The 72,089-nt window shown below is 43.7% G+C and overlaps 1 long non-coding RNA gene across 3 annotated transcripts; it reads right to left on the bottom strand.

Moving 5' to 3' along the window:
* Positions 1-15,110: 15,110 nt before the first annotated feature.
* Positions 15,111-66,627, bottom strand: LOC134340418 (uncharacterized). Of its 3 annotated transcripts, none has more exons than XR_010016549.1 (6): positions 66,526-66,627; positions 39,734-39,774; positions 38,971-39,081; positions 34,221-34,406; positions 32,894-33,132; positions 15,111-15,445 (listed from the first exon to the last, which is right to left on the bottom strand). It is a non-coding gene; the product is annotated as an uncharacterized LOC134340418 (long non-coding RNA). The 3 variants fall into 3 exon arrangements; XR_010016550.1 differs by having other exon boundaries at positions 34,221-34,402; XR_010016551.1 differs by lacking the exon at positions 32,894-33,132.
* Between the last annotated feature and the right edge of the window lie 5,462 nt (positions 66,628-72,089).

Below are 72,089 nucleotides of genomic sequence, written 5' to 3'. Positions count from 1 at the left end.
AGCCTTTATAAGGCATTTGTCAGACCATATTTAGAGTCAGTCAGTCAGTGGGTGCCGTCCCGAATCCAGGGTTGGCGGCTATGCACCTCCATCTTCTTCAATCTTGCGACAGCACCGAGTACAGCCTCTCCTCCAGTTTGTTCTCGCTGGCCGCCTTGGCACCACCCACCACCGCCCCCGCCGAACTCGAGCCCGAGGCCGTGTCGGCCTCCAGCCATGGCCGCTTCTTCGAGCTCGGCCCTTCCTTAGGCCTTGGGCAGGCCCAGGCACACGGTGCAGCGCCCAAGTTCATCATGTCTCTTCTAACTGGGGGCATGGTGTACGATTCGTAGATACATGGTGAGGCTTTAATCTCTTCCACGGAAGATGGCCGTTGGCTCACAAGGAGCTCATCCACCCTTTGTCAGGTCTAGTTGTTGTTTTTTTTTTAAATCCTGCTGGGTGTCCTCACACCCTCCTCACCAGACTAAGTCCAGTGGGGGAGCCGGCCCAAGTCGCCGACCACTCGACCACGGCCCCTGGCCGAGTGCCGGGTGCCCGCCCCCCACCGAATCTCTCCCAGCGTCCGGCACCCGACCGAAAACCATATTTAGAGTATTGTGAGCAATTTTGGGCCTTATATCTAAGAAAGTATGTGCTGGCATTGGAGAAGGTCCAGAAGTTTACAAGGATCTCATTGAAACCTATCGAATATTGAAAGGCTTAGATAGAGTGGATGTGGAGTAGATGTTTTCTATAGTGGGGGAGTCCAGGACTGGAGGGCACAGCCTTAGAATAGAAGGATTGTATCTGAGGAATTTATTGCCACAGAGGGTTTTGGGGGTCAAGTCATTGGGTATATTTAACGTGGAAAGTGATCAGTTCTTGATTAGTAAGGAAGTCAAAGGTTATTGGGAGAAGGCAGGAGAATGGGGGTTAGAGGAAAAATAAATCAGCCATGATCAAATAGCAGAGCAGACTCAATGGGCCAAATGGCCTAATTCTACTCCTATGTCTTATGGTCTAAGTTAGGATCAGAGTATGTTCTCAGTAAGCTTTAAACATTAACTCAGATTTGGTCTATGCTGTACCCAGGTAACTGATGTTGACAGTAAATATTTTAAGTACAAAATTGTTCCATTACACATCACTGACACTGCACTACAAAAATTGTGATACGATAAAACTTTCAAATTCTAATTGTTTTCCTAGACTACAAGGAATTTTTCTTATAAAATTAAAAACTTTAATTGTTTTAGAACTTCTTCCTACTTAAAAACTGATTTGAAGCCATGTGTAAGGTTAATCCTTTGATGCAACCTACTGTACAGTATGTTAAGCTATTAATGCAATAGAGCATAAGAAGGATTCACTGAAAAGGTATTTCTTCTGCAGATTGATACAGATTTACCATAGATGTAGCCAGCCTGCATGCACTAGATCTAGTGTGTCTGGAAATTCGGAATGGATGTGCTCATTGATGGTCCACACACAAGCATGTCTAGCAGCACACAATACTAATACTTCCAAGTTGTAATGTTGAAACTATGTTGTTTAGAATGTAATCACTAATCATCTCCCAACCTCTAATTAACTCTCCACAGTCTCTGCCAGCACTGTGTTGAAATGTTTTTGCAGATTTTCATTGCTTTGTTAACTGAGACATCGACCATCCCGTAGGCTGTGTTTGTTTACTTAAATCACATAACATCTTAGTCCAGTTTCTACCAACAAACTTGTCTTCATGGGATTGTATTTGGCCTCGTTCACCATCACCCTCTACCCTGATGATGCTACTCAGTCAAAAACATTGTGATCTGATTGATGCCTGAATAGAGCCATAGTCAGTAAGTAATACAGCACAGAAACATGTCCTTCAGCCAAATTGTCCGTGCTGACCAAAGTTGCCCACCTAAGCTAGTTCCATTTGTCTGGTTTGGCCCTTATATCTCCAAATATTTCCTATCCGTGTACTCATCTAAATGTTGTTATTGTACCTGCTCCATAACATCCTCTAGCACTTGTTCTATATACACCACCTTCTGCATGAAGAAGTTGCTCCTCGGGTCATTTTTAAATCCTTTTGCTCTCACCTTGAACCCATTGCCTGGGAGAAGGCCTGTTTATTCACCCTTTCTATGCCCCCTCGTGATTTTATGCACCTCTGTCAGGCCATATTTCAATCTCCTACATTCCAAGAAATGAAGTCCTAGTCTGCCTCTCCTTATAAATCAGGCCCTTGAGTCCTGGCAATATTCTCAAAAATATTTGTACTATTTCCAACTTAATGATGTCTTTCCTCTAAGAGGGTGGCCAAAACCATACACAGTACTTCATGTGGCACCTTACCTATAACTGGTACAAACGCAGCAAAAGATTCCAACTCCTACACTCACCCTGAAAGATGAAGATGAGTCTGCCAAACACCTTCTTCACCACCCTCTCTACCTGCGACGCAGTTTTCACCAAACCATCTACTTGTACTCTGAGGTTATTCTGAATGGAAGGACTCCTGCTTTTTGTTGTTTCCACTAAGGTTTTCAGAGTACTTGGTCTGGCTATTTTCTACTGGCTTCAGTGCTAACGTTTCTCACCTTGTCTTCTTATTGCAACAAATATTGCCAGTACTCTCTTGCCTTGAGCAGCATTTAATCTTGAGCTTCTCAGTTTCACCTAAAAGTCATATGGGACAGAAAGTTGCTTGATGCCCTCAATGACTTTGTCAGTTTCAGTCACTGTAACTCTTTACCATGTCATCTCTGCAACCAGTATAAAGCATGTGTGTTTAATTTAAAAGTCCAGCTGTCTTCAGGCTGAGGTGTAGGAGACAAAAGAAGGTCAGATAATAACGCTTCCACCTCGCTGTCAATCAGTACTGGTGCACCTCAGGAATGTGTGCTTAGCCCACTGCTCTACTTTCTCTATACCCATGACCATGTGGCTAGACATAGCTCAAGTACCATCTATAAACTTGCTGAAGATATTACTAATGTTGGCAGAATCTCAGATGGTGACGAGACGAGAGGGCGTACAGGAGCAAGATATACCAGCTAGTGGAGTGGTGTCGCAGTAACAACCTTGCACTCAACGTCAGTAAGACTAAAGCGTGGTGATCTTCAGGCTTTAGCTCTTGGAGGCTTCCGCAGAGAGAGACTTCAGTCAGAGAAAGAAAAGAAAAGCTCAAGGTTAAGTTTTTTATTCCTTCTGTTCTTTATATCTTCTCAGCTAGGACAATAGAGATGCCAGGCTGGATGTGCGAAGGCAGGGAGATCTCCAGTGTCCCTGACACTGCGCGTTGTTCTAACAATCTGCGTTAAGAAGTTGAAGCTGGAACTAGATAAACTCCAGATTATTTAGGAGGCTGAGGGAGTGATAGATAGGACATATAGAGAGGTAGTTACACCCAAGGTTCAGGACACAGGACACTGGGGTGACAAAGTCAGGAAGGGGAAAGGGGAAAGGGGTTAAACAGCCAGTGCAGAGTAACCCTGTGGCCATCCCCCTCAACAACAGGTATACCACTCTGGATACTGTTTGGGGGTAGGGGGGGGGGAATGATCTAACAGTGGATAGTCACAGTGGTCGGGGCTCTGGCACTGAGTCTAGCTCTGTGATTCAGAAGGGAAGGGAGGAAGAAGAGACACACTGTGGTGATAGGGGACTAGCAAGCTAGGGGAACGGACAGGAGGTCCTGTGGGTGAGAATGAGATTTGTGGATGGTACGTTGCCTTGTGGGTGCTAGGATCCTGGATATCTTGGATCGAGTCCTCAGCATTCTTAATTGGGAGGGTGAACAGCCAGAAGTCATGTAGGTACCAATGACATGGATTGGACGAGTGATGAGTTTCTGCAAAGGGATTTCAGGGAGTCAGCTGCTAAGTTAAAGGGTGGGACCTCCAGGGATGTGATCTCAGGATTGTTTTCCGTCTTACGTGCTAGTGAGGCCAGAACTAAGAGGATTATATAGTTTAATATGTGGCTAAGGAGTTGGTGTAGGAGGGGCGGCATAAGATTTTTGGATCAATGGGCTCTCTTTCAGGAAAGGTAGGACCTGTACAGAAGGGACAGTTTGCACCTGAACTGGAGGGGGACTAATATCCTAGTGGGAAGGTTGGTTAATGCTACACGGTGTGGTTTAAACTAGAGGGGCAGAGGGATGGGAAGCAGAATGCCAGAACAGATAGTGGAGAGGTTGTGGAGGCAGATGTTGGTCAGACCTCAGACAAAGTCAGGAATTAAAAGGTTGAGCATGGTGCAACTATTCCCTGAGCTGCATATGTTCCAATGGAAATAGTATCGTAGGAAAGACGGATAATAGAGCTGAAGATGAGGTAGCTGGTTTTCAGACAAAGGCAATGTGTAGTGAGGAGAGGCTGTTGATAGGGCAGAATTACAGTCAACAGAATGAGTTGCAATGTAAAAGGTGGACAAAATCGAAATGGGTGAATACAGGACAGAAAGTGTCGTATGTGAATGTGCGCAGAATAAGGTAGATGAACTTGCAGCACAGTTACAGTTTGACAGATATGATGTTGTGGGCATCACTGAATCATAGCTGAAAGATTACAATTGAGAGCTTAATGTCCAAGGATACACGAAAGGACAGGCAGGATGGCAAAGGGGGCGGCATTGCTCTGTTGGTAAAAAATGAAATCAAATCATTGGAAAGAGGTGACATAGAGCGGGGAGGTTTTGACTCATTGTGGATAGAGCTAAGGAACTACAAGGGTAAAAAGACCACGGTGGGAGTTGTATGCAGATCCTCAAACGGAAGTAAGGATGTGGCCTACAAATTACAATGGGAGATAGAAAATGCATGCCAAATGGGCAATGTTACAATAGTCATGGGGGACTTCAATATGCAGATAGATTGGGAAAATCATATTGGAGCTGGATTTCAGGAGGGGGAATTTTTAAAGTGCCTACAAGATGGCTTTTTAGAACAGCTCATGGTTGAGCCCATTAGGGGATCAGATATTCTGGATTGGGTGTTGTGCAATGAACCAGAGTTGATTAGAGAGCTTAAGATAAAAGAACCCTTTGAGGAGTGATCATAATATGATAGAATTTACCCTGAAATTTGAGAAGGAGAAGCTGAAGTCAGATGTATCAGTATTACAGTGGAGTAAAGGGGATTACAGAGGCATGAGAGAGGAGTTGGCCAGAGTTGATCGGAAAAGAACACTGGCAGGGATGCAGGAGAGCAGCAATGGCTGGAATTTCTGGAAGCAATTTAGAAGGCACAGGATATATACATACCAAAGATGAAGATGTATCTAAAGGAAAGATGATACAACCGTGGCTAACAAGAGAAGTTAAAGCCAACATAAAAGCCAAAGAGGGGGCATTTAATAGAGAAATGATTAGTGGCAAGTTAGAGGATTGAGAAGCTTTTAAAAACCAACAGAAAGCAACAAAAAAGGTCATTAAGAAGGTAAAGATGGAATACGAAAGTAATTTACCAAAAGTTTCTTCAGATACATAAAGAGTAAAAGAGAGGCGAGAGTGGATATTGGACCGATGGAAAATGATGCTGGAGAAGTAGTAATGGGGGACAATGAAATATTGGACAAACTAAATAAGAATTTTGCATCAGTCTTCACTATGGAAGATACTAACAGTGTGGTAGAAGTTCCAGGTATCAGGGGTCACACCCCAAGGTTCTGAAAGAGGTGACTGAAGAGAATGTGGAGGCGTTAATCATGATATTTCAAGAATCATCAGATTCTGGAATGGTCCTGGAAGACTGAAAAACTTCAAATGTCACTCCAGTTTTCAAGAAGAGGGAGGTAGAAGAAAGGAAACTATGGGCCAGTTAATCTGACCTTGATGGCTGGGAAGATGTTGGAATCGATTATTAATAATGAGGTCTCAGGGTACTTGGAGGCACATGATAGAATAGGCCGTAGTCAGCATGGTTTCCTCAAGGGAAAATCTTGCCTGACAAATCTGTTAGAATTCTTTGAAGAAGTAACAAGCAGGTTAGACAAAGGAGAATCTGTTAATGTTGTTTACTTGGATTCTCCGAAGGCCTTCAACAAGGTGCTACACATAAGGCTGCTTAACAAGCTAAGTTAAGCAACCTAAAAAACTACGAGCCAATGGAATTACAGGAAAAAATCTAGTAGAAAAAATCTAGTATGGATAAAGCGGTGGTTGATTAGCAGGAGGCAAAGAGTGGGGATAAAGGGAGGCTTTCCTGGTTGGCTGCCAGTGACAAGTGGTGTTCCATAAGGGTCTGTGCTGGGACCGATTCTTTTTACATTATATGTCAATGATTTTGATTATGGAACTGATGACTTTGTTGCAAAGTTTGCAGACAATATGAAGATAGGTGGAGGGGCAGGTAGTTTTGAAGAAGTAGAGAGGCTACAGAAGGACTGAAACAGATTAGAAGAATAGGCAAAGAAATGGCAGATGGAAGTTTCGGGAAGTGTATGGTCAAGCACAATGGTAGAAGAAATGAAAGGGTTGACAATTTTCTAAATGGAGAGAAAATACAAAATATTAGACTCAAAGATACTTGGGAGTCCTTGTGCAGGATTTCCTAAAGGTTAAGTTGTAGGTTGAGTCTGTGGTGAGGAAGGCAAATGCAGTTAGCATTCAATTCAAGAGGACTAGAATATAAAAGTAAAGACGTAATGTTGAGAGTTTATAAAACACTGGTGAGGTCTTACTTGGAGTATTGTGAGCAGTTTTGGGTCCCTTATCTTAGAAAGGATGTGCTGTAAGTGAAGCAGGTTGAAAGGAGGTTCACAAGAATGATTCCAGGATTGAATGGCTTGTCATACAAAGAGCGTTTGATGGTTCTGGATGTGTATTCACTAGAATTCAGAAGAATGAGGGGTGACCTCACTGAAACCTATTGAATGGTGAAAGGCCTTGATACAGTAGATGTAAAGAGGATGTTTTCTATGGTGGGAGAGTCTAAGACCAGAAGACACAGCATCAGAATAGAGGGGCATCCTTTAAGAACGGAGATGAGGAGGAATTTCTTCAGCCAGAGAGTGGTGAATCTCTGGAATTCCTTGCCACAGGCAGGTATGGAAGCTAAGTCTTTATGTATATTTAAGGCAGAGGGTGGTAGATTCTTGATTGGTCAGGGTATGAAGGGATACAGGGAGAAGGCAGGAGGTTGGGGCTAAGAGAAAAATTGGATCAGCAATGATGAAATGGTGGAGCAGACGCAATGGGCCAAATGGCCCAATTCTGTTCCTATATCTTATGGTCTTATGGCTAAAGAGTTGTTTGTGGACTTCAGAGAGGGTAAGACGAGGGAACGCAAACCAATCATCATAGAGGGATCAGAAGTGGAGACAGTGAGCAATTTCAAGTTCCTGGGTCTCAATATCTCTGAGGACCTAACCTGGTTCCAACGCAGAAGGCAAGACAGTGGCTATATTTCATTTGGAGTTTCAGGAGATTTGGTTTTTCACCTAAAACACTCAGAAACTTCTACAGATGTACCATGGGGAGCATTCTGATTGGTTGCATCACTGTCTGGTATGGGGGGGTGGTGCTATTGCACTGGATCAAAGCTGCAGAAAGTTGTAGAATTAGTCAGCTCCATCAAGGGTACTAGCCTCCATAGTATCAAAACCATCTTCAAGGAGTGGTGCCTCAGAAAGGATCATTATTAAGGATCTCCATCACCCAAGACATGCCTCCTTCTCATTGTAACCATCAGGAAGGAGGTACAGGAACTTAAGGCACACACCCAGCGATTCAGGAACAGCTTCTTCCCCTCTACCATCTGATTTCTGAATGGACATTGAACCCATGAACACTACCTCACTACTTCTTCTTATTTCTGTTTTTGCACTACTTAACTATTAAAAAAATACCGTAATTCAGTTTTTCTTCTATATTTATCATATATTGCATTGTACTGCTCCTGCAAAGTTAACAAATTTCCTGACATGTGCCGGTGATATTAAACTTGGTTCTGAATTCTGATTCTGAGATTGTTCACAGATTCTCTGCTCACAAAGCTACCTAAGTGTGACATAACACATAATGGATAAAGCATTCACTAACGTTTACTCGCAGACTCTCTCTCACTCTTTTTATACATCTATATCTATCTATCTATCTATCTACATGAACCCTGATGATGGATGCTGCCACAAGAAAGCAGCGTCCATCATTAAGGACCCCCATCATCTAGACCATGCTCTCTTCTCACTCCTACCACCGGGAAGGAGATACACGAACTTAGGTCCCACTCCACCAGGTTTAGGAACAGTTATTATCCTACAACCATCAGTCTCCTGAACCAGTGTAGATAACTTTACTCACCTCAACACTGAGATGATTCCACAACCTGTAGACTGACTTTCAAAGACTCTGCAACTCAGTATTATTTATATATTTTTAAAAACTTGTAATTTACATGATTTTCCTCTTTTGCACATTGGATGTTTGTCAGTCTTTGTTAAGTATAGTTTTTCATAAATTCTATTGTATTTCTTTATTTTCCTGTAAATGCCTGCAAGAAAATGAATCTCAGGGTCGTATATTGTGACATAAACTGTATGTACTTTAATAATAAATTTACTTTGAACCTTTGAACTTTGAACCTTGTAATTAGCTCCAATGAGATCAGTGAGATTTTGTTTAATAGGGAGACTGACCCAGTTACCAGCTACAGGAAGCTTCCTGGACCAGGGGCCAATAGCTGGATCTACTGATAGCTCTGACAGTGACAGAAGCTGCTGTTGCTGGCTATAATTTTTTTCTTTATAGGGTGCAATTACTGTCCTTTCATTGAAAGCTGGTGGTGCTGACAGGAGAACAATCTCTGCAATTTCAACACCCTTTGATTAGATGCTTTCACTTCAGTCTTTTATTTTGCAAAATTAATTCATATATTTAGATCTTTTCATACAAGTATGAAATACCCAACAACAACAGTAGAATGAATTGGGAGAGTCTGCAATTTTTGTTTTGCCTTTAATATCTTTCTGCTATGTTCAGAGAAGATCTCACAGCCCAGCAATACATCAGACACTCTTAATCTGTCTTTAAAACAAGCATTGAATTTTGTTGAGAGAAACACAAATCTCATTAGATGTTCTGAAACAGAAAAATACAGGCCACTTGAATGATTCAAGATTCAAGATTGTTTAATGTTATTTCCAGTACACAAGTGTAAAGGAGAACTAAGTAATTGTTACTCTGGATTCGATGCAGCAAAAAAACACAATAAGATAAAGATCACTAATAATAAAACACAATAAATATAAATACATAAGATATAAGACACATAAGATACAGAAGTGTGCTTAGCCCACTGCTCTACTCTCTATATACCCATGACTGTGTGGCTAGGCATAGCTCAAATACCATCTATAAATTTGCTGACGATACAACCATTGTTGGTAGAATCTCAGGTGGTGATGAGAGGGCGTACAGGAGTGAGATATGCCAACTCGTGGAGTGGTGTCACAGCAACAACCTGGCACTCAACATCAGTAAGATGAAAGAGCTGATTGTGGACTTCAGGAAGGGTAGGACGAAGGAACACATACCAATCCTCATAGAGGGATCAGAAGTGGAGAGAGTGAGCAGCTTCAAGTTCCTGGGTGTCAAGATCTCTGAGGATCTAACCTGGTCCCAACATATCGATGTAGTTATAAGGAAGGCAAGATAGCGGCTATATTTTATTAGAAGTTTGAAGAGATTTGGCATGTCAACAAATACACTCAAAAACTTCTATAGTTGTACCATGGACAGCATTCTGACGGGCTGCATCACTGTCTGGTATGGAGGGGCTACTGCACAGGACAGAAAGAAGCTGCAGAAGGTTGTAAATCTAGTCAGCTCCATCTTGGGTACTAGCCTACAAAGTACCCAGGACATCTTTAGGAAGCAGTGTCTCAGAAAGGCAGCATCCATTATTAAAGACCTCCAGCAGCCAGGGCATGCACTTTTCTCACTTACCATCAGGTAGGAGATACAGAAGCCTGAAGGCACACACTCAGCAATTCAGGAACAGCTTCTTCCCCTCTGCCATCCAATTCCTAAATGGACATTGAAGCTTTGGACACTACCTCACTTTTTTAAAAAGTATACAGTAAGAAAGCTTTTGGTATGCTGACCTTTATAAATCAGAGCATTGAGTATAGGAGTTGGGATGTAAAGTTAAAATTGTACAAGGCATTGGCGAGGCCAAATTTGGAGTATTGTGTACAGTTCTGGTCACCGAATTATAGGAAGGATGTCAACAAAACAGAGTACAGAGGAGATTTACTAGAATGTTACCTGGGTTTTAGCACCTAAGTTACAGAGAAATGTTGAACAAGTTAGCTCTTTATTCTTTGGAGCGTAGAAGATTGAGGGAGGACTTGATAGAGGTATTTAAAATTAAGAGGGGTATAGATAGAGTTGACATGGATAGGCTTTTTCCATTGAGAGTGGGGGAGATTCAAACAAGAGGACATGAGTTGAGAGTTAAGGGGCAAAAGTTTAGGCGTAACACGAGGGGGAATTTCTTTACTCAGAGAGTGGTAGCTGTGTGAAACGAACTTCCAGTAGAAGTGGTAGAGGCAGGTTCGTTTTTGTCACTTAAAAAAAATTGGATAGCTATATGGACAGGAAAGGAATGGAGGGTTATGGGCTGAGTGCAGGTAAATGGGACTAGGTGAGAGTAAGAGCTCGGCACGGACTAGAAGGGTCGAGATGGCCTGTTTCCGTGCTGTAATTGTTATATGGTTATATGGTTAAAGTGACAGGAGGGTCTGTACATAAGGTGACTCTGATAGGAAATGATAAAGTAGTGTTGGAGGGGTGGATTAGTGGATGGAGGTGTTGATCAGCCTCACTGCTTGGAAGAAGCAACTATTTATGAGTCTGGTGGTTCTGGTGTGGATGCTGTATAGCCTCCTCCCTCATGCGAGTGGGACAAACAGTCCATGAGCAGGGTGGGTGGGATCCTTCATGATATTACTGGCATTTTTCTGTATATTTGTCCTTGATGGTAGGGAGTCTGGTGCCAGTGACGCATTGCACAGTTTTGACTACCCGTTGTAGAGCCCTCCAGTCTGCTGCAGCAGTCTCCATCCCATGCAGTGATGCGGCATGTCAGGATGCTCTCCACTGAGCATCTGTAGGAGATTGCTTTAATCACTGGGTTTTGGAACAACTCCTAGGATTTGGAGACATTTATTTTTCTATATCATTTTGGCTGGTGTAAGAAGTGCACCTGTTATAACATGCAACAGCATTATGGGATAAGTCAGCAGCATTCTCTGTCTCCACTCACATTACGTAAAGGAATGTTGTTAACATCTTACCTCTTGTAAAGCGAAAGTTGCTTATCCATTCAGTCAAGGATAACTTTGAACTTTATTTAATCCTTGGGCTCGTGAAGAATAGTAATGCTGCAGGGTATTATGGCCCTGATTGACAGCTGGTCTCATAGGCCCAGTGCAAACAGCTGGCACATCTGTGTTAACAAGCACGCAAGCTCATTATACTGAAAGAAAGAACCGTTTTAAATCATACCTGATATTTTTGGAAGCAAAACCATTTAACAACTGGGAAGTGCTAAAATGTAGTTACAGTTCTTTGCTACATTACTTTTCATATTAGTTGCAAAAACACTTATCATGAAGCTTCCAATCTATTGAAAACATTATTGGCAATGTTTGACAGTTTGAAATGGACACGACAACCATTTCATTTCTCCATTGATTTCAATGGGAATGATTACAAAAAGCTGCCGATGTGTTTTTGTCCATTTTACACTACTGCATTAGGTCAGAGTTGCTCCCTCTCTCCAGTCAGTCTTCTTTGTCCCTTGCTATCTCTCTCTGTGCCACTCTGACCTAGACTTTGGTTGAGCCCCATGAAACCATGTTAAGAAGTTGTGGTTTGTCAGCTCCTAGATCTAGGGACATAGACTCAAGATTTGGGGAAGTAGATTCAGGATGGAGATGAAGCAGAACTGCTTTTCCCAGAGGGTGGTGAATCTGTGGTATTCTTTGCCCAGTGAAGCAGTGGAGGCTACCTCAGTAAATATATTTAAGACAAGGTTGGATAGAGTTTTGCATAGTAGGGGAATTAAGGGTTATGGGGAAAAGGCAGGTAGGTGGAGATGAGTTTACGGACAGATCAGCCATGATCTTATTGAATGGCGGGGCAGGCTTGATGGGCCAGATGGCCTACTCCTGCTCCTATTTCATACGTTCTTATGTCCTGAGCCCACTGCTTGGAAATTATATAAAGCACAATGACCAAGACAAGATGTTAGTGAGGATTGCACTAAAGGAATCTGCTAAGTCTAGGGCTGAGGCAAGGTGAGGAGAAGTAGTGGGGGAGAGAAACATAAGGGTGGAGAAGAAGGTCAGAGATCAGAGATGTCAAGGTAAGGGCTGTCAAAGGGGTCAGTTCAAGGTTTTGCTGGTGGGAATGAGTAATGGTGAAGCAGAAGTTGGCAGTCAAAGTGAGGTTGTGATTTGGTGTTGAGGTAGGTTTGTGAAGATTGCAAGTGTTTGCATCTCAGATCTGTGACTTTATCTGCAACAACCATTTCCATTTATACAGCGCCTTTAATGTAGTGAAATCATCCCATGGCACTCGACAAAAATATGGTCATTCAAAACCAGCAAGCCAGCTAAGGGCATGCTCAAAATGCTGGAGGAACTTACCAGGTCAGGCAGCATCTATGGGGAAAAAAAAAGTACAGTCGATGTTTCGAGCTGAAACATCAACTGTGCTTTCTTCCATAAATGCTACCTGGCCTGCTGAGTTCCTCCAGCATTTTGTGTGTGTTGCTTGGATTTCTAGCATCTGCAGATTTTCTCTTGTTAAGGACATGCTGAAATCCTAATCAATATGTAGGTTCAAAGGAGTATCTAAAAGATGGTAAGAAAGGTAAAGGTTTGGAGAGGGAACTTCCAGCCTGAAGACATGGGGTCCTGTAATAAATCAATTTACTGTCGGAATAAGCAAGAGACCTGAATCAGGGAAATGCAGATATTATAAATAATCATAGGAAGTCAGAGCAATAGGGAAGGGAGAGACAATGAAGGGATTTGAAAACAAAATAAGAATTTTACAATAAATAATATACAAAACAACTGCAGACACTGGAAATATGAAATTTTTTTTAAAAATAGGAGATGCTGGAAACACTGAGACCAGGAAGCACCTGTAGAAAGAGAATGGGCTCTGATGAAAAATCCCAGACCTGAAGCATCAGCTGTGGAGATTTTACGAAATGAGGCTTTGTTTATCCAAGGGCTGATATAGCTCAGCAAACTCAGGTGGGGGAAAGGAACGGGGTAAAATTTAGAACACAGACAGATTTTGAATAAATTAATTAATAGATAATAGAAAAAGGGAAGTTGCTCAGGGTGCTATTAAATAACCAAGACTGGAAGTAACAAAGGCATGTGTAGAGATGAGTTGAGGCAAGGCTGGGTTGGGCAATCTTACAGAGGTGAAAATAATCATTCTAAACAATGATGTGGATATGTGGTCTGAAGCTCAACTCACAGTCAAAGATGGCACAAAGATATCGACCAGCTTGTCTAAGCCTCAGAGCTTCAAGAGAGAGGTATGACATTAATGGCTAAGGATTGGAGTCCGTAAAGAGAACCAAGGAGCTTGGCTTCAATCTGTGCAACATTTGGTTGGAGAGATATTTAGTTCATCCAGTACTGGATGTTGAATACAAAGTCAGCCAATTCAAAATGCTTTAAACAAGGCGAGTGGTAAGAATCATCTGATCTACTAGGACAGACTCTACACTAAAGTTATCATTTTGTACTTATGTTGTGGTTATATATCTGTTTCTAATATTCAAGCAGTGAGCTACTAGCAATGGCACGGTCCAAACTTTTCCAGTTTACTGGGGTACTGTGGTTATCCCAACATTTTTGGAAGCTGTTCAGATGAACAGGGAGTTTGAAGTTGTCCACAATTACCAGCGGAGCTCTGGTGTATTTCTAATAGACGACAGACGATATGATAGCTTGGAATGATTGGAACATTACTCCCTCTATTATGTATAATGTACAAGTCTGATATATGACAGTGCTTAAGAGGCCTATCCACTTTAAGATAGAAAGGCAAGACATAAATAAGACTCTTCAGTACTTCAGACTGTCCTAAAGCACCTTGCAGCCAATAACATACTTTTGAAGTGTTTGTCACTCTTATAATATAGGAAAGAAATTATGGCCAGCTATTCTGGGAATAGCATTTCTATTCTTCATTGAAATAGTGCTGAGGATATTTTACATCTTATTGAGAGAGTAGAGGGTTTCAGCTGCAAGTCAGCAGCTTCAGCAAAGCAGGTCTCCACCATCCCCCCCCCCATACCATATTGAAGATGCAGCCTGGATTTAAGTGTGCAAGAACCACAGCTGACTTCACAAAGTCCAAATGTCACTAGTGAAATAAACGCTGTGGACAATTGTTGCATTAGGGAGTGACGTTTGCAAAATTTAAGGAAGTTGAACTTTCCAACTCCAGGTAAGTTATTAGGGTTAAGGAACCCTCTCTGTCTTTTAGTTGTACTTCTAATTGTGTGTGGTTGTTTGAATTAGCGGCAATGTTCTCAAAATGTTTGTTCTTTCCCTAATGCCAATTTGGTGTTCAAAATGAATAGGGTCATTTGTTCAATCTATAAACTTGCTCAGGTGGAATGAGAGGTACCAAGCAAATGCCTCAAAGGAATTTTAGTTTGGGAAGAAATTAGCAATGGCCTTTTCCAATTTCTTTTTCTGAAATATACCTATTTTCCATTATATCAAGCTTGCAGAAAATAATAGATGCTGAATATCATAAAATATTATTAGGATAAGGCATAATCATAAAACTCTCCTTCATTAGCATTGTGATAATTAGGAATAAATAACATGGAAGTAAAGTCAATTTTCCCAAATGATTTAACACCACAAATGCATTATCCTGCCATTGTCTATTTCTACTAAGGTATTCTTTATACTGGATACATATTTATAATTCTTTTATGATTCATTATAACAACCAAGACTCTTGCTAATGAAAAATCAATGAGAAGCAATTAAGTAGGATCTTAAAGGATCGTCAAAGGCACTGTGACATCTGGAAGCAAAATGCTGCAGCTGCTGGAAACCTAACAGTTGAAAGATTAGCTTTATTTGTCACATGTACCATTGACATATTGAAACAGACAGTGAACTGCATCGTTTTGCATCAGCTATAAACACAGTCCGAGTATTGTGCTGGGGGCAGCCCGCAAGTGTCACCATGCTTCCGGCACCAACAGAGAATGCGCCCAAGTCACCAAAAATAATCCTAACCGTACACCTTTGGAATCTCGAAGGAAACTGAATCATCCGGAGGAAACCCATGTAGTCACTAGGAGAATGTACAGACTCCTTGCATAGAATGGCCAGAATCGAACCCTGATCAGTAATCACTGGCGCTGTAAAGTGATTGTGCTAACCACTACATTACCATGACGCCCCGGCATCTGAAAGAAAACAGAAAATGCTTAAAATGTTTGGCATGGCAAGCACCATCTGCACAGAGAGAAAAAGAGGGCTAATGTGTCAGATTGATGACCTTTCGTTGGAACTGAAAAAATTAGAGGTGAAATGGGTTTTAAGGAAAATTTACCACACGTAAATAGGTCATCCAGCTCATCATGTCTGTGCTGGTGTTAAATACACTATCCAGCCTAATCCCTCCATCCAGCATTTGATCTGTTTCTCTGTCACTCACAGCTTTTCAAGTTGTGAGATTAAATCTAAGTAATTACTGCTTAAATATGATGACAATTCCTGCCTTTATCACTCTCTCAGGCATTCTGTCCCAATCTCTTGTGTGAATAAGATTTTTCCCCATCTTCCCTTTAATCCTTCTATTAATTACATTAAACCAGGTCATCTGTTCTTGATTCCAGTGCTCTGTGAAATAGTTCCTTTCTCTTTACTCTATCCCTAGACCTTTACAATTTTAGTGGGCCAAGCAGCATTTGTGGGAAGAAAGGAATTGTCAATGTTTGTTGCTCCAGGTTCCAGTATTTGCAACCTCTTGTGTCTCCCTTATAATTTTACATTTCTCAATGAAGTCTCCTCTCAGGCTCGTCTCTTCCAAAGAAACCAACATCAGTTTATCCAACTTTTCTTCATAACTACAAAGTTCTAGTTGTGCCAATGCCCTTTGGTCTTCTACTGTGCAATCTGTAATCTTCCCTGTAAAGTGGCAACTCGACTGTGTGCAAAACTCAAGCTGCAGCCGAACCAGCATCATACATAGATCCAGCATAACCTCCCCACTCTTCAAGTTCAAGTTTATTACCGTTCAACCACATACACGTATTCCGCCAATCAAAACAATGTTCCTCCAGACCAACGTGCAGAACACAGTACACATAACTCACACACATAACATGTAAAATAATATTACCACAAATAAATTAACAAATAATACAATATATTCTAGAAAATGGACATTTAGCATAAGGTGCATTTACAATGCAAGTTAAAAAGTAAACATCATAACTCTGCTGGTGCTTCATACATGGTGAGACCTGGGTGGTGGCAGGGAGTTCAGCAGTCTCATGGCCTGGAAGAAGAAGCTGTTTCCCATCCTAACAGTCCTTGTCCTAATGCTATGGTACCTCCTGTCTGATGGTGGTTCTTATAACAGCTAACAAAGATGAAGGAGGGGGGAGAAGAAAACAAAAGGGAAAACCTGTGATAAATAGGCAGGAGAGAGTGAGTGACAAAAGTATTGTTGACCGTGTGATATTAAAGAGGCAGAGTCGGGAAAAAGAAATGGGAGAACAAGACCTATCTGTTAGCAGATCAGTGAGGAGAAGCAGAATTTGTAACCATTAAAGATGGCGCTGGTAACTGGCGACTTTGCGCATGCTCTCCCGAGCAAACTGCCCTCTCCACTATCCTATACTCGAGAAACCCTTCTAAACCTCCAGTCTAGCAAGATCAAGATCAACAACACCCTGGCGAAGCTACTGACCGAGCTGGAGACCACCGCACCAGAACTGCTTATTAAACTCCGGACCGCACCTGGACCCGACCAACGAGGCCCACCATGTTCCCGGAGACCCGCGGTCTGCTACCGTGCCGGAGCGCTTGGAGACAGGGCCCATTCCGACCAGCACCTCTCCGGAGCAGACAACCATACAGAAGTGATGGTGGAGACCTCAAGGTGCCCCAGACGCTTCCCCGGAGCGACCACCATAAAGTCCCGATTGTGGCCATCCACAGCTGCCAGAAATCAAGCCCGAGGTTCGGCTGGAGCAGAAGCCTCCGCAACCGTGACTCGGCTTAAGCACTTGTTTCAGCCAGGAGCCCGGCCCTCCGGGATTAAGTGTCAGCTTTGAGGCCTGACCCGATCGACAGCCCGGGCCCCCGGCAGCTGGAAGTCGCAGCGGAGCCTGTCTCGTTACTCGGCCCGACCCGGAGTGCCCGACGACGCGACCCGCCGATCAATCCCTGCGGGACGCGTCCACCAACCTCAAAGAGCTGTCAACAACACACTGCATCGATGGAAACCTGGAAAGATGCACTATTTACAGAGGAAGCGTGGGAAAAGAGCTGGGCTGCTGGTCAGATTGAAGCTGAGGGGCTTCAGGGTCCCTATGCCCACCATCCTACTAGCTAATGTGCAAGCCATAGAGAACAAGGTGGATGATATTAAAGGGAGACTCACCTACTGCAGGGAGATGCAGAACTGCTGTGTATTCTGTTTCACCGAGACCTGGCTCTCTGCTGCCACCCCCAACTGTGCCATCCGACCGGAGGGATTTTCAATCCATCGGATGGACCGCACGGCGTCTTCGGGCAAGACGAGGGGATTGTGTCTGCCTACTGATCAACACTGCGTGGTGCTCGGACACAGTGGCACTGACAAACTCCTGCAGCCCAGACCTGGAACACCTGTCGGTGAAGTGTTGTCCCTACTATCTGCCACTGGAGTTCACCTCGGTCATACTGACAGTGGTCTACATTCACCCCTAGGAGGACGTGGAGCGTGCTCTGAACATACTGTATGCCAACATCAGTGAACTTGAGACCAGGTATCTGAAGGCTTTGTTCATTACAGCCGGGGACTTTAACCAGGCCAACCTCAGAAAGGCGCTGCCAAAGTTATACCAACATGTCTCCTGCCCCACTAGAGGCCCGAATATACTTGACCACTGCTACACAGCAGTCAAGGATGCCTACCGTTCCGTCCGATGAGCTCACTTTGGAAAATCGGACCAACCGGCCGTACTCCTCCTCCTGGCTTACAAACAGAAACTGAAGCAGGAGGTCACAGTGTCAAAAGTAGTGTCGCATTGGACGGAGGAAACAGATGAGGTGCTCCGTGACTGCTTGGGACTGATTAGTATTCAAGGACTCGGCAGCTAACATCGATGAGTATGCCTCAGCTGTCACGGACTTTATTTGGAAATGCACGAAGGACTGTGTGTCTCGCAAGGCGATCCGGGTATTCCCTAACTGGAAACCTTGGATGAATTATGAGGCCAAGTCCCTTTTAAAGGCTAGAGCTGCGGCTTTTAGGTCGGGGGATACCAGTCGCTACATAGAATCCAGGTGTGAACTCTGGAAAGCCATTAAGGGTGTCAAGAGGCAATATCGAGCCAAGTTGGAAGCCCAGGCTAACCAAAGGGATGGCAGTAGACTATGGCAGGGTCTAAATGAGATCACTGGGCACAAAAAAAAGACTGGGAATTTCAATAACTGTGGTGCTTCTCTTCCTGACAAACTTAACGTATTCTACACAAGATTTGAACAGAAGAGGAGCGTCCTGCTCCTTCCGGATGAACCGGACCTGGTGGCATCGAGATTCATCGTCACTGAGGAGGATGTTAGAAGGGCCTTCCTGAAGATAAATCCAAGGAAGGCGATGGGCCCAGATGGCGTCCCAGGACGGGTTCTCCGGGCCTGTGCAAGAGAGTTAGCTGGAGTGTTTGCTGACATCTTCAGCTGCTCCTTGCTTCAGTCTAAGATCCCCTCGTGTTTTAAGAAGGCAACGATAATCCCAGTGCTGAAGAAGAGCAAGGTGGCATGCCTGAATGACTATGGACCTGTGGCTCTGACATCAATTGCTATGAAGTGCTTCGAGAGATTGGTTATGGCACACATCAACCACAGCCTACCGGTCAACCTCGATGCTTTGCAATTCGCCTACCGGAGCAACAGGTCAATGGCAGATGCCATCTCTCTGGCCCTACATTCCTCCTTAGAACACCTGGAGAATAAAGACGCATACGTAAGGCTCCTTTTCATTGACTACAGCTCTGCCTTTAATACCATCATTCCAAATAAACTGATTCCTAAGCTCCAGAACCTGGGCCTTAGCACTCAGATCTGCAGCTGGATCTTCAACTTCCTCACAGACAGGACCCAGGCTGTAAAAATAGGGGACAAGCTCTCCTCTACAATCACTCTGAGCACCGGTGCCCCACAAGGCTATGTACTCAGCCCCCTGCTGTACTCACTGTACCCCCATGATTGTGTAGCCAAGTTTCCATCAAACTCAAAATTTAAGTTTGCTGATGACACAACACTTGTAGGTCGTATCTCGGGTAATGATGAGTCCGAGTACAGAGAGGAAATTAAGAACCCGGTGGCATGGTGCGAAGACAATAACCTATCCCTCAACGTCAGCAAGACGAAGGAATTGGTTGTTGTCTTCAGAAGGAGTAGCGGACCGCATGACCCAATTTACATCGGTGGTGCGCAAGTGGAACAGGTCAAAAGCTTTAAGTTCCTCGGGGTCAATATCACAAATGACCTGACTTGGTCCAACCAAGCAGAGTTCACTGCCAAGAAGGCCCACCAGTGCCTTTACTTCCTGAGAAAACTAAAGAAATTTGGCCTGTCCCCTAAGACCCTCACTAATTTTTATAGATGCACCGTAGAAAGCATTCTTCTAGGGTGCATCACAACTTGGTATGGAAGTTGTCCTGTCCAAGACCGAAAGAAGCTGCAGAAGATCGTGAACACGGCCCAGCACATCACACAAACCAACCTTCCGTCCTTGGACTCACTTTACACTGCACGCTGTTGGAGCAGTGCTGCCAGGATAATCAAGGACACGACCCACCCAGCCAACAGACTTTTTGTCCCTCTTCTCTCCGGGGGAAGGCTTAGGAGCTTGAAGACTCATACGGCCAGATTTGGGAACAGCTCCTTTCCAACTGTGATAAGACTGCTGAACGGATCCTGACCCGGATCTGGGCCGTACCCTCCAAATATCTGGACCTGCCTCTCGGTTTTTTTGCACTACCTTACTTTCCATTTTTCTATTTTCTATTTATGATTTATAATTTAAATTTTTAATATTTACTAATTTTTACTATTTTTAATGTTTTTAACATTTAATATTTGTAATCCAGGGAGTGGGAAGCACAGAATCAAATATCGCTGTGATGATTGTACGTTCTAGTACCAATTGTTTGGTGACGATAAAGTATAAGAATCTTCATCTAAAATGCCAAAATGAGACACGTCCCTGTTTAATACAGTTAAACTCTGCAAAGTCGTGATCAGAACAACTGACTACCAAACTCCAAAGCAACACACACAAAATGCTGGAGGAACTCAGCAGGTCAGGCAGCATCTATGGAAATGAATAAGCAGTCATCATTTTGGGCCGAAGCCCTTCATCGGGACTGGAAAGAAAGGGAGAAGATGTCAGAATCAGAAGGTTGGTGGAGGGGAAGGAGGACAAGCTAGAAGGTGATAGGTGAAGAAAGGGCTGGAGAAAAGGGAATCCAATAGGAGAGGAGAATGGGCCATGGGAATAAGGGAAGAAGGAGGGGCACCAGGGGAGGTGACAGGCAGATGAGGGGTAGATGCAGGAGGCCAGAGTGGGGAATAGAAGATAGGGATTAAAATATCTGGCCACCAGGAAATTCCTCCTTTGACAGTTGGAGTGGAGATGCTCAGCAAAGTGGCCTCCCAATTTATGTCAGGTCTCAGCAATGCAGAGGAGGCTGCTTCGGGAACATTGGATACAAAAGGTGTTTCTTCATCTGGAAGGAATGCTTGGAGCCCTAAATGGAGATGAGCGACAAGTGTAGCAGCTTGATTCTGAATTGCTCTGTTTGACATGGGACTTAACTATAAAAATCTGTTTGTACAAAGATGATGTAATGGAGACTAGAAATAAGGTGGGCGTGAGTTTAACCCAGGAGCAGGTTACTTACTGGGCATCAAGATGGAGGCATGGTGGGATACTATTCACTTATCTGTTTAAGTGAAAGTCCAACAACAGCCAAGAAAATTAGCATCATCCTGGATAAAGCAGTTTGCTTGCCTGGCACCACTGTAAGCATACACTCCCTCAACTGTTGGCTTACTGTGTCTTCAATGCTTACCATCTACAGAGGGCACAGCAGTGACCCATGCTACTCTGAAAGTACTTCTCATGACTCAGCCTCCAGTACGAAGAAAGGAGAACCTGCACACCACACACTGTCCTGCTATGGTCACTGAGTCGAAATCCTGGAATTTCCTGTTCAGTACATTTCAGAGTTATCTTTGCCAGAACAACTGCAGCTCACCGCCCACCTTCCGAAGGGTGAGCAAAAGACGTAATAAATGTGGGCCAAGGCAAAAATGCTCTGAACCTGTCAATGAAGAAAGGAATGTTTAAGGTTCTTAGTTCAATCAAAGATCATAAAATTCTTGAGCTTGAGTAATTTGGTTTGCTGTACCACCAGGCAATGACTCATGTAGTTCTCTGATAAACACATACTGCTTGTATGGTTTGACTATTTAACTTTGTGAAAGTTATGTAAAATAAAAACATTGGATTAATTTTAATAGGTCTCTCAGATATAGAATTTATATCATACAGATTATAAGGAGGCACAAGAGGTCAAGGACACACACTCAATGTTTTAGGAACAGCTTCTTCCCCTCTGCCATCAGATTTCTGAATGGTCTATTTCTGGGTAAGAGTGACCATAATATGGTGGAATTCTTCATTAACATGGAGAGTGACATAATTAATTCAGAAACAAAGGTTCTGAACTTAAAGAAGGGTAACTTTGAAGGTATGACACGTGAATTAGCTAAGATAGACTGGCAAATGACACTTAAAGGGTTGACGGTGGATATGCAATGGCAAGCATTTAAAGGTTGCATGGATGAACTACAACAATTGTTCATCCCAGTTTGGCAAAAGAATAAATCAAGGAAGGTAGTGCACCCGTGGCTGACAAGAGAAATTAGGGATAGTATCAATTTCAAAGAAGAAGCATACAAATTAGCCAGAGAAAGTAGCTCACCTGAGGACTGGGAGAAATTCAGAGTTCAGCAGAGGAGGACAAAGGGCTTAGTTAGGAAGGGGAAAAAAGATTATGAGAGAAAACTGGCAGGGAACATAAAAGCAGACTGTAAAAGCTGTTATAGATATGTAAAAAGGAAAAGACTGGTAAAGACAAATGTAGCTCCCTTACAGTCAGAAACAGGTGAATTGATTATGGGGAACAAGGACATGGCAGACCAATTGAATAACTACTTTGGTTCTGTCTTCACTAAGGGGGACATAAATAATCTTCCGGAAATAGTAGGGGACCGAGGGTCTAGTGAGATGGAGGAACTGAGGGAAATACATGTTAGTAGGGAAGTGGTGTTAGGTAAATTGAAGGGATTAAAGGCGGATAAATCCCCAGGGCCAGATGGTCTGCATTCCAGAGTGCTTAAGGAAGTAGCACAAGAAATAGTGGATGCATTAGTGATAATTTTTCAAAACTCTTTAGATTCTGGATTAGTTCCTGAGGATTGGAGGGTGGCTAATGTAACCCCGCTTTTTAAAAAAGGAGGGAGAGAGAAACCGGGGAATTATAGACCGATAAGCCTGACATCGGTGGTGGGGAAACTGCTGGAGTCAGTTATCAAAGATGTGATAACAGCACATTTGGAAAGCGGTGAAATCATTGGACAAAGTCAGCATGGATTTGTGAAAGGAAAATCATGTCTGACGAATCTCATAGAATTTTTTGAGGATGTAACTAGTAGAGTGGATAGGGGAGAACCAGTGGATGTGGTATATTTGGATTTTCAAAAGGCTTTTGACAAGATCCCACACAGGAGATTAGTGTGCAAACTTAAAGCGCACGGTATTGAGGGTAAGGTATTGATGTGGATAGAGAATTGGTTGGCAGACAGGAAGCAAAGAGTGGGAATAAACGGGACCTTTTCAGAATGCCAGGCAGTGACGGGTGGGGTACCGCAAGGCTCAGTGCTGGGACCCCAGTTGTTTACAATATATATTAATGACTTAGACGAGGGAATTAAATGCAGCATCACCAAGTTTGCAGATGACACAAAGTTGGGCGGCAGTGTTAGCTGTGAGGAGGATGCTAAGAGGATGCAGAGTGACTTGGATAGGTTAGGTGAGTGGGCAAATTCATGGCAGATGCAATTTAATGTGGATAAATGTGAGGTTATCCACTTCGGTGGCAAGAACAGGAAAACAGACTATTATCTGAATGGTGGCCGATCAGGAAAAAGGGAGGTGCAACGAGACCTGGGTGTCATTGTACACCAGTCATTGAAAGTGGGCATGCAGGTACAGCAGGCGGTGAAAAAGGCGAATGGTATGCTGGCATTCATAGCAAGAGGATTCGAGTACAGGAGCAGGGAGGTACTACTGCAGTTGTACAAGGCCTTGGTGAGACCACACCTAGAGTATTGTGTGCAGTTTTGGTCCCCTTATCTGAGGAAAGACATTCTTGCCATAGAGGGAGTACAAAGAAGGTTCACCAGATTGATTCCTGGGATGGCAGGACTTTCGTGTGATGAAAGACTGGATCAGCTAGGCTTATACTCTCTGGAATTTAGAAGATTGAGGGGGGATCTTACTAAAACGTATAAAATCCTAAAGGGATTGGACAGGCTAGATGCAGGAAGATTGTTCCCGATGTTGGGGAAGTCCAGAACGAGGGGCCACAGTTTGAGGATAGAGGGGAAGCCTTTTAGGACCGAGATTAGGAAAAACTTCTTCACACAGAGAGTGGTGAATCTGTGAAATTCTCTGCCACAGGAAACAGTTGAGGCCAGTTCATTGGCTATATTTAAGAGGGAGTTAGATATGGCCCTTGTGGCTAAAGGGATCGGGGGGGTATGGAGAGAAGGCAGGTACAGGGTTGTGAGTTGGATGATCAGCCATGATCGTACTGAATGGCGGTGCAGGCTCGAAGGGCCGAATGGTCTACTCCTGCACCTATTTTCTATGTTTCTATGTTGCTATGAACACTACCTCATTTATTGCTCTATTTTTGCACTATTGATTTATTTTTATATACTTATTGTAACTTATACTTATCTCAATGTATTGCATGGAATTGCTGTCGCGAAACAACACATTTCATGATAATTAACTTGATTCTGATTCTGATTCCTATAGTCCATAAGAAATGTAAGGATATCACCATGGTGAATATGACTGGAGAGTTGCTTAGCCATCTCTGTGAGCTTTTCTCCATGTTCTTGTTCAACAGTGTGTTCCCTTATCCTCTTTTGAAAACATGGAAATTCCTGCTGGACACACAAAATGCTGGAGGAACTCAGCTAGCCGGTCAGCATCTGTGGAAAAGAGTAAGCAGTTGACATTTCAGGCCGAGACCCTTCTTGTGTGCTGCTTTGGATATCCAGCATCTGCAGATATTCTCATGTTTGAAATTCCTGTTGGGATGTGATTCCATGAATACTGCATCCATCGCTACTTCAATAAAGCAACCATTAGTCATTCCTCATCCTACTTTCCGTCAATGGACAATATCCTGGCTGAGCTACCATTTGCTTGTTACCTAACATTGCTTCTGGCAATGGGTTCATTGCGATGCAGACAAGAGCAGAAGATCCTCCTGAGGATAATATATGTACAAATGTGTAATATCCCTATGAACACTGCAGCTGACACCAGCACCAGCTAGTGACTGTAGCCACTCTGAAACTTGACTACTTTTAAGGCAAGTTCAGTCTGCATTTGTTGTAAATGACAGACGGGTAGGACTGCAGGAAAGTGGTTGTGATCACTAATATAGCCCTAACAATTAGTAGTACTCTGCCAACCAATTAAAACCTTCCTAATGAAGGGTCTTCAGTCTGAAATGTTAATTGTTTCTCTTCCCACAGAAGAAGCCCGCCCTGCTGTGCATTTCTAATGCGTTTAGTTTTTATTTTAGATTTCCAGCATCTGCATTTTCATTTTGATTTTGGTATATTTAATTAGATTGTTTGTGCATATCTATTTTATCTGTGGCTTTAACAGAGTATTCAATGAGGAACAATAGCATAATAAACTGAATGTTCCTTTAAGAAAGTTTCACTTTGGTGGGTATGTTCAAGTATAGTAACTTCTTATGTTCAGAATCAGGTTTAATACCACTGGCATATGTTGTGAGCAACACGCATAAAAATTGCTGGTGAACGCAGCAGGCCAGGCAGCATCACTAGGAAGAGGTACAGTCGACGTTTCGGGCCAAGACCCTTGGTCAGGACTAACTGAAGGAAGAGCTAGTAAGAGATTTGAAAGTGGGAGGGGGAGGGGGAGGGGGAGATCCAAAATGATAGGAGAAGACGGGAGTGGGAGGGATGGAGCCAAGAGCTGGACAGGTGATTGGCAAAGGGAATATGAGAGGATCATGGGACAGGAGGCCCAGGGAGAAAGACAAGGGGGGGGGAACCCAGAGGATGGGCAAGGGATATAGTGAGGGAGACAGAGGGAGAAAAAGAGAGTGAAAAAAATATATATAATAATAATAAATAAATAACGGATGGAGTACGAGGGTGAGGTGGGGCATTAGCGGAAGTTAGAGAAGTCAATGTTCATGCCATCAGGTTGGAGGCTACCCAGATGGAATATAACGCATTGTTCCTCCAACCTGAGTGTGGCTTCATCTTTACAGTAGAGGAGGCCGTGGATAGACATATCAGAATGGGAATGAGACGTGGAATTAAAATGTGTGGCCACTGGGAGATTCTGCTTTCTCTGGCGGACAGAGCGTAGGTGTTCAGCGAAACGGTCTCCCAGCCTGCGTCGGTATGCCTTAATCTTGACTTCTGAAGTAACCTTGGATTGCAAAAACATCAGGATCCAATGGTATCTTCAGTATTTTTATGTGTGTTTCTTGAAATTCCAGCATCTGCAGATTTCCTCGTGTTGGCATATGTTGTGAAATTTATTGTTTTGTGGCACCAGCACATTGCAGTACATAATAATACAAACTTTAAATTACAATAAGAAGTATATATAATTTTTTAATTAAACAAGTAGTGCGAAAAGTGAGCAAAAACAAAAGTAAGGTGGTGTTTATGGGCTCATTGTCCAACCAGAAATCAGATGGCAGGGGGAAGAAGCTGTTCCTGAATCGCTGAGTTTGTGCCTTCAGGCTCCTGTACCTCCTCCTTGATGGTAGCAATGAGCAGAGGGCATGTCCTGGGTGATGGAGGTCCTTAATGATGGATGCTATCTTTTTGAGGCATCGCTTTCTGAAGATGTCCTCGATGCTGGGGAGGTTAGTGCCCAAGATGGAGCTGACTGAGTTTACAACTTTCTGCAGCTTTTTCCCATCCTGTGCAGTGGACTCTCCATACCAGATGGTGATGCAGTCAACTTGAATGCTCTCCATGGTACATTTGTAGAAATTTACGAGAGTCTTTGATGACTTACCAAGTCTCCTCAAACTTCCAATGAAATATAGTTGTCGCTGTCATGCCTTCTTTGTAATTGCATCGATATGTTGGGCCCAGGATAGATCCTCAGTGATGTTGATACCCAGGAACTTGGAACTGCTCACCCTTTCCACTTCTGATCCCTTGATGAGGACTGGTGTGTGTTCCCCTGACTTCCCTTCCTGAAGTCCACGGTCAGTTCCTTGGTCTTGCTGATGTTGAGTGCAAGATTGTTGCTGTGACACCACTCATCCAGCTGATCTATCTCACTCCTGTACACCTCCTCGTCACCATCTGAAATTCTGCCAACAATAGCTGCATCATCGTCAAAGCTATAGATGCCATTTGAGCTGTGCCTAGTCACACAGTCATGGGTGTAGAAAGAGTAGGGCAGTGACACACACAAAGTGCTGGAGGAACTCAGCAGGCCAGGCAGCATCTATGGAAAAGAGTACAGTTGATATTTCAGGCCGAGACCCTTCAGCAGGACTGGAGAAAAAAATGATGAGGAGTAGATTTAATAGGTGGGAGAGGGGACAAAGAAACACAAGGTGATCGGTGAAACCTCAGGGGGAGAGGTGAAGCAAAGAGCTGGGAAGTTGATTGATGAAAGAGATACAGGGCTGGAGAAGGGGAGTCCGATAGGAGAGGACAGAAGGCCATGGAAGAAAGAAAGGGAGAGGAGCACCAGAGGAAGGTGATGGGCAGGCAAGGAGATAGGATGAGAGAGGGAAATGGGAATGGGGAATGGTGAAGGAGAGGGCATGGGGGGCATTACCAGAAGGTCGAGAAATCAATATCCATGCCATCAGGATGGAGGCTACCCAGACAGAATGTAAGGTGTTGTTCCTCCAACCTGAGTGTGGCCTCATCCCGACAGTAGAGGGGGCTTTGGATGGACATATCGGAATGGGAATGGGAAGTGGAATTAAAATGGGTGGCCACTGGGAGATCCCACTTCTTCTGGTGGGACTTGGCGAAGTGGTCTCCCAATCTACATCGGGTCTCACCAATAAATGGAGGCCACACCGAGAGCGCTGATGACAACCCCAACAGACTCACAGGTGAAGTGTCACCTCACCTAGAAGGACTGTTTGGGGCCCTGAATGGTAGTGAGGGAGGAGGTGTAGGGGCAGGTGTAGCATTTGTTTTGCTTGCACAAGAGAAGTGTGCGCAGTCACAATTACAACAGAGAAAGTACTCAGGAAGCTGAATAGTCTAAAGGTAGATAAATCTCCCGGACCAGATGGAATGCACCCTTGTGTTCTGAAGGAAGTAGCTGTGGAGATTGCGGAGGCATTAGCGATGATCTTTCAAAAGTCGATAGATTCTGACGTGGTTCCGGAGGACTGGAAGATTGCAAATGTCACTCTGCTATTTAAGAAGGGGGCAAGGAAGCAAAAAGGAAACTATAGACCTGTTAGCTTGACATCGGTGGTTGGGAAGTTGTTGGAGTCGATTATCAAGGATGAGGTTACGGAGTACCTGGAGGCATATGACAAGATAGGCAGAACTCAGCATGGTTTCCTTAAAGGAAAATCCTGCCTGACAAACCTATTACAATTTTTTGAGGAAATTACAAGTAGGCTAGACAAGGGAGAAGCAGTGGATGTTGTATATTTGGATTTTCAGAAGGCCTTTGGCAAGGTGCCACACATGAGGCTATTTAACAAGATAAGAGCCCATGGAATTACAGGAAAGTTACATACGTGGATAGGGCATTGGCTGATTGGCAGGAATAAAGTGGGAATAAAGGGATCCCATTCTGGTTGGCTGCCGGTTACCACTGGGGTTCCACAGGGGTCCGTGTTGGGGCCGCTTCTTTTTATGTTGTACATTAACGATTTGGATTATGGAATAGATGGCTTTGTGGCTAAGTTCGCTGATGATACAAAGATAGGTGGAGGGGCCGGTAGTGCTGAGGAAACAGAGAGTCTGCAGAGAGACTTGGATAGATTGGAAGAATGGGCAAAGAAGTGGCAAATGAAATGCAATGTTGGAAAGTGTATGGTTATGCACTTTGGCAGAAGAAATAAACTGGCAGACTATTACTTAAATGGGGAGAGAATTCAAAGTTCTGAGATGCAACGGGACTTGGGAGTCCTCATGCAGGATACCCTTAAGGTTAACCTCCAGGTTGAGTCAGTAGTGAAGAAGGCGAATGCAATGTTGGCATTCATTTCTAGAGGAATAGAGTATAGGAGCAGGGATGTAATGTTGAGGCTCTATAAGGCACTGGTGAGACCTCACTTGGAGTACTGTGGGCAGTTTTGGTCTCCTTATTTAAGAAAGGATGTACTGACGTTGGAGAGGGTACAGAGAAGATTCACTAGAATGATTCCAGGAATGAGAGGGTTAATATAAGAGGAACGTTTGTCCACTCTTAGACTGTATCCCTTGGAGTTTAGAAGAATGAGGGGAGACCTCATAGAAACATTTAGAATGTTGAAAGGCATGGACAGAGTGGATGTGGAAAAGTTGTTTCCCATGATGGGGGAGTCTAGTACGAGAGGGCATGTCTTAAGGATTGAAGGGCGCCATTCAGAACAGAGATGCAAAGAAATGTTTTAGCCAGAGGGTGGTGAATCTATGGAATCTGTTGCCACGGGCGGCAGTGGAGGCCAAGTCATTGGGTGTATTTAAGGCAGAGATTGATCGGTATCTGAGTAGCCAGGGCATCAAAGGTTATGGTGAGAAGGCGGGGGAGTGGGACTAAATGGGAAAATGGATCAGCTCATGATAAAATGGTGGAGCAGACTCGATGGGCCAAATGGCCAGCTTCTGCTCCTTTGTCTTGTCTTGTCTTGCAAGGATAAGTGCCAGGAGGGAGATCAGTGGGGAGGGACAAATGGACAAGGGAGTTGCCTACAGAGCAATGCCTGCGGAAAGCAGAAAGTGGGGAGGAGGGGAAGATGTGCATGGGAATCTCACTGAAGATGCGCTAAGCACGCATCCTTGAGGTACGCCAGTGTTGATTGTCAGTGAGGAGCAGATGTTATTTCCCATCCCCACTGACTGTCGTCTCCCAGTGTGGAAGTTAAGGATCCAGTTGCAGAGGGAGGTATAGAGGCCCAGGTTTTGGAGCTTGTTGATTAGAACTGGTGGTTTGATTGTGTTGGACGCCGAGCTGTAATCAATAAAAAGCAGCCTGACTTAGGTGTTGCTATTGTACAGGTGATCCAAGGCCAAGTGGAGAGCCGTCTTTTTAACAAATCATGCATTTTATCGGGTATTAATGGTAATGAACTTACAAACATTTGTATGATGGTCAGGGCTAGCAGAGAAGGATTTACAGATACTTGTGTCCTTGACTGAAGAAACTATATGGACTTCAACTATATCAGCAGGTCTGTGCTGGAAGATAGAATCCTGTTTGAAGAGGGTTATAGGGACTACCCTTGTCTGAACCTGCAAGGAGGATTTAGGTGTGTGGAGGGGATGTGTAGAGGGCTGACTACTCCAAAATTATCCCTGGCTGTCCACTGCTGCCACATTTCCTGGTCTTCCATCAGACGTGGCAATGGGGCTCAAGGAGATATCAGGGGTAAGTTTTTTATGCAGAGAGTGGTGAGTGCGTGGAATGGGCTGCTGGTGACGGTGGTGGAGGCGGATATGACAGGGTCGTTTAAGAGACTCCTGGATAGGTACATGGGGCTTAGAAAAATAGAGGGCTATGGGTAACTCTAGGTAATTTCTAAGGTAAGGACATGTTCGGCACAGTTTTGTGGGCTGAAGGGCCTGTATTGTGCTGTAGGTTTTCTATGTTTCTATGTTTCTATGAACACTGACTCCCACCTGTGTCCTATCACTCATTTACTGGGTTTCCGATTCTGACCCACGCCTTGAAGCAGCAGCTATTCACCACAGAAACAGGCCCCTCGCCCCATCGAGTCCATGCCAAACATCAGCCACCTTAAGAGCTACTGCTTTTAAAACTTCTTCCATATGCAAAAGTAAGAGAAGGCCATAAGACGTAGGAACAGATTAGGCCATTCAGCCCATCCAGTCTGCTCTGCCATTCCATCATGACTGATTTATTAACCCTCTCAACCCCATTCTCCTGCCTTCTCCTTTGACACCCTTACTAATCAAGTATCTATCAACCTCCACTTTAAATATGCCCAATGCCTTGGCCTCCACAGGCACATTTGGCAATGAATTCCACAGATTCACCCTCATCTATCTAAAGAAATTCCTCCTCATCTCTGTTCTACAGGGCCGACCTATTTTGAGGCTGTGTCCTCTTGTCCCAGACTTCCTTAGACTATAGGAAACATTCTCTCCACATCCACCCTGTCTAGGATTCTCAATGGTACTTCTTATGCAGCTTTTCAAATTGAATGCTGTTTCTGTGCTGAAAATATAGCAGCAGTGTTTATGCAAGGAAATTCCATCCCCATGCTCCTGTAATAAGCTATCAGGTCCTTTATAGTGAATGATATTACACCACTCTATAGTCTCTAGATCTGTATCTTTAACTAAGATGGATATTTGATTGATACCTTTAAGGTAATATAGTATTGAATTTCAAAGCAATTTATCTCTGGGAAGTGTAACAGTGATATTAATTTTAAAATTTTCAATCCAATAAGTACACCTCCCTCTCATCATTACATGTTTAGCTGTGCTCTAATGCCTAGACAATGTTTTCCTCTATGTTATCCCTCTCTAGGGTTCAAGTATCTGGAGGCAGGTAGCCAGTGTCAGCTGTTGGAAGCAAGGGGCTGTTTTAACTCAACTTAATGGATACATGTCCCTGCAAAGGGGAGGTACAGGGATGATGTCATCCAACACTACATTGCGAAAGGGAAACAATGATCGAGCGAGTAGCAGATGCAGATGGGTCACTGGTCCCAACTGTGCACAGCTCTGAATTTAATTAACTTTCTGATGAATTAATTTAGATTTGCACCTTGGAAGTCAAATATGTTTGCTCTATATCTGGCAGCTATGTTACACAATTAACAGTCCTTCATTCGAGGCTGATAAAACCGTCCCTTCTCTCGAAATTCCACGGTAAGAGGGGCTGGTATGGTGTCACAAGCGAGCAAGCAACTGTCAGTCGGGGCCTTGCGTTACAGCAGCGATGGCGGTTGGTAACGAAACCAATATCTGCTGTGCGGGAGAAGCTGGGCTGAGATGCCAGCTCACCCTCACCACTGAGCCACGAGGACATGTGCTCACCGTGGGCTTTCTCTGCAGCGGGTCAAAGTGGGCGATGCTTTGCTTCAGGAGCTTAGCCGCCTGGTGTTTAACACAGGCTGTGCACGACCTGAAGTTAAACAGAGTGGAGTAATTTTCAGCTGATTGGAAATGCTTCCATTGTTTCTCTTTTTCGAGATCACCTTATAACTAAATAATGCCTGATAACCACCAATCTGTGGAAGTAACAGTATTATTATTTAAGCAGTATCTAAGATGTTTGACATGCAAATAGATACACCTTTTGGCTTAAGAATATTCTTTTATGCCTTCCCCTTTTCTCTCTGTCCTTTCCTGAAGGTATTTGGGATATCAATGGTCTCAGCACCTTATCTAAACCAGACAGAAACATGGCCAAACAATAAAAGAATATTTTCCCAAAAGGTATCTACAGCATCAGCTAATGGAATATCTAAAGGATGTTCAAATGAGCATTCAGCCAATTGCGCCTTGGCTGTGCTACCGCACAACACTTGCGGCAGTTGGATAGCTATCGGCACTGAGCGTTACAGGTCTTTGTAATCCTATCCTCACTCCACTGCCTCAGCACCTGTTTCCAGCTGACTGCAGCACACTCAGAGAAGGGGACCCTTGCTAATCCCTTCCTCTGTGACATGCACAATACTGTACTGAGAAATTGAGAGACGCACAGAGATTTTTCCAGTCAGGTCCTGCTTAAAGTTTTACCAAGAGTCTTGTTGATGTAATAAAAGTCATTTTCGTGCGCTGAGAACCCTACTTTGGGAAGGCACGGTATTGTCTAAAAAAACCTACATAAACTAACTTGCAAATGATTGGAAGTGTGTAGAGTCCAATGGGAGAAGTATAATGGAGACACAAAAGACTGCAGGCACTGGCTCAATCTGCCCATCAGCCCCTGCCTCATCTGGTTCCCCCAGTCACTGCCAGCCCCTGCCTCATCCCTACCCCTCACCTCTTTATACAGGTTACCTTCCCTCTACACGCTCAGTCTTGATGCAGGGTCTCGACCTGAAACAGTAACTGACCCTCTGTCTCCACAGGGGCAATTTACAGTCGTCATATTAACTTACCAACCCACATGACATCGGGATTTAGGATGAAATCAGAGCACATGGAGGAAGCCCTCAAGGTCACAGGAACACATGACTGAACCCTTGTCTCTGGTGTTTTGGAGGAGTGGTTCTACTAGCTGCGCCACCATTTTATATCCATACAAACTTATTGGGTGTAATGAAGGTCACAGAAGGGAAGTTCACGGTAGCTGAAGACTTTAATCTGCCTTCAGATCATTCCAAGAGTTCACATTATTCTGTAAGGGAAGGGTTTGAAGATAAGAACACAGCACTGTTTCAAACAAAACACCCAGCAGCAAGCAAAGCATTTCCCATGTCTAATCTATTAAGCATGCACTGTAAAATGCTTGAGAAATCAATTGGTCCTAAAGCAAATATTCCTTCAAACCAAACATTTCTACAAAATGTTTAGATTGTAGTTCTACTTCTATCAGTGTATTTCAGTTCTGAGGCTGAAGAATTGCAAACCCTGCAGCCTGTGCTAATTGCAAACCTGGAACCAGACAGTGTCCTGGAATATATTTTATTTTCAATGACTTTAAAGTCTTCCGAGATGATGAAATTTTAATTGATGAACTGCATATCTAGCTGCACACACACACAATGCTTCCTTATCACTTCAGCCTGTCAGGCAGTGAGCAAACTCCTACTCTGTGCTGCCTACACAAGGACACGGGTGGCCACGTAAACAGCAGCTGTGACAGAGGGGTAGGCTGAGAGAATGGAAATGCTGCACATGTGCTAGGTAAACCACCGGGACTTAGCCAACTACCTTGGGACTAGGTGCACATGGTAATTAATACTAAGATAAAGCTGTGCAGAAGCGAAGTGTGGAACAAGTGCAGACAACAAGTAAAACTGCAAAAAGAGCAACACACACACACACACACGCACGAAGTGCTGGAGGAATTCGTTTCAGCCCGAGACCCTTCATCAGGACTGCAACAATTCTCAGATAAATTCTGTTCACAGAAAAAGCACAAACTTGTCTTGCTCGTACTCCATGGTTAAGACTCATTAATGACCTTGGTGAATTCCAATTGTTTTTTTAAAGGGACCTGCCATTGGCATTGGATGGAGTCTCAGTCCATAGCCTTCATTCCTTAGCTGCTCTCAGCTAAACAACAAAATGCCATGGAAGCAGTTCTGCAGAATAAGGTCATTCATTGCCAATTTCCCCAGGTGCTCATTTGTAAAACATAAACATTTGAAAATAAAATTATATTTTAATTTTTTTACGTGCCAGTTTGAACACCCTCCCCCTGAAGGGACAGCATTGTTCTCAAAGTAAGTTCAATAATGAAGGTCTCTTATGCCACCTTACCTTGTCATAACATGCATTCTCTCAGACTCAGGGGAAGGAGATGTGAACCAATGTCAGCATCCACTCTCAGTCCAACATCCCTTGCACTGGGGCCAACTTACTTTCAGTTGTCTATACTGGGCAGGACATGTGGTTCATAAGCTTCATGCAAAACTCCTGAAATAGACACTCTACTCCAAGATCTACCTTGGGAAAACAGAGAAAAAAAAGATTCATGGATGTGTTTGAAGCTTCTTCAAGCAAGTGCAACATCTCCACAGATTCTCGGGACCCTCTGACCATAACCACTTGAAGTGGAGAAGAGACATTCATGAAGATATTGAGAACCTTAAGGCCATACGTCAGGAGCACACAGAAGCCCACACACCTAGTGGCCAACTCTTAGCCTCTACCACATATCAGCATTCACCATCTCAGAACTCACAAACCCAGACTTGAAGTAAGGTGTTCTCAGGCCCAAAGGACTTCTTCAAAGAAGACTCTATCCGCAGCCCTGATGTAATTAAGTAGCTTTAGCGTCTAAGTATGAAATTGTTGTTGATTCCAATCATTGAAGGAATCTCATCCACATAAAATGGTCCAATCATTCTCTTTATTGATGCACTGAACTGTTTCTTGTCGGATCTCTTAATGGTGATTTCTGTTATTCCAGGCATAATACACTGGTTGTGCACTGAGGTCTTTTGACATTTGTTTTAAATTCATTCTATGATACTTTGAGTTAGTTGTTTTGCAGTATCAGCTTAAATGGAAATAGTTGTCTGGATTAACACACACAAAATGCTAACTTCTGATCAAGGGTCTCGGCCCAAAACATCAACTCTATTCATTTCCATAGATGCTGCCTGACCTGATGAGTTCCTGCAGCATTTTGTGTGTGTTTCTTTGGATTTCCAGCATTTGGAGAAACTTTTATGTGAATACTTGTCTGGATTTCTCTTTCCATATCATTTCCCAAACTTGGAAAGCTACTTCTTTAGTAAAACATTGGATTTTTGAAATCCATCTGTTAAGCATTTTAAGTGTGAGTCCCAGTAACTCATTTGTCTCTGAAAAATCCAGCTGAGAGGTTAAAATTTACTGGAATGAGGATTAAGAGAGAGGACTGGAATTTCACAGTTAATATAAAGATGGGAATGATTGTTTTTGGAGCTGGCATTAAACTGGTGGGTTTTCTGATAAAACTAGGCTTCATCTTTATGCAATCTTTTAGTAAAATTGCAAATTAATAACGTTGCAGATGAAACAAAAATGTTAAGAACAAAGTACTACAAAGTGGATTAAAACACTGAATGCATAATTGCTGTCTAATTAAGAGCAAATAAGAAATGGTATCTAAACTCCTTCATCGGAGCAGTCACAAACTAAATTTGACACCGAGTCTCATAAAGAATGATTAGGGAAGATGCTTGGGCAAGGAAGAACAGTTTTAAACAGTCTAAAAGGAAAAGGGATTGGTAAAGCAACAGGCAGGTTTACTGAGGGAATTCCAGAACTCAGGTCACCAATGCTGAAGACACAGCCACCAATGGTGGAAGTTTGAGGACACTCCAGAGACCAGAGCTGGAGAAGTGAAGGAGAAAGTTAAAAGGAACGATTGGGAGGGGTGGTGGCGAGAGAGATTTGTTAACACTTTTGAGAGGACAAACCAGGGTAAGATTTACACAATAAGCAAGGCAGAGTGCAATAGGACAGGGGGATCTAGGAATATAGATCTATAATTCCTTGAAAGTGGTGTCACAGGTAGGTTAGATTAGATTAGATTAGATTATGAGGACACTCCGTCCTCGTTTATTGTCATTTAGAAATGCATTCATTAAAAAATGATACAATGTTCCTCCAGAATGATATCACAAGAAAACACAGGACAAACCAAGACTAAAACTTACAAAACCACATAATTATAACATATAGTTACAACAGTGCAAAGTAATGCCATAATTTGATAAAGAGCAGACCATAGGCACGGTAAAAAAAAGTCTCAAAGTCCCGATGGCCTCATCATTTCACGCAGGCGGCAGAAGGGAGGAACTCTCCCTGTCATGAACCTCCAAGCGCCGCCAACTTGCCGATGCAGCACCATTGGAAGCACCCGACCGCAGCGGACTCTGAGTCCGTCCAAAAGCTTCGAGCTTCTGACCAGCCCCTCCGACACAGCCTCTCTGAGCACCATCCTCTGCTGAGCGCTTCGACCCCGTCCCAGCCGCCAAGCAACAAGCAAAGCCGAGGACTTGGGGCCTTCCCCTCTGGAGATTCTGGACCACTCAGTAGCAGCAGCAGCAAAGCAGGCATTTCAGGAGTTTCATCAGATGTTCTTCCGTGCTCTCACATCCGTCTCCATCCAATCAGGATTGTGCACGGCACCCTACTTGACAGATAACAGACATAACCACCGGAGTGGCCGCTGTGAGCTGCGTCACGCTGCCATCTTCTCCTCCCTCAGATAGGGTCATAAAGAGAACTTTTGGCATATTGGCCTTCATTAATCAATGTAGAGTGGATTCCAGTTAACTAGGACACATCGGAACAGCTACATTTTGGCTCAATTAAGTGGCTGCCCAAATTAGCCAAAGTTTCATGGAAATAATTGAAAAAGTATTAAAAAAAACTACCACTTAACTGACTAACAAATTATGTATTTAAATGAAATGCAGAACAAATTAGAACACTATCAAAACTACTACAGTACCATAAAACTGTGTATTAGTTCCTAATACTTATCGACAATGGAATTCAACCAGTGTACACTGCTGTGCTTTTTTTTTGATTGACTAAGTAAGCAAAATCAGAACAGACCCCTAGTGCAGATACAGGACTGCTTTCGTATAATATGTTCAACAATTGCATCTTCCAAATCTTTATTCTCATTGCAAAATTCAAGATGATTGTCGATACCTTCAAATCTTCATAGCTTCTAACTTGTTGAAGCAGTAAAATCATTTCATTTTCACTCCTGGCCACTTCTGGCATCTCCAAACCTGACTGCTTGAAACCGCAGTGAGCAAAATTGTTTTACTGCTTATTTCTCGCTAACTATCAGTGCCAAAAGCACAGATTTTTTAACAGAAACACACAAAATGGCCAGTATTTAAAACCTGTTCACTCTAAGCACAGTGTAGTGTCTACTGGCCATACAAGTGAATGTGACTGACGCTAGTTACAAACCGCTTGGCAGGAGCCTCCTGTCCCAATTTAGCGGCATAGCATCCCAAATAAATGAAGGGAATCCTGGCTATTTTCTCAATTCATTTTTGACTTTAAGAGTTGTCCCAAAAAGCAGCTACTCCAGTTAACTGATGGCTCAAATAACCAGAAACCACTGCACGGAAGTTGGGATGTTATCTTGAAGTTGTATAAGATGCTGGTGAGGCCTAATTTGGAATAATGAGTGCAATTTTGGTTACCTACCTACAGGAATGATATCAATAAAATTGAAAGAGTACAGAGAAAATTTACAAGGATGTTGCCAGGACTTGAGATCCTGAGTTACAGGGAAAGGTTAAATATGTTAGGACTTTATTCCCTGGAGTGTAGGAGAATGAAGGAAGATTTGATAGAGGTACACAAAATTAAGAGTGGTATAGATAGGGTAAATGCAAGCAGGCTTTTTCCACTGTGGTTGGGTGAGACTAGATCTAGAGGTCATGGACTAAGGATAAAAGGTGATATGTTTCAGGGAACATGAGGGGAATCTTCTTCATTGTGAGATGAGAGTGCAGTGGTGATCTGCCAGTGGAAGTCGTGGATGCGGGTTTGAATTCAAAGTTTTAAGAGAAATTTGGATAGGTACATGGATGGGAGGGGTATGGAGGGCTATGATCTGGGTGCAGATTGATTGGAGTAGGCAGAATAATAGTTCGTAATGGACCAGATGGTCTGAAGGCCCTGTTTCTTTGCTGTTATATTCTATGACTCTAAGACTCAAGAATTTTAAGATGAAGACCCCAACGTACAGTCACATGCAAGTGGGAAATGATTGAACAAGGTAGCACAACTTATATGACCAACAAGATTCTGGAATTATAAGGCATGGATGAAAATCTTGGCAGTTATAGCTAGAGGTAGGGGTATGTGGAAGAAAGCTCTTCTTGGTTCGACTATGACATGGTGTTTGTGAGTGGATTGGTTCAGCCTTAGTTGCTGGGGAGTGAGATGGAATTGTTAACTGGAGGAGGGAAGTTGTGGACCAAAGCAATACTATCATGCCACAGCCTTGAATACCCTCTATCAGTTTCACTCTTGCCCGCCAGCTCTGAATCATTCCTGCCCCTCACACCAAGCATCTTATGTCTGAAAACCAATGTGAGGAAAGTTTAAATGTCCTTTTGCCCCGAAAGGATCAAAGAGGAAAGTAAATGAAGACGAATAAGAAAGAAAAGGTATAATAGACAAAGTGGAATTTTGAATCTTGTCTCAAGATGTGAAAATGATTCCATGAATTCAGATTCAAATAGGCTTAACGATTACTTTTTTAGCTATGAGTTTTTTGAGATAATTTGGGCATTAATATTTAATAACCCAAAAGTAAATTAACAATTTCAACCTGAATATTTAGAAAAGCCAATTCATTCACGTGCCCAAGAAATGTGCTGGAATAAAATGCTTACTTTTGAAAGGCAGCCAGAAATGCAAGGAAATATATTGAAATAAGCATTTCATCAATTCATTCTACTTTTGACAAAGACCACTAAGATTTTTTTGAAACTTTCCTTTTGGGTGATATCAATTTTACCAGAACAATCCCACTTACCAGTCAAGGCAGGTTATGATGAAGATGGAAGCAAACACTTTGATTCTGAAGCCACTGAACTCATCACTAAATGTTTCTGCATTCAGCATAAGTAGACAATGCAGTCCTTCACTGTGAGTTTTCACAATAGAAAGGAGAAAGAAAATCTTACATGTATGTAATATCTTTTGTATGCACTCTACATCTAAAGAGGTGAAGCGAACTGTGGTCAGAAATATAAGAAACACAGCAACATATTTGTTTACAGTGGGCTCCCACAACCACCGATCCAATAATCAAATAAAATGTTAGCTTAGAAATAAAAATGAAGATACTCAGCAGATCAGGCAGTGCCTGTGATGAGAGAAGCAGAATTAATGCTTCATTTTGATGACCATTCACAGTTCTGATGAAAAGTCATCAAACTGAAACATTAACTATTTCGCTCTCCTGGCATGTTAGTGACTGACATGCCACCTGTCACATTTTCTGTTTTTATTTCATCTCCACCATCCAGTTTTTGCTTTTGAGTTATTATTACTTTACAAATGTTGACTTAATGATGAAAGAAGTGTTTGATTGTGTTTACACAATATTGAGGGAGATCCCCTATTGCTATGCCCATTACATTAAACTGCTCAACAATACCATCATGAAATATTTAAAGCTAATTTGTTGTGACACACGTTGACATATTTAATAATCAAACAAGATTACCAATGATTAAAAAAAGAAATGAATCACTTGTCTGCCCTGTCTTGTGAAGAGTTTTCCCCTTACTCACCTCATTGTCATGAGGCTGGTTTTCAGCAGCTCCGGCAGTATCTATGGAAAGAAAAACAGCGCTAATGCTTCAGGTCATTGACACAATCAGAACTGATTGATCAGCTGAATATTTCCAGCACTTTCTGTTTTTATTTCAGATCTCTGGCTTCTACATTTTTTGAAATTTTCAATGACTGTCATTGAAAAAAATCAGTATGTTATCAAAAATTCTAGGAAATTTCTGCAGATCTACTGTGGAGAGCATTCTGACTGGTTGTATCACCGTCTGGTACGGAGGGGCCACTGCACAGGAGCGGAAAATGCTGCAGAGGGCTGCAAACTCAAATACCTCCGTTGTGGGCACTTGCCTCCCCACCGTCGAGGACATCTTCAAAAGACGATGCCTCAAAAAGGCAGGATCCATCGTTAAGGATCCCCACCACCCAGGACGTGCCCTCTTCTCATTGCTACCATCAGGCAGGAGGTACACAAGCTGAAGACACACACTCAGTATTTTGGGAACAGCTTCTTCACCTCCATCACCAGATTACTGAATGGTTGATGAACCCACGAACACAAGCTCTCTTTTTGCACTATTTATTTATTTATTTATTTATTATTTTCATTGTAATCTGTAATAATTTTTATGTATTGCACCCTACTACTGCCACGAAACAACAAATTTCAAAACTTATGTCGGTGATTATAAACCTGATTCTGATTCTGTTCAATTACTTACCTCTTTTAGCTTAAACGGATTCATTCAAGGAATTATACTGAAAGCTAAGCATCAGTGAAATAAAAAATAAATGGGTACTTCAACAGCCAGACTTGTTCTGATTTTCTTCAGCTTAAAATTATGTTTATATTGATATTTGCGGAGCTGGTAAACTATACATGGATTACAGCTCACAGGAACATTATTGGATCAGATGGTTGACTAATGATTCAGTGATGTAAATTCAATTCCTATTTAAATTTAAATTCAGTGAACTTAATAAACTGGAATAAAATGCAGGTATTTGTAATGGTTGCTATAACCCACCAGATTTTTGTAAAAACATATTTCATTTGGTTATATCCTTTAGGGAGAAAGTGTGTCGCCCTAGATTTGCCTGGCTTAAAAGAGGTCCCAGGCCCAGTTAGTTCTCTGCTGCTCCTGAAATGATGTTGCATCCCATTAAACTGCAATGAATTCATCACAATAAATTTTTCTATATTGGACAGATCCATGGATGGGAGGTGTATGGAGGGATATGGTCCGTGTGCAGGTCAGTGGGACTAGGCAGAAAATAGTTCGGCACAGCCAAGCAGGGCCTAAAGGCCTGTTTCTGTTCTGTAGTTTTTCTATGGTTTTTTCTAAATCAGCATAAAAAAAACTGGAGGTATCACCCACCAGCAGTGAAAGCATCAGGTTCAGAGATGGGAAAGGAACCCCATATTGTTTGAACCTGCAATGTCTGTAATGACTTAATATTTTAATGCCTGAACATCATTGACATGGCTAGCTGATATACCGTCTAGTTCAGCACTTCGAAACATGATAGCATCATATTATAGGACCATAAGACATAGGAACAGAATTAGGCTATTCGGTACATAGAATTGGCTCCGCCATTGCATCAAAGCTGATTTATTATCCCTCTCAACTCCATTTTCCTGCCTTCTCCTCGTAACCTTTGACACTTTTACTAATCAAGAGCCAGTCAACCTCCACTTTAAATATACCCAATGCTTTGGCCTCCACAGTCGTCTGAGACAATGAATTCCACAAATTCTCCACCCTCCGGCGAAAGAAATTCCTCCACACCTGTGTTCTAAGGGCTGTCCTTCTATTCTGAGACTGTGCCCTCTCATCTTAGACTCCCCCCACTATAGGAAACATCCACTCCACGCCCACCCTATCTAGGCCGTTCAATATTCAATAGGTTTCAATGAGATCCCCCCCTCATTCTTCTAAACTTCAGTACAGGCCCAGAGCCATCAAATACGCCTCATGCGTTAACCCTTTCATTCACAGTATCATTCTCGTAAGTTACTGAACTATTTATACAGAAACTTACATGAACATTGATACATTACAGCACAAGAACAGTTTCTTTAGTTCACAAGGTCTGAGTCGACTCTGATGCCAAATTAAACTAATCCCATCTGTCTGCACATGGTCTCTATCCCTCCATTCCCTACTTGTTGATATCTATGTCTACATGCATCTTGAACGTCATTAAATGACCTGCTTCCACCACCTCCCCTGGCAGCACGTTCCAGGCGCCTGCAACACTCTGTGTAAAAGACTTGCCTCCCACATTTCCTTGAACATTTCCCCATTTCAGCTTAAATCTATGTCTTCCAATATTTGCATTTCCATCCTGGGAAGTAGACTCTATCTATGCCTCTCATTCTTTTATAAACTTCAATCACGTCACTCCCCAGCATCTGATGCTCCAGAGAAAACAATCCAGGTTTGTCCACCCTCTCCTTACAGCTCTCCTTACAACATGTGGCCAAGTGTTTAAGGCATTGGACTAGCGACCTGAAGGTCGTGAGTTCGAGCCCCAGCGAGGCAACGTGTTGTGTCTTTGAGCAAGGTACTTAATCACACAGTGCTCTGCGACGACACCAGTGCCAAGCTGTATGGGTCCTAATGCCCTTCCCTTGGACAATATCGGTGTCGTGGAGAGGGGAGTCTTGCAGCATGGGCAACTGCTGGTCTTTCATACAACCTTGCCCAGGCCTGCACCCTGGAGAGTGAAGACTTTCCAGGTGCAGATCCATGGTCTCGCAAGACTAACGGATGTCTTACCTTACCTTACAGCTCATACCCTCTAATCCAAGCAACATCCTGGTAAACCTCTCCTGGACCCTTTCCAAAGCCTCCACAACCATGCTGTACTTATATTAATTATTTTATTTTGGTATACAACACGGTAACAAGCCCTTCTGGCCCGAGCAACACACATCAAAGTTGCTGGTGAACGCAGCAGGCCAGGCAGCATCTATAGGAAGAGGCGCAGTCGACGTTTCAGGCCGAGACCCTTCGTCAGGACTAACTGAAGGAAGAGTGAGTAAGGGATTTGAAAGCTGGAGGGGGAGGCGAAAATGCAAAATGATAGGAGAAGACAGGAGGGGGAGGGATAGAGCCGAGAGCTGGACAGGTGATAGCCCGATCAGCCCACACTGCCCAATTACTCCCAAGTGACCAATTAACTTACTGACCTGCACATCTTTGGAATGTGGGAGGAAACCAGAGCACCCGGAGGAAACCCACGTGCTCACGGGGAAAACGTGTACTGTAAACTCCTTCCTGGCAGTGGTGGAAATTGAACCTGGGTCACTGGCACTGTAATAGCATTATGCTAACCACTATGGCACTGTGTCATTGAAATCCCTCAATGGCAGCTAAAAATTGAAATTCAGATAATTAACTAAATCCACGTTTTAAGAAAAAGCAGCAGTGGCAACGTAACTGAAAGATTTTTGTGAAAATTGTTTTGGTTCAATACTGTCATTCAGGGAAGAGAGTTTACTCTTACTGGAGGAGTTTAATGCCCATCATCTAGAGTGGCAAGGGAACATCACCACAGACTGAGCCAAAGGAAAAACAGACAATGCTGTAAACACTCAGCAAGTCAAGCCGCATCTGGGGAAATGGAAATAGACTTGATGTTTCAAGGCAAGGACCTTTCATCAGAATTGGAGAATTGAAGTTCAAGTAATTAATTAAATCTGGATTTTTAACAAAACTTGCCTTGGTAACAGTAACCATGAAACTATCGGATTGTTGTAAATTCTCATTTGGTTCACTAGTGCTGTTTAGGGAAGGAAATAGAGTTATAGCATCATGCAACATGGAAACAGGCACTTTGGCCCAAATGGTCCATGCCAACCAAGATTACCATCTAAGTGAGTTTATTTGCCCGTGTTTAGCATATCCTCGTAAAGCTTTCCTATCTGTGTACCTGCCCAAGGTCTTTTAAATGTTGTTAATGTACCAGCCTCAACCACTTGTTCTGATAGCGTATTTCATTCACTAACCATTCTCTGTGTGAAAATGTTGCCCCTAGGTTCCTATTAAATCTCTCTCCTCTCACTTTAAGCCTATGGCCTCTAGTTTTTGACTCCCCAACCCTGGATTCACCCTATCGTTGCTTTCTCTTGATTCTATACTCCTCTATAAGATCACCTCCCCACCCCATCTCCATTTTCCTACACTCCAATGGATAAAATCCTAGCCTGCTGAACTTCTCCCTATAACCCTTCCGTTGAGTCCTGGCAACATCCTCGTCAGTCCTTTTTGCACTCTCTCCAGCTTAATATCATCTTTCCTTTAGCAGGAGCCCAAAACTGAGCACAATATTCCAAATGCCATCTCTTGCACAGCTGCAACATCACATCCCACCTTCTCTACTCAATGCCTGACTGATAAAGGCTAGCATGCCAAAGCCCTTCTTCAATGCCCTTATGCTTTCTGACATATTTGCGACTCCAATCCCAGCAATATAATCAGCTCAATGGCGTACTTAGAGGTAGTTTTCCAGTTCTGATGAAAGATCTTAGACCTGAAACTTATCTCCATTCCTCTTTCCACAGATGATTATTTGACCCATTGACAACTTCTAGTGTTTTATTTTGGATATTTGACATCTCTTGTCTTCGGATTGTTGTTCTCCAACTGAGTTGTCCTGTAGTACAAGGCAATCAGACTGTCCCTGCAGCAGTATATCGAGAGCATTAACATGAGGGAAAAGACAGTTTAAGCTTGTTCTCATCATCTGCCAGTCGCCGATGCATCTGCTCGTGAAACTATTGGTAGGAATAACCATTGCTTGGCCTTTTCTGGGGCAAAATTTCTTCATCACAATTAGGGCGCTTTCTCTCATTCCTCTGATGTTATCACTGGGACAATTAAGTTGATTCAGAGGTAATCTGGTAGCTCTGAGGCACAATGTGCCAGGAAGCAACAGAGTTGTTCTCCAGTAGAACCTGTAAATTCATGGTCCATCAAATCCCTTATTCTACCATTACACCATATCATGGTTGCAAACTCACTCCCATTGCCAGGAATGGCAGCAGGCAGGCATGGTGAAAATGACGTGCTTTCTTGGTGAGGCTAAAACATGGGAACAAGTGCATGTTAAAGAGAGAAAATAGGGGACCCAGAGAAGTGATTCCACAAGCAAGGGAGGTCTGAAGTTCTCCAATATCCAGTTATGATTGGTGATGGACAATTAAGTATTCCATGGGAGGAGGAGGCTTCACAAACATCCTATTCTCAACAGTGAAATGGCCAGTATGTAGGTGTCAATGACAAGCTCGAACAAGCCACAACCATTGACATTCAGAAGTATCGGGTAAACCAGCCATTCCAGCCACCTCCAAACATTCCCATCAATGTAGAAGCCAGCCAATTCAATTTACTCAAAACAGTAAGAAATGACTGTGAAGACTAACAAATAACATGGGATCAGACAACATCTTGACTGTAGTGCTGAAAAGCCATGCTCCCGAAATAGAAATGACTTCAGCTCAGCTGAGGAAATACTGTACAATCATGTCTGGAGTGTTTACCAGACAACATGGAAAATTGTTCAGGTATACCCTGTCCATAAAAACAACTATCAACAAAAGTGTTAAGTGAATATTTTGACAGTGTTTCTAAACACCAATAACCTGCTCATTGACACAAGAGATTCTGCCGGTGCTGGAAATCTGGAGCAACACCCACAAAATGCTGGAGGAGCTCAGCAGGTCAGGCAGCATCTATGGATGCTGAGTTTCTCCATCATTTTGCGTGTGTTGCTCCAATCAGGTGTTGCTTAGTTTTGGTTTTACTGAAACTACTCACTTTCAGATATCACAGTCTTGTTGCAAATATAGACAAAAGTGCTGAAGTTCCAGAGGTGAGACAGATGTCAAGGCAGGACATGCCTGAGTCTGGAATTAAAGAGCCCTGGTAGAATTAACCTCAAGGGTAAATATTTCCATTTGGTGGAGTTATAGAATCCACAAATGAAAATGATTGTGGCAGTTGTCATACAATTGCCTTTATCTTGCATTGCAGGAATTTGTGAGGGAAGTGGTTTGGACAGAAATATTTCTAATTGCTTTGTCAACAAAATTCCCTACTTCATAAGATCAGAAACACAAGTGTTTATTGATGAGTGCGGTGTTTAAGCTAGAGTTGCAGGGGGGTAGGAACCAGAGCGCCGGAACAGACAGTGGAGTGGTTGTGGGGAAAGGTGTTGTTAAGCCTATGTACAAAGTCAGGAATTGAAAGCTGAGCACAGTGGGACAGACGTTCTGAGCTGCATATATTTCAATGCAAGGAGTACTGTAGAAAAGTCAGATGAGCTTAGGGCATGGACCAGCACGTGGAATACGACACTGTAGTCATTAGTAGGACTTGATTGCAGGAGGAGCAGGACTGGCAGCTCAGTGTTCCGGGGTTCCACTGTTTTAGACATAATAGACCGGCATCGATTATAGGGGAAGGGATGGCGTTACTAGTCAGGGAAAATGTCACAGCAGTGCTTAGACAGGACAGACAGAAGAGCTTGTCTACTGAGGCTATAAGGGTGGAAATGCGGAATAAGAAAGAGATGACCATGTTAATGGGATTATATTATAGACCATCCAGTAGTCCATTGGATTTAGAGGAGCGAATTTGTAGAAAGATCACAGACTGTTGCAAGTAACATAAGGTTGTGATAGCAGGTGATTTTAACTTTGCACTTATTGTCTGCAACTTCCATACTGTAGAGTTTGTCAAATGTGTTCAGAAAAGTTTCCTTAAATAATACATAGAGGTTCCAACTGTTCCAACTAGAGAGTGTGTGCGATACTAGATCTCCTGTTAGGGAATGAGACAGGACAGGTGACAGAAGTGTGTGTAAGGGAACACTTTGCATCAAGTGATCCTCAGGTTGAGATTCTAAATCAGAGAAAGGGCAATTTTGATGGTATTGGTACAGGTTGTTTTCTGGCAAAGGTGTGCTTGGTGAGTGGGAGGCCTTCAGAAGTGAAATTTTGAGAGCACAATGTTTGTATGTTCCTGTCAGAATAAAAGGTAAGGAAAACAAATTTAGGGCACCTTGGTTTTTGAGAGATATTGAAGCCCTGGATACGAGGAAGAAGGAGGTGCATAGCAGGTATAGGCAGGAAGGAACAAATTAAGTACTTGAAGAGTATAAAATCTACAAGGGAACATTTAAGAAGGAAATCACAAAGGCTAAAAGAAGGCAAGAGGTTTCTCAAGCAGACGAGGTGAAGGAGAATCCCAAGGGCTTCTACAGATAGGTTAAAAGCAAAAGGATAGTAAGGGACAGAATTGGTCCTCTCAATGATCAGAGTGCTCATCTATGCATGGAGCTAAAAGATATGGGGGAGATCTTAAATGGATATTTTGCATCAGTATTTACTTGAGAGACAGAGACAGTCTATAGAATTGAAGCAACACAGCAGTGAAGTAGGTCATGGACGGTATACAGATTACAGAGGAGGAGATATTTGCTGTCTTGAGGCAAATTAAGGTGGATAAATCCCCAAACCCTGACAAGGTGTTCACTTGGACTTTGTGGGAGGCTATTGCAGAAATTGCAGGGGATCTAGAATATTTAAAACATACTTTAGGAATGGGTGAGGTGCCAGAGGATTGGAGTATAGCTAATGTTCCATTGTTTAAGAAAGGCTCCAAGATTAAGCCAGGAAATTATAAGCCAGTGAGCCTGACATCAGTTAGAAACATAGAAACATAGAAAACCTACAGCACATACAGGCCTTTCAGCCCACAAATCTGTGCTGAACGTGTCCTTACCTCAGAAATTACCTAGGGTTACCCATAGCCCTCTATTTTTCTAAGCTCCATGTACCTATCCAGGAGTCTCTTAAAAGACCCTATCGTATCCGCCTCCACCACTGTCGCCGGCAGCCCATTCCACGCACTCACCACTCTCTGCGTAAAAAAACGTACCCTTGACATCTCCTCTGTACCTCTTCCAAGCACCTTAAAACTGTACCCTCTCATGCTAGCCATTTCAGCTCTGGGAAAAAACCTCTGACTATCCACACGATCAATGCCTCTCACCATCTTATACATCTCTATCAGGTCACCTCTCATCCTCTGTTACTTCAAGGATAAAAGGCCAAGTTCACTCAACCTATTCTCATAAGGCATGCTCCCCTATCCAGGCAACATTCTTGTAAATCTCCTCTGCACCCTTTCTATGGTTTCCACATCCTTCCGATAGTGAGGTGACCAGAACTGAGCACAGTTGTGGGTAAGATATTGGAAGGTATTCTAAGGGACTGGATATATAAAAATTTGGATAGCCAAGGACTGATTAGGGATAGTCAGCATGGCTTTGTGTGTGGTGGGTCATGTCTAACCAATAGTATAGAGTTTTTCGAGGAAGTTACCAGAAAAGTTGATGAAGGCAAGGCAGTAGGTGTTGTCTACATGGACTTTAGCAAGGCCCTTGACGAGGTCCCACTTGAGAGGTTGGTCAAGAAGTTTCATTTTCTTGGCATTCAGGATGAGATAGTAAATTGGATTAGGCATTGGTTTTGTGAGATTGGTAGTAGATGATTGCCTCTCTGTCTGGAGGCCTGTGACTAGTGGTGTGCCACAGGGATCAGTGCTGGGTCTCTTGTTCTTTGCCACCAATATCAACAACATAGATGATGATGTAGTAAATTGGATCAGCAAATTTGTGGATGACACCAAGATTGGGGGCCAAGTGGACAATGAGGAAGACGATCAAAGCTTGCAGCAGGATTGGGATCTGCTGGAAAAGTGGGCTGAAAAATGGAAGTTAATGCAGACAAATGTAAAGATTGCACTTTAGGAGGACAAACCAGAGTAGGACTGACACGGGAAGCGGTAGGGCACAGAGGAGTGCAGTAGAACGAAGAGGTCTGGGAATTCAGATCCATAACTCCTTAAAGTTAGCATCACAGGTAGATGAGTCGTAAAGAGAGCTTTTGGCGCATTGGCCATCATAAATGAAAGTATAAAGTTGGGATGTTATGCTGAAGTTGTGTAAGATGTTGGCGAGGCCTAATCTGGAGTATTGTGTGCAGTTCTGGTCACCTGCTTCCAGGAATTATATCAATAAAATTGAAAGAGTGCAGAGAAAATTTCCAAGGATGTTGCCAGGACTTGTGGGCCTGAATTATATGGAAAGATTGAATAGGTTAAGACTTTATTCACGACAGCATAAGAGATTGAAGGGAGATTTGATAGAGATACAGTATATAAAATTATGAGGGACATAGACAGGATAAATGCAAGCAGGCTTTTTCCACTGAGGTTGGGTGAGACTAGAGTTAGAGGTCATGGGTGAAGGGAGAAAGGTGAAATGTTTAAGGGAAACTGAGGGGGAACTTCTTCACTCAGAGGGTGGTGAGAGTGTGGAACGAACTGCCAGCAGAGAAGGTGGATGCATGTTTAATTTCAACATTTAAGAGAAATTTGGATAGATACAGTACATGGATGGGAGAGGTATAGAGGGATATTTTCTGGGTGCAGGATGACCTGTCATGGTCTGGTCCGTGAAATCTGCATTCCGGTTCATGGTCTGGTCCGTGGACTCAGGACTCCGGGTCTTCCAGCTGTCCCTTGTTTTGGTTGAGTTATCCATATGCACCTGACTCCCATCTTGGGGCTTGGAATATAAGTGGCCTTGTGGTTGAGTGTGGGCTGCTGGTTTGTCTTGTCAAGATTCCTTGGGAGTAACCTGCCGGTGGAAGTCTAGAGCGGCCACTTGCCATCTCTAGGCTGCATTGGTGAACCATCCCCTCATGAAGCCTTGCTGTCGGCAGTCGTAGCTGTCTTTGTGGTATGGATTCGGCTGTTTCCTGGGCCAGCTGAATAGCCGTCAGCCACTCTGAGCTGTTTCCGTAGCCAGCCTAGGTTACTGGCTGTAACTGCGATTTGGAGCAACCCCGATGCAGAGATGGAACGGTCTGTCGTTCTTCGGTGTTTGTCTCTTCTTGTCCTCAACTCCGTGGGGTAAGTCAGGCTGTTCGGCCGTTGCCCTGCGAGGGGATCTGTCTTGTCTTGTCCTTGCCTCCGTGGGGTAAATCAGGCTGTTCTGCCATTGCCTTGTAGGGGGATCTGTCTTGTCCTTGCCTCCATGGGGTAAGTCTGGCCGTTCTGCCGTTACCTGATGGATGGACCTGTCCCACCCTTGGTGTTGTGTTAAAGAGGAGTCCCGGTTTTTCATAGGATAAGTCCCGGCTCGATGTTTGATGTACAGTTCCCAGTCTGTCTCCGAGCTCCAGCCTCAGAGTTATCAGCCTCCAAGACCCGAGACCCGAGGCTCCAGCCTGTCTCCAAGCTCAAGCCTCAAGACCCCAGCCTCCAGTCCTGTAGTCATGTCATGTCCTTGCCTGGTTCTGGGGCCTGAGCCTGAGGCAAGACCCAGGTTCTGGGTCCTTGTCCAGTCTCTGGCTCGGAGCCCAAGCCCAGGCTCCTGGTTCATAGTTCCTTGTCCGGTTTCCCTATTTCTTGTCCATGTCCTAGCACAGGTCCTGCATCCTAGTCCTGTTCCTAGTACTTCAGTGCCTGTGCCTTGCATTTGGGCCCGCCACCAAGGCCCCCCTTATGACATGATGAGATTGGGCAGAATAATAGTTCAGCACAGACTAGATAGCCGAAGGGCCCGCCAGAGAATAACTACCTCCAGCACCTCTGCTTGACATTCAATGATGTCATCATCAGTGAAGTCTACACCACCAATATCATGGAGACAGCAGCAACAGAAACCCAAATGGATGTCCAAATTATGCAAACAGTGCAACCCTGTCACAACTAACTGATGTCTTTCAATTCAGCTCCCTCACATTGTCAGGCTAAGGAATTGGCTGCCTTTACACAGCTCCCTTATACTGATGAGTCAGGGAGCACATTGATTAATTCAGTTCACTCTCAGCCTGCATTAGAAAGAATAAGCTTCCTCACACGATAGGCTTCAATGATTATCTTTGTTAATTCAGTTCTTTAGCACTGTTGTACTCAATGATTGGGTTTGTTCCTGCAGCTCCCATATGTTATGCTTTTTAAATCTTTAATTAACATTTTATTTTATTGCAGACTCAAGCACTGCCTTGATGATCTTGTCACATGATCGATGGCATTAATTTACTTCACTCCAATGCAATATCACACTGTTCTCCTACCAAATAGTGAAAGGCTGAGATAGAGTGAATGTGGAGAGGATCTTTCCAATAGTGGGAGAGTCTAGGACCAGAGGGCACGGACTCTGAATACAAAGATGTCCCTTTAGAACAGAGATGAGGAGGAATTCCTTTAGCCAACGAGTGGTGAATCTGTGGAATTTATTGCCACAGACATCTGGGGAGGCCAAGTCATTGGGTATACTTAAAGCACAGTTTGCTAGGTTCTTGATTAGTAAGAGTGTCAAAGGTTACAGGGAGAAGGCAGGAGACTGGGGGATGAGAGGGAAAATAAACCAGCATGATCAAATAGCGGAGCAGACTTGATGGGCAGAATAGCCTAATTGTACTATATCTTATGGTCTTAATGGATTTCTCCAAACTTTCTTCAAGTGAAAGTACTCAGCTCTGGCTTGGAAATAACATGCACATTATACTAGGAAAAAGACAGAGCAAACAAAAGTGGTAGAAACTTACAAAGAGAATTGCCACACTGTCTGTTAGTTACTAACTGATACAAAATCATTGCTCTTTATTGTATCAAATAGCCAATACACAATTCTCTGGAAGTTGCTTGTGATTGAGGAATAGATCAAGGAGCTACATTTTTTTGTTAGGGGTCTCCTCCACGTGACTAGTTGAAGAAGCATTTTTGTTCTTTCAGATAATCCAGGCTTTGTGACCTGTTGCCTCTGAAGGCAGTGTTGATTACATGGCTGTTGCCAGTAACACTGATGTGTCTGTCTATAGACAACTTGAAGAGTTCAAGTCTTATTTGTATTCAGCTCTTTTTAATTGCATCTGCACTATCTTCACTTAAAGGACCATACAACCCAATGAATGCTTTGTGCTCCATCTCCCTCATGCTGCCTTTCCACAGGGAGTATTCTGAAAGTGCTGCATTTGGCCAACAAAGCATTTGTCACTCGCCTGAGACGTGCATATGTTGCAACCTAATGAAGCTGCTGTCCCCCTGGGATGGTTTAACAAGATACATAAGAGTGAAAGTTGTGAGATATGAATACCTTCACTTCGCTGTCTCTGCTCCAGATGCTGTCTGCAGATGATACAACTTGGTGACAGCCGTCTTGTGATGACAGATCACTTTTGACCTGTGCAGCAGTCGATAAATGCAGGGCCTCTGATAAGGCTCTTCACGCAAAATAATGCAAGTTTTTTATCCTCACTAACTTCCCTTCTTCACCTCAGTCCCCAAAGGAATTCGCATCCACACTACAGTGCACAGCTCAGTGTCAATGATAATTGAAATGATGCAGAAAATATTAGACAGGATTTCATTTTTGAACACAAGTGCTGCTTTATCCAGCAAATCCAATGAATGTCTGCAGAAGAAATATTCCAAGGTATCATTAAAAGTGAAATAAGAGGACATACTGTACTGAGCAAAAGTACATGTAAAAAAAATTCTGTAAAGTGAGGATGCTTTCAAAAATTATGATGAGTTTCTAAATATCAAAAAAATTACTATAAAGAGCAGTAAACAGTAAAAAAAACTAAATCAAATCAATATTTGGTGTGACTACCCTTTGTCTTTAAAACTGCATCAATACTCTGAGGTTCACTGTTGTGCAGCTGGTAGGTTGTTCCAAGCATCTTGGAGAACTTGCCACAGTTCTTCTGCAGAGTTTGGCTGTCTCGCTTGCTTCTGTCTCTCCAGGTAATCCCAGACAGCCTCGATGATGTTGAGATCAGGGCTCTGTGGAGGCCGTACCATCTGAAACCCCATAAAAACCTAGGGTGCCTAAGTCTTGTAGGTTCAAGATGAGAGGGAAGAGTTATAGTAGCAACCAGAACGGTGACATTTTCGCCCCAGAATGTGGTCAGGATATGGAATGAGCTGTCAGAGGAAGGGGTACATCTGGACAGGTACATGGATTGGAAAGGTTTAGGGCAGGGTGTCCCAACCTCTTTATGCCATGGACCCCTACCATTAACTGAGGGGTGGAACCCCTGGCTTAGAGGGATGTGGACAAATGGGACTAGCTTAGATGAAAATTTTGGTCAGCATGGAATAGATGGGCTGAAGGGCCTGTTTGCATGCTATGTGATTCTATTTCTCTAAGCCTCCAAGCCTGAGCTGATCGGATTGCATGATTAGCAATGGGTGAACAACAAACCGTGGGTGCAGCAAGAGTGGGATGGGACTTGATATTTGAGGACTGCACTGTGCTGAGTTTTGCCATGCTGATCCATTTAAATTGCTGTATTTGTCTGCTCTACTGTTGGACTCCACATATAGACCCTGCAGCAAGTCACAGCTAGGGCAATGTAAGGTCGTGGATCAGGGTGTCTGGGAGAATATAAATATCTGCTAATTTAGTGACATCGATGGAAGAAATTTTAATTATTTCTGAGTTTTTAATTAACCTTTCTTAATTTTTTTAATTGCTTACACTCCGCTGGGGGATAAGTGAACTAGTAGTTTCTGAACACCAAAAGCTTTTAAAATGTTTTACAGCTTTCACAACTGGAAAAGTTTGCCCTGGCTTTGCTGGCCGCCTGGGGCTCTTTGATGTTTTCGGGGGGGGGGATGTAGTTGGAGTCTCTGTGTCTTTGCGCTGTGCTGCCAGAGAGATCCATTTATTGGCTGAAGAATGCCACTGGATGCCAAGCGTGGAGGGTCAGGGGTTAGTGAGATAATCCCAGCGAGTGAATGTACACAGACCATGAGTGCTAATTTCAGGAATGCACCTGAGCCAACACAATGATGGTTAATGCTTTTGAGTACTATACTGTTACATTCCTTAAAACCACTAGGCCTGTTGCCACTCATGTGGACCCCTCGGGTGGCTTACTACTGCACCAAGCTTCCGCGTGTCCCTCAGCGTGCACTCCTGCAGTCTGGAATGTGCCTGTCAGCAGAATTTCTCAATGTGCTGACAGACCAACGAGCTTTGGGCAGACCAAAGGGCGCCTTTCGCCAAGTTGATGTTCATCTCTGTGTGGTATCCCTGGGAACAGCCCGTAGGTCAGGGAATCTTCTGTCATGTAGCTGCTCTGGTTGAACCGTGGCACAGGCCCAAGAAACAGTGCATCTTTCTCCACTCCTTTGCAAACCCACAGTCCGCCAGGGTCAGCAACCATCTTGTCCCCATTTCAGTCATACTGCAGGGAGTGCGCGGTGGGGGTGATGGTGATGCAGGAAGGATCTGACTGGGAGTGCCCCTCACTGCCAGCTAGGCAAGGTCTTGGTGATTGTTGGTGAGGCCTGGTGATGAGGCATTCAGCGAGATAATCGGGACAGTCTGCTTAGGGAAGCATCCCACTGTGTCCATCATGGCCTTCTCCTGCAGTGTCTGCATTTAGCCCTATATTTGTATGAGGATGCCTATATGAGCCAAGTCAGGCTTTCAAAATACTGCCATTACCAGCTCAGTCACCCTACCCTACCTCTCTTTGAACTTACAATAACTGCTTGGCTCTATCTTTTCAAAACCTAACAGCAATATTAGTGACAAAGGAGAAAGTGCAGCTTTCATGAGAAAATTTGATGCTTCTTATTTGTCACATTTAATTGATGATGGTCACCCTGGCAGGTCTGTGCCGTTTATAGTGAGGTAGAATAGAGTGCCTGAACTGGTGAAAGCAGTAATCCCAGCACCTGACTTGGCTCATGTTGGTGGCCTCACAAGGCATGAATATTGGGCTAGATATAGACTGGAAAGCAGAGTAACACTGAAAAAGATGAAGTTCGTGCAAAAGAAGATGAGAAAGCGCTGCAAGATTTTACAACAACAAAAATACAAAAAGGAAACTCATCAGAAGAAGAAATGGCTGATGCACATCCAGAAAGTGAAGAATGATGAATCTAATCATAGCCTTACATGACATAAATATAGGGCTAGATTACATTGGCTCTATCATATGGTTGCATTATTTTATATGAAATGTATGGCCTGTACAATTCTAAACAAATTCTGAATATAATATCTGGCAAAGTTGACAGTTTGATGGTGCAAATGTGCAACGAGGAGAGATAAAGAAACTCGGCAAGGCAGCTGGAGTGACGAGGTACTCTTACAGAATTAATCATCTGGCTATGGATGGTCATTGTTATTCAATTGGGCTACAGCTTTCAGCAATCTTACTTCCACGGTCAATCACTGAAATCAGGAATGGGTTGCCTATTACCCTCTTACTCCATAAGGTTTGCCTGGAAACTTCACACTGATGAGAATTGCTGCATTGGAATGCATGAACCACTGTAGTAAAGTTCCATAACCTATACAAAAAGGTACCCATTAAAATGGACAGCATCGAATCCGTTGGAGAGTGAACAAAGTATAATTACTGATCATTCAGTAATTGTGTGATCTTAATTACTTACTCACAAATAATTTCCCAGGCATTAAAAGCTAATATTCATATATGCAGATTTTATTTCACTTCATCCTAATTAGTGGATTTTTTGTCATAAAAGGTTTCCTTTTATTGATTTTTTTTAAATCTTTCAATCCAATATTTCCTTCTCTCCATCTCACTTTCTGTCCCTGCCATTGGAATAAATATTTTGCCCAGCAGCTCCTCAGTCAATGATGGTTCTTTGCCGTTATCATACACGTATTTGATGCTGTGCACTAAACATACAGCTGACATTGTTGTTTAACCACAGTAGATTCCGGAGAAAAATTGCCCAGGTGGCGCGACATGGTAGCGTTGCGTTTAGCATAATGCTGTGACAGCGCCAGCAGCCCGGGTTCAATTGCATTGTTGTCTGTACGTCCTCCCCAAGTCTGTGTGGCTTTCCTTCAGGCACTCTGGTATCCTTCCACATTCCAGAGGACGTACCAGTTAGTAGCTTCATTGGTCACATGGGCTCAATTGGGCGTTGCGGGCTCGTTGGGCCGGAAGGGTCTGTTACCGTGCTGTATCTTGAAATAAAAAATAAATCTGTAGGCTGATGCCACTCATTCAACACTTGGGATCCAATCCAACCATTAATATGATGCTGTTTACCTGCTTATTTGCAGGGCCAGTATTGCAAAGGATTAGTTATTTGTTTACTGGGCACAGTGCCAGTAAAGGATTAATGCAGCAGATTTGCATTGGAACATTAACAATTATTCACCTATTAAGTTATGAAGGGAAATAATGTTTGCATTCCCTGAAACATAGATGAAGTGTGATTTCATTGGCGGAGTTTAGCTTTTGGCACAATTTGATAGATTAGGTAAAACCTATTGCTAATGAGGAAGAAAAAGGTCAAGAACTTAGGATGGCACGATAGTGTAGCAGTTAGTGTAACACTATTACAGCACCTGTGACCCTGGTTCAATTCTGCTGCTGTCTGTAAGGTGTTTGTACGTCTCCTTATGACTGTGTGGGTTACCTTTGGGTGCCACTGTTTCCTCACATTCCAAAGATGTACAGGTTGGTGGGTTAATTGGCTGCATGGGTGTAATTAGGCAGTGTGGGTTTGTTGGGCTGGAAGGGCTAAATAAAACCATGCTAAATAAAAGTAGTGTGGGCACGTGGCCAAGTGGTTAAGGTCGTGAGTTCGAGCCCCAGCCGTGGGAACGTGTTGTGTCCTTGAGCAAGGCACTTAATCACACATTGCTCTGCGACGACACTGGTGCCAAGCTGTATGGGTCCTAATGCCCTTCCCTTGGACAACATTGGTGTCGTGGAGAGGGGAAACTTGCAGCATGGGCATCTGCCGGTCTTCCATACAACCTTGCCCAGGCCTGCGCCCTGGAGAGTGAAGACTTTCCAAGCGCAGATCCGTGGTCTCGCAAGACTAACGGATGCCTTTAAATAAAAGTAAAATAAATAAAATATAGTCTGAATTTGAGCCAGCAAAGAGTAGGAGCAGCTTCATAGGGCAGTAGAAATTTAGAAATCTTGACTACAAAAAAGCAGTTGTAAACTGAGTTAGTAATTTTAAAACTGAGCAATGAATAGTTTTTAGCTAGATAGGGAATTCAAGGATATAGAACCAGAAAAATTGCATGGTAATTAGATATGAATTGATACGGAAATTCAGATAGTGTTAAACTAAACTAGGAAGTTTGGAGCTTCCTAGTAGCCTCAGGGACAGCTGCTTCCTTTCTGTACACTGCCAAATCTTTCTGAATAATCATCTTCTCAAAGTGTTTGTTATATGCAGTGTTAATGTAAGTTGTGTCATTGTCAAGGTGCACAATTCTCAGGAGATTCATTTTGTAATTAATCACAAGCAGCTCCCAGGTATAACGTGACATCATGCACTGTTCATCTGAACAAGATCAGTTCACCCAGAAAAATAGCGTTTTATAAAACATTGATTGCTGCATGCTCTGCATTTAAATACAGAACAGATTCCATGGTGCTGCAATACCCACTTCTCTTCTTTTGCTGTTTTGTTACCCATAGTGTTCCCATACCAATTACTAGGGATTCTTCTTTGAAAATTGGTGCTCTGCCATAAACAGTATCTCCAACTGCAACAATTCAATGCTTGGTCACTGAAACCTTAAATTATTTCCTATCACATTACAGGGCCGTCTTTAACAGCTTTTTAGATAGGTGATTCTGCCACTGAGCCTGGCTAACTTCATGTCCTGTGTACACAGCAAGAGATGTATTGTACAGATTCTCCCCAGGTTAAAACAGGGCTCTGTTCCTGAGAATCGTTCAAAATCCCGACAGTTCACAAGTCAGAAATGCAGCCACTGGCAATATACTTAAACAAAAACATAGGCCAACCAAGGGCAACGCGTAGCTAAGCTGGGGCGTTTAACTCAACCATTCAGATTTCCCTGCAAGATACAATGATATTACTGTGAACTGAGCTCCCATATGGCAGGAAATGCCTGAAGCCTCACAGCAGCTCACAAATCCATCCCACTGATCTCCTAAGTGCTTGTTTGTCCGTACGTATGGGCTGAACATAAGTTTGACAGTGTTATTCTACATAGGACCTATACATATATAGGGCCTGTACATACTTACATAGAACATAGAAGAGTACAGCACAGTACTAGCCCTTCAGCCTGTGATGTACTGACCTTTAAACCTACTCCAAGATCTATCTATCCATACCCTCCCACATAGCCCTCCCATTTTTTCTTTCATTCCTGTGCCTATCTGTCTCTTAAATTTCCCTAATGTATCAGCCTCTACCACTACCCCGGCTGTGAGTTCCACACACTCACAACGCTCTGTGTAAAACAACTATCTCTGACATTCCCTCTATACTTTCCTCCAATCACCTTAAAATTATGCCCCCCCCCCCCCCCGTATTAGCCATTTTCACCCTAGCAAAATATCTCTGGCTGTCCATTTGATCCATGCCTCTTACCATCTTGTACATCTCTACCAAATTGCCTTTCATCCTACTTCACTCCAAAGAGAAAAGCTCTATCGGGCTTAACCTTTCCTCATAAATCATGTTCTCTAATTCATTAAGCATCCTCGGAAATCTCCTCTGGACCCTCTCTAAAGTTTCTACGTCCTTCCTATAATGAGGTGACCAGAACTGAAAGCAGTACTCCAAGTGTGGTCTAATTAGAGCTTTCTAGAGTTGCAACGTTACCTCACAGCTCTGAAACTCAGTTCTCCAACTAATGAAGGCCAACATACCATATACCTTCTTAAACAGCCTATTAACTTGCACAGCAACTTTGACGGACCTAAGGACTTGGACCCCAAAATCCCTCTCTTCTTCCCTACTGCTAAGAGTCTGCCTTTGTTTGATCTTCCAAAGTGTATTGTTTCACATGTTTTTTGGATAGAACTCCAACAGCCACTTTTCAGCCCAGCTCTGCATCCTATCAATATCCCTTTGTAACCTACAGTACTGTGCAAAAATCATAGGCTGCCTAGATATTTTAAAATGGTATGGCCTCCATAGAGTCCTGATCTCAAGTTTATCAGAATAGGGATTACCTGGAGAGACAGAAGCAAGCTCTCCAAGATGCACAAAGGCCTTACACGTGACAGTACCTCACACATTCACATACAGTATAGTCATCAAGATACTTAACGAACTGATCTAGTGTTATTGTGGAAGCTCAGTCTCCTGGCTGCAATGCACAGACAAGCAGCCATTGGCATTCACCAGGACCATATTATAGGCCACAGTCACTGATTCTCATGGTATGAAGAAAATGTATTAAAAGTTCAAAGTAAATTTATTATCAGAGTACATATATGTCACCATGTACAACCCTGAGATTCATTTTCTTGTGTGCATAATCAATAAATCTATAGAATAATAACCATAACGGAATCAATGAAAGATCACCCAACTAGGGTATTCAACCAGCGTGCAGAAGACAACAAACTGTGGAAATACAAGAAGAAGAAATAATAATATATAACTATATATATATATAAGCAATAAGTATCAAGACCATGAGATAAAGAGTCCTTTAAAATGAGTCTATTGGTTGTGGGAACATTTCAATGATGGGGAAAGTGAAGTTCAAGAGCCTAATGATGGAGGGGTAATAACTGTTCCTGAACCTGGTGGTGTGAGTCCTGAGGCTCCTGTACCTGCTTTCCGATGGCAGCAGTGAGAAAAGAGCATGCCCTGGACGGCGGGGGTCCCTGATGATGTAGGCGGCTTTCCTGGGAGAGTGTTTCATGTAGAAGCTGGCTTTATCCGTGATGGGCTGGGCCGTATCCACTACTTTTTGTAGGATTTTCTGTTCAAGGGTATTGGTGTTTCCATACCAGGCTGTGATGTAGCCAGTCAATATACTCTCCACCACATATCTATAAAAGTTTGTCAAAGTTATAGATGTCATGCCAAATCTCTGCTAGCTCCTAAGGAAGTAGAGGCACTTACGTGTTGGACCCAGAACAGCTTCTCTGAAATAATAACACCTAAGCATTTGAAGTTGCTGACCCTGTCCACGTCTGATCCTCCAATAAACTGGCTTATGGACCTCTGGTTTCCTTCTCCTTGGTCTTGGTGACATTGAGTAAGAGTGTTATTATGGCACCGCTCATCTCCCTCCTATATGCTGATTCATGACCACCCTTCATTTGGCCTATGACAGTGGTGTCATCAGCAAACGTGAATATGGCACTGGAGCTGTGCTTAACCTCAGTCATAAGGGCAAAGCGAATAGAGTAGGGGGCTAAGCGCACAGACCTGTGTATTAGCACAGTTACTGATACTGATAACATGATGAAGCAGATAGGGCCACAATTATGGAGTCTGACAGTGTGAGTTAGCTTTGCTCAGACATAGTTACAAAGACTGTTCCAATGAGGGAACTGAGATTCCATCCAGCTTCTGAAATTGATAATGTAAGGGACCTGTATTTGCAGCCGATGATGATGATAGCGTGAGGGGACGGAACTAACAGAAACTTGCTGAGACTGAACAACTGAGGGAATTGTGTTAGCACTGACTTACTGAGACCCGTATTAACACCCAGTTACTGAAACCAATACTTTGAGGGAGCTGTATTAACACATTCTAAAACATAGAATGAAGGACCTGTATTGACCCTATGTCCTTACATAAAGAGCTACCCGGTCGTGTTTGGCACGTTCGCATTGACAATTAACAATTTTTAAAATGCACCATAGAAAACACCCTATCTGGATGCATAACGGCTTGATACAACCGCTGCTCTGCATGTGACGACAAGAGGGTCTCGGCCCAAAACATTGACTGTTTATTCCCCTCCATAGATGCTGTCTGACCTGTTGGGTTCCTCGGACACTTTGTGAGCGTTGCTCAAGGTTTCCGGCATTTTGCAGAATCTCGTGTTTAGAAACTAGAGAGTTGTAAATGCAACTCAGAACATCACAGGAACCAGCGTCCCCTCCATGGACTCTGTCTACACCTCTCACTGCTCAGTAAAGCAGCCAGTATAATCAAAGGCCCTTCTTACCCCAAACATTCTCTCTTCTTCTCTCTCCCATTGAGCAGAAGATATAAGACCCTGTAAACATGTACCACCAGGTTCAAGGACACCTTCTACTCTGCTGTTATATGGTTCCCTGGTACAATAAGATGGACTCCTGACCTCACAATCTACCTCGCTATGATCTTCTATATTATTATTTACCTGCACTGCACTTTCTCTGTAGAGATTACTCTTTATTCTGCATTGTTATTTTTTTTACCTTATTCTACCTCAATGCACTGTGTAATGATTTGATCTGTATGAACAGCATGCAAGATGAGCTTTTCACTATATCTCAGTACATGTGACAATAATAAACCAATTCCAATACCACTAGAAGTGAACCTGTCATACGGTTGTATCTAGGATCCTCTGAGGATTCTTTTTCAGTAGATAAAATGGCTGCCCAGCAGTTGTCCCAGCAATACATTTTAATAACCAAGAACACCTTGTCATACAGAAGAAATCTTAGATGTTCCCTGAAGCATTTTTTGAAAGCCATGACCCCAGTCCTGAAAAACTCATATTTGTCACTCTAAGAGCATGTTTGATATTTTCTGAGATTAACTCAAGTTTGTAAGTATTTTCAGATTGCAAGTATTATTTGCTTCAGGCCATTTTGAAAATTGTATCTAGTAGCACGCTTGAATACAAAGAGATTCCCAGTGATCTGAAAACATCTCAGAATCAAATACTTCATATTTGCAGCGTTGTTTTGATTTATGAGAGAGCCTATTTAATGTAAAATTAAACATGTTCTTCTAGAAGTTAAATCTATGAGATGGAAGAATTCTTTTGCTGCTCCTGCTGTGACTTCAGATCTACTAAAGCTTATGATTCTGTTCATTTGTTCCCCGTCGACGTCCTCCGATCGTCACCGACCCTCGGACCCTCGCTCCAAGTCCTCTCCATTCATGTCTTCTCTCCTCATCTCTCCCGGCAAAAGCCCTCAAAATCCCTGCTCCCAGACCCACAAGAAAGAACAACATCCCTCTCATTGGATAGCACACATTCCAAAGCCCCGTTATCTCTCCTCATAACCCAAACATTGCTGCTACAGAGAAACTATTACCTTAGCAGTGAAACATTACAGAGAGACCATTACATTAGCAGTGAAACCTTACAGCATGTTACTATCCCCCCCCACCAAATTTAGCCATGTCCTCATGACGTTGAGATAATTCACCAACACTTCCTGCAAAACGCAAAGTCCAATCTGGTTGTAAAAGGCTGTGACAAAGCTCCCCAAAACGGTAGGGGTCACACTCTGTTCTCCCAGTGCTATGTAAGCCAGCCTATCCAGTGGTCTCCTAATTCTCTGAGACCTCCGCACCCCCTCACCTCATTCTTCAGGTTCAGACGCTACGAGGGATATTTCTGGTCTGCCTGGTGAGGCCTTCCCCAACCTATCACTTGTGCCCACATGCAACTCGGACCCCTCTGTCCTGTGGTCAAGCCCTGCTCAATCCCTTGCAGGGTCCCGCTACAACCCAGGCTGTCCACAGATAGCCCCCCCCCCACTTCACCTGACTCAGCGGGAGAAGGGCTGGAAGTCTCTTCCTCAACCAATGGGGAGTTAGCGAAAGGCAGCATGTACCACACATCCAGATCCTCATCCTCTGGATCAGTATCCCTTTCAGGGGTGAGGACCAGCCGGCCTAACCTCTCCTGCTGTGGGCACTGCAGTCGCTCCGCGTTTCAACAGAGTCCTCTTACTGGGTGTAGGCTCCAAGTCGGACTCTGGTTCTACCTGCACCTCTTGTCCCAGAGGAAGCAGGTGGTTCTGATGGAGAATCTTGACAGGCCCATTCCCATCCTCTGGTTTCACCTGGAAAACGGGTAGGTTTGGCATCTGACTCTCCACCACATAGGGTGTGGCCGCCCAATGGTCCACCAACTTATGCTTCCCAGGTAGCCCCAAATTCCTTATGAGGACCCGGTCTCCCGGCAGGAGCTGGGAGAACCTCACCTTTTGATCATACCTCCTCTTATTTCCTTGATTCTGCTTGGCAGCTGCGACCCCAGCCAATTCATAAGCTCTCTTCTCCTGTCAGACACATACTTCAGATAGGTCTTTGGTGGCATGTCGCCCTCATCAGTTCCAAAGCAAAGGTCAATGGGCAACCTTTCCTCGTGCCCAAACATCAGGTAGTATGACGCGTACCCGGTAGCTTCACTTTGGCTACATTTGTAACTGTGGACCAAATGCCCAATATGTTGACTCCACCAGCTCTTCTTGCTGATCTCCAGGGTCCCGAGCATGTTTAGCAAGGTCTGATTAAACCTCTTAGGCTGGGGTTCACCCTGCGGATGATGGGGTGTGGTCCTCGACTCCAAGCATGTCCAGTAACACATGGATGAGTCTGCTCTCAAAATCCCGCCCCTGATCATTATGTATGCACCTGGGAAGGCCATAATAAATGAAATACTTCTCCCATAGCACTTTGGCCACTGTAGACGCCCTCTGGTCCTTGGTAGGAAAAGCCTGTGCATATCTGGTGTAGTGGTCCGTGATGACTAAGCCCAGTTGTCGCGTTGCTGGCATCGGGTTCTATTGATAGGAAATCCATACACACCAGGTCCTGGGGCCCTGCGCTCTGCAAGTGGGACAAAGGAGCTGCCTGCATAGGCAGTGTCTTCCGCCGTATGCATTGAATGCACGACTTGCAGTATTCTTTGATCTCCGACTTCATTTGGGGCCAGTAAAACCGATCTCTGAGCAATCCATAGATCTTTTCCACCCCCAAATGTCCAGAATCATCATGAAGTGGCTTCAATACAATCCTCCGATACTTCTCCGGCAGAACCAGCTGGCAACGCCGAGGTCGGTCCAGGGGGTGACATGACCTGATATAAGATCTGGTTCCGCAACTCCAACCAAGACCATTCTCTCAGTATGGAGGCACCTCCACGTGTTTCGTCTTCTTTGCATGAGCCATGTCTCCCTTTTCGACTGCTGACCAAATGGTACCGATGCCCGGATCATCTTGCTGAGCAGCTGCCACTTCCCCAGAACTGAATTCCAGCAACTGATTTGTCTTCAGAGCAGTCAGGTTACAGTAAACTTGGGGAATGGCGTCATCAGAAGCTCTCATTTGATCCACCGCTCGATCCTGCCCACCACTTCACACCACTCAGACAGGCCAGTGCGTCTTCGATCCTCGGGACCGTATACTGGTCAGGGATGGTGCATCTGCTCAGAGTCCTATAGTCCACACATATTCGCACCTTCCCATTCTTCTTTCGGGCCACTACTATTGGAGACGTATAGGGGCTTCGGGACTCTGTGATGATCCCAGCTTCCTTCAACTTACACAAATGTTGCCAAACGTCCTCCACCTCTGTAGGGGCCAGCCTCCGCTCTCTAAACAGGGTGTCCTCAGTCACCCGGATAGTGTGACAAGTGCTCTTGGAACAACCCGCACCAATCTCGTCAGTGGAAAAGACACCTTCAGCATCTTCTCTACCAACCTCCTCTTCCAACCCGCAGGAACTGGAGAGTCCCCGAAGTTGAATGGCTCAGTCAACTTTCCCCCTTTTTCCAATCGTTTCTCCCCAGCTTGTCTTACAGGGACACTAGACTTTACCGTCACCGGGAACAGATGCGCCAGGGGCATCCCCCGCTTGAAGGCGACCTCCCTCTTTGTAGTGTTCCTGACAATCACTGTCATCCTGCTTGCCTGTACAACCGAGGGCTTCTGCAATTCGGGACTCACCAGTACCCCAGCAGGAAATCCCAACTGCCCCTCGTGGTCTTCTGGAGCGTCCACTAAGAGGGCCTCGACCTCTTGGGGGTCCCCATCATTCTCGCTACTTCCCCGGGCTGTACCACCACTGGCTTTGACTGGGTGAACCACACAGTCCCTCGTCTAAATTTGGTATCCGGCCCAATGTAGCCATACACTTCCTCAAAAGCAGCTCAAAACCCCGGGTGCACGGGTTCTCAGAAAGCTCTCGCCACCCTTCTCCTTGCAGGCCCCCATGAGCCTCCTCACAAGAGGTTGTGTTGACCCCACCAGAGTTGAAATGCCGTTCCTCTCAACGGGGTCAATAGTAAATGCTTCAGAAGCTGGTTGTAAAACGAACGGTATAACAACGTGACCTGCAACCCAGTGTTGAGTATGGCTTTAGCATAAATACCCTCTATCCATAGTGACACACTGGAGCATGGTACCACTAAACCTTCAGGATTGGGCCTTTCACTTTCGGGGGTTCCTTGGTACATTGCTGGGAACGTGTTCCCCCAGAAACACCAGGCCATTCCCTCACTGGGTCTCCTCTAAGTTTTCCCAACGACTCTCTCTGCTGAGGTATCCGGGGGCTCACTCTCCTTCTGGCGTGACACCTGCTGCCAGTAGCTGTCCACATTGTTCGTCCCCTTGGGGAATCCGCCCCCCATCAGCTCCATCATATGGGAGGGAGGTCACACCCGCTGATAACAACCGACATATCTCTGTTCTCAACTCTGCCGCAATCTCCTCTACTGCTCCCTGGGGCAGGCTATCCGGGGTCACTACTGAGGACTGTACCCTGCTGACGGAGGCCTCCCATACCTCCAACGCATTCTCCTCTTCCGGTACCTCTCTGATCAGCTCAACAAAAGATGGAGGTGGACGCATCTTACGAGACTATCAGAAACCCCAAGCAATCAGGCCCTGGGACTGGGCGCCCCTGGCTATCTGGTCCACTCTTAACTGATCCACCTCAGCTGCCTGAATGACCCCTCTGCGCCACAAGCAATTTAGCTGCCTCTCTCACCAAAAAATATAAGCAGAAAGCTTCTCCCCCTTCTCCTGACGCATGTTCTGAAACCCTGCCGTGAGCTCCATTGGGCTTCCTGTCAGGCCAAAAGCGCTGTCCAGTGCTTGCATGTAATTGACAGCTGTCGCTACGGGATACCACAACCTGACAGCTCTCACAACATCAGCAGCCCACCCAGTCGAACTCTCAACCAATCTCTGTCGCTTTACATCATCAGGGCCCTGCCACTCGTCTAACAACTGAGAGGTCCACTCCGCCCAAGCCTCATACTCCTCCTCCCCTTTAGGGGTGGGCGTTATTCCAGAGAATAGGCAGAGCCTACCATAGCGGGGACTCTGAACCTGGGCACTTTTCATTTATTCCCCAGAGAGGCAAGGGCGGATACTAACTCAGAATTCCCACTCTTTACTGGGGGACGTGGACTAATTAGATATTCCAAATCTGGCCACTGTTTCCCCTCACTCCTCAGAAATGAGAGAACCCTGTCTTTGAAATCTCTGTCCCCAGCTACCGCTACGTCAGCGCTGGTCTGCATTAAAACGAGAGCTGCGCCCGCCATTTTACCAATTGCAACTTTAACGGTACTTAACAGGCGAATTAACAATTCATCCAGTGTACGAATATCTACTCCACTGGTTCAATGCTCAGGGTAATCACACAGCATCCAATGAAATCAATTCCGTACGAGCCCCCACAATTGTAACTCTCGATTTGGCTAGTGGCTTAATCTAGGGGAAGACAGCCCTCGGCCCGGCCAAACTTAAGAAATCTTATTTGGGTTGATGCTGCGTGATGAGTCCCCTGTTACAAATCAGTACCACGAAATAACAAACAGTACACAGTATGCGATTAAACAATTGAGCTTTATAATTCTTAATTTGACAATGTGGTTAATAAAGAAACAAAAAAAAGAAAAAGGCCCACTCTCATGAAACAGTCTAATGTGCAATGTTAGAGCTCATGGTTCTGTTCATTTGTTCCATGTCAACCTCCTCCGAGTGTCACTGACCTTCGGACCCTCGCTCCAAGTCCACTCCATCCAGTGGTCTACCAACTCTCTCCATTTGTGTCTTCTCTCCTCATCTCTCCCCGGGAAAAGCCCTCAAAATCCCTGCTCCCAGACCCACAAGAAAGAACAACATCCCTCTCATTGGATAGCCCACATTCCAAAGCCCTGTTATCTCCAGTCATAACCCAAACATTGCTGATACAGAGAAACCATTACCTTAGCAGTGAAACATTACAGAGAGGCCATTACATTAGCAGTGTAACCTTACAGCATGTTACACCTGTTTTTGAAACTGTAAGTTGGCAATGAGGGACAATAGCTAGTGCAGTCATAGTTTAAAGGCAAATGCCTCCCCTCAAACTGTGCCTGTGGTAACCCAAGAACAATTCTACTACCCAATGGCCAATGCGCAAAATGCAAAGCAAAATGTATGCTGGAAATCTGCAGTAGAAGCAGAAAATGCAGGAAGTACTCACTCAGCAGGCCAAATGGTACCTGTGGAGAGAGAAATAGGCTCGTAAAACGTTATGTGGCACAAAATTTTGATTGGACTGATCAATTTGTGGGGAAGTAAGACATGTTGCGCTCGGGGGTCCTCTGAAGCAATGTTCCATTACGCATGATGCACAAGACGTGTGTGTCTGATGTACTCCAACACACACAAATATCTCTCCTCTGTCAGCAGGAAAAAGCATTGCTGAGAGTCGATCAGTTGGGCGGGGGGCTGTGGTGAGACTGAAGGACCATGAGGGTGGTGAAATGGATTTGGAATTTTGCATCTCTATGGAAAAGAGTCAGGGTTGGAAAATGAGCCATTAGGAGCTGATTTGGGTCATCTACAATTATTGTTTGTCATTGATACCATTGGGTGGAAGGGGCTGATGATATGATTTGGCAGGTCCAGTGGTAGCAGGCTTGAAGATACTGTTGGATCCTGATGTTTTTGCAATCCAAAGTTACTTCAGAAGTCAAGATTAAGGCATAAAATCTGGTGCTCACTTCCATTTTTTTAAGTGTTACAAGAACAAAGAAAGACAGTGGGACTAGGCAGAAAATGGTTCGGCATAGCCAAGAAGGGCCAAAAGGGCTGTTTCTGTGCTGTAGTTTTTCTATGGTTTCTATGGAACAAATTTATACTCAGATTAGAGATAACAGAATTCCACTGATAAAAGGTAGCCTATTACATAGCCAGATTCAAGTAGCTACAGAAAACTAAGTTTTAGTAAAATACAGAAGCAACTGTACTGTAATTGCTGGAAAATTCACTGGAAAGTTACATGCATATAGACGATTATATAAAAATACAAGCAAGCACTAGAAAGCTAATCTACAAGAAAAATATCAATTCTACACCCTAATCCAAAAATACCAAAGCAAGAGCTGGTAGGTAGCGGGAACTGGAGCCAAGGGACAAGTACAATTTTTAAAAGGGCACCTTCATGTAAGATACGTGAGCCAGAAGCATGGACATGAACCAGGTCAGGCTGGCAGTTTTTAATCAACACTGAAGCATGCTCCAACTACTTTGTGAAGGCTTGTTTCTTCGCAGGTGAATTTTACAAAAGTGACTCCAAAATGTGCATGTACAACATGTTGATATCCCCATGAACAAACAAAATAATTCTGCTGCACATAAGAATTTCTATGCCTGAGTTAAAATTTCAGTAGGTGACCTTTCCAAAAGTGTATATTTGGGGCTAACGATCACCACGACCAAACGAACCATCGAACTCTTTTTATGCAGGCACACATCTCAAGGTTAGCTGCCGTCTGTGGAAGTGAGCCTCAGAGTGAAGTAATGCCTTCAGGGATAAAATGAAAACATTTGAGGAAATGTGCTTTATATTGTAACGGAGCAAGGCATTCCGGTTCTGTCCATTTTCCCTCTTAAAATAATAAAATTTATTCTATGTTTTAAATTTCCCTGTTCAATTTACCTTCTGGTGATAACAAGGAGGAAAGGAGCAAAGGAGAAGCCTGGCAATTATTGGTCAATTAGTTTCAAACCATCAGTGGAGAGGTTTTCAGAAACAGAAAAACTAGAGGAAATTAATTGCCACTTGATTTGCATTGACAAAAAATGAATGTCAACAGATTACTTATGAGTAAATTACATTTTGAATAACGTTTGCATGTTATATTGAAATAGCAGTGTGAGTTTAAAAGGCACCACAGCTGATGCTACGTGGGCTTTGAAAAGGGGTTTCAAAAAATTCCACTTATTAGGCTTGTATGCAAAGCTGAAGCTCATGAGATAATCTGGGAGCAGCATCATAAATGCAAAATCAGCTAAAGAATAGTTGACAGAGAGTTTGGGGAATTTCTGGTTTATTCAGTCCGGAGAAAAAGTTACACAAACACAATATGTTGGATGTGGGCAAAATTTGCAGATGATGTTTCCTACTTTGTATTTTTTTGAATAAAGAAGATGGCTGTTTGCCCCATCAACCTACCGAGCAATCACATCAATCCCTTTCTGCCACTTATTTCCTGGTAACCTATTCTCTCTCACATGCCCATTGACTCCCCTGCTGCCTATCTCCACTTGGGGCAGTTTTGTGTAGCCAATTAACTGATCAGCACCTTGTGTAATGTGGGAGGGAATTGAAGCACCTGAGGAAGGCTCATGTGAAAAGCAGTGAAGGCTTCAGAGCTCAGGATTGAAGCAGTGTGGTAGAATTGTCGTACCAAAGCTCAGCCCATGTGAAAATTGGAAGTATAGAATCTTGGAGGGAGATGATGAGCTACAAGAGGATCTACACAGTTTGTGGATTTGGAGGAAGCAATGGATGTAATGCAACACAAACAAATATAAAGTGATGAACTTAGATATAAAGAATGATACGTGCTAAATGGGAAAATTTTAAAGAAGAAAATAGCCAATTATGCACAGGTTTTTGAAGAACATAACTGAACGAGGATTAGGTCACTTGGCTCCTCAAGCCTAACCAGCCATTCAATATGATCATAGCTGATCAGTTCAAGCTTCAACTCCTCTGTGCCAGTTCATCATAATCTTCAGTTCTCCATTCTTTCAAAAGTGTATCGTGACTCCACAATTCTCAAGGGGGGGAGGGTGAGAATTCCAGAGATTCTGAAACCCCTACACAGCCGGGTTTTACATAATTTCCCTCTAATCTTGTAACTATGCCCCTCCTTCGAGACTACCAATGTTGGAAATATCTCAACATCTAATCTCTCATACCTCCGCTGGAAGAACTCAGTGGGACAGGCAACATCGATGGATGGAAATGAACCGTTGATATTTTAATCTTGAAGCATCAGAGGTAGGTTTTTTTATATAGAGTGGTGGGTGTGTGGCCCACTTTCATGGGTGGCGGTAGAGGCAGATCCATTAGGCACATTTCAGAGCCTCTTGGATAGGCATAGAGATGAAAGAAAAGTGGAGGGTTATGCAGAAGGGAAGCATTAGATAGATCTCAGAGTAGGTTGAAAGGTCGGCACAGCATTGCAGGCTGAAGGGCCTGTACTGTGCTGTATACTTTATGTTCTATGTTCTGAAATCCATCCCACCAGTCTCCAAAACACATATTTATATTTAAGGGCTGTACACAAGTTAGGCCTGCGTAACCTGGGGAAAAGTGTAATGAAACAAGTTAAAAACAATGGAATCAAATATAAATTAAAGTCATTATGGGTCTCTATTGTGGACTGAGAGTGGGAAGAGGGCAGGGAGAGGGGAATCATGGTTGGGAAAAGGGGAAGGGAGAAGTGGGGTGGGAACAGGAAGCATCAGAGAGACATTCTGTAATGATCAATAAACCAATTGTTTAGAATCAAATGACCTTGCCTGGTGTCTCAGGGTTGGGTGTGTCTGCATTCTTCTCTGCCACCTGTCCCGCACTTCTCCCGTGGCACTCTGCCCGCGCCATTCCCAACATCCTTTGCTCCTGTCAGATTATATTAAAGTAGGATAAGAGGATGAGAAATCCACTGATAGGAGCAGCTGCATTAAAGCTGCGAAACTCTAAATAATTGGCCCCTCGAATCATTGTGTTGTTCCACACCTATGGGAGTTATGTTATTGTCAAGGTGAGAAGCTCCCAGGAGATTAATCTGATTAAACACTTACAGCTTTCAGGTATAGTATGATGTCATGAGGTGCTTGCCTGGACAAGATCACTTCACTGGAGAAACTTAAATAACTACAGAAAATGCTAGAAACACTCAGCAGGTCAGGCAGCTTCTGTGGAAAGGGAAACAGTTAACATTTCAGGCCTAAAGCCCTTCATCAGAATTGGGAAAGAGAAAAACGGAGTTAGCAAAAAATTGCACAGAAGGTGAGTGAGGGAGCAGAAGTTAGGTAGGACAAAGGAAATACGTGTGACACAGAGGGAAGGGTGAGGTCAGGTTTGCTGTGGAGATAAATTACAGCTCATCTAGTCAATGGTGGCAGTTAGACTGTGATAATACAAACAAAGTAGAATAAAATGTTGTGAAACATGGGACTGTGGGACGTACCCAGCAGGTCAAGCTGGCTAATGAAAAGAGAAAAACTGTGACAATGTCACAGATGGATGACATACTGCACGAATGGCCAATTCTGATGCAGATAGAGAAACCTCAATTGTAGAATTCAGCTTCAAGAAACTAAGGCTGCTTCGTGCCCAGACAGAAGATGAGCTGTTGTTCTTCCAAGTTTGCATTTGGCCTCATTATAAAAGCGCGGGGGGGCGCGGGGGAGGCGCAGAAAGATAGGTCAGAGTGGAGGCCCTCGGAGAATTAAAGGCAACAGAGAACATGTTATATTTCATAAAACACTGATCACTATGCATGGAGACTAACAATCTGGTTAAATAGGAGTGAATAAGATGGTTGATTTATTTGAGTGCTGAGAGACAATCCAGTCTCGTTAACCCCACCCTCTCGTACGGGAGGATAAAATGTAAAGCCAAACAATGGGTGACATCCTGCGCAGCTGCTGTGCTAAATTGAGTGACGGGTAGCTGATCTCATTGAAACATTTCGAAACAGCAATTGCGGAACACGGTTAGACATGCTGTGCTAAATTTACTACGTTGCGGAACTCGCTTGTCTTGCTGAACTCTGACTGGACATGGTGGCAGTGGCAACCTGTGGGGAGGGTGTACTTGTTTGTGCAAGGGGTGAGGTATCACTTCCCCCTTGAAGAAGTATAACCGGGGGCAAAAACAACCACTCCACATCTTAGAGAAGGGTGTCACCGCCAGACCGTGTCACGAGTGGTGCCAGGGACAGAAGGCGCTCTGCAGCAGACTTTGGGCCCACAGGCATTTTTTAGATAAGTATTGTGTTGCTTGGTTCCCTCAAATACTGAATAAAATGAGCGTTGCTTTATAGTTATTGTGCATCCTCTTATTCCTCTCACCGCCTGATCCCGCACTAAGCGTAACACCTCCCCAAGAATCACATTTACACTCGCCATGACAGGAAAGTGAAAGAGTATACTAACAGGAGGAATTTATTTGGATGCTACAGATCTATTTAAAAGTCATCCATTTTAAATTTTGAATTACTAAATTAAGTGCAATCAATCAAGAAACAGACTCGGTTTTAAATGAAGG

The sequence above is a fragment of the Mobula hypostoma genome, chromosome X1 (genome assembly GCF_963921235.1).
Source record: "Mobula hypostoma chromosome X1, sMobHyp1.1, whole genome shotgun sequence".
NCBI classification, from domain to species: Eukaryota; Metazoa; Chordata; class Chondrichthyes; order Myliobatiformes; family Myliobatidae; genus Mobula; species Mobula hypostoma.
This window is presented reverse-complemented; position numbering and strand designations above follow the sequence as displayed.